The sequence below is a fragment of the Adiantum capillus-veneris genome, chromosome 6 (assembly GCF_014529385.1).
Source record: "Adiantum capillus-veneris isolate H3 chromosome 6, ASM1452938v2, whole genome shotgun sequence".
Classification (NCBI taxonomy): domain Eukaryota; kingdom Viridiplantae; phylum Streptophyta; class Polypodiopsida; order Polypodiales; family Pteridaceae; genus Adiantum; species Adiantum capillus-veneris.
In genome coordinates this window covers 8,296,819-8,368,907 of record NC_140936.1, presented here as the reverse complement: position 1 = coordinate 8,368,907, position 72,089 = coordinate 8,296,819, and the positions used below count along the sequence as shown (strand labels likewise).

Here is a 72,089-nt window from a genome sequence, read left to right as displayed (position 1 = left end):
GTGCCAATGTGAAACTACCAAAATTTGACGACTGGGAATTCTTCGACTCACCATCCGTCAACAGGTACAAGTAACACACAAACCCGTGGTTGAATTCCACTAAGAGACACTTTTTAGAGTGCCTAGGAAATCTTTCTTTGATGAACAGTGCATTGGAGGGACACTTTTCTAGACAGCGATTCAATCTTCTTGGAGCACGCTTATCGGGGTCAAGATCAGTTGGGTGCACAAATTGCATGCCATCAATTGTCAGGGAGCTATCAAAAATGACTGCTTTGTACTATTGCAAATGCGTTTGTAGGTATTCCATTGAGCAATCAACGATCCGTTGGATACAAAACTTTGCATTAAACATTTTTGATAGCTCTGGTGCACGATGATGAGCACAGGTGTTGTATAGCAACGTGTATAATTTTTCTTCGCATATATCCTCCCTACATCGTTCGTCTCTAGTACTATGTTCCGCGTGTCTAAAAGAAACAACAAGACAAAGCTACTATTATATAATGAACGGTATTTGGGGGCAGAACCAAGTGAATATGGAGCCTTGGGATTCCCTAAAGGTCTTTATTTGCTTGGTTCTGACCAACATGATCATCTCGGTACTCTTCATGTTGTACCCATGCCCATTTGGGGTCAGAACCAAGCGAAGAGAGGGCTTGAAGGATTCTTTAGGTTCTTTTTTGCTTGGATCTGACCTAAGAGAATATATCAGTACAATTCACGGTATATCCGCGTCCATTTGGCAAAGAGGGTAAGAACCAAACGAAGGGGGCCCTTGTAAAATTATTAAGGCCCCTATTTGCCTAGTCCTGACCCGTGCATTGAGAGGCCTGGTCAGAACCATGCAAGAGGCTTAGTTATTCATTTAATACTTTGTCTGGGAGTAATTGGCTTCGTTATCAATAACTCATAAGAAGCCTCGTGTGACCATAGCCTATCTAATCCCACTCACTCACGATGCCCAAACAGAGCATTAAATGAGCAACCATAGCATTGCACGGTCAGACAAAGGGTCATTATTCCACTATGCTTTGAACCTCACAACTATGCACGGAGAATCTCAACCCATTGTTTCGATTTGTAACTTCGCAGATTTTGGAGTTGCGTGACCATAAACAAAATTATTGTGCTCCGACCTTAACGACTACTCTCCCCTCATGTCCTAACCCCGTGATGAAGGTGCACACAGACGTGAAACACACAGGTAGAGGAGAGCTAGCCGGGAGAGAGAGAGAGAGAGAGAGAGAGAGAGAGAGAGAGAGAGAGAGAGAGAGAGAGAGAGAGAGAGAGAGAGAGAGAGAGAGAGAGAGAGAGAGAGAGAGAGAGAGAGAGAGAGAGAGAGAGAGAGAGAGAGTCTCTGCAATATCCAATGGCACCAAGGTGGATGGGGATGCGGCAGGTAACAACAGACACAAAGCTTCGGAGGTCGTTGATAGCACGATTGCAAGAGGTGGATGAGAGCAAGATCACAAAATGGCAAAGGCAAGGGTGATGGCAATGCGGAAGTAACAGACTCAAAGCTTTGGAGGTCGTTGAGAGCAAGATCGAGAGAGGTGGGTGAGAGCAAGATCGCAAAAAAGGCAAGACCAATTTGTTTCTCCTATTTGGAGATGGTGATGCCGACCCCGATGGCGACTGTGTCTGATGCAAAATGTTTAACTCCAAAAGAACATGTGGGTTGGTCTCACACAAGGACAACCAGTGTAAACACAATAAACAGACTCAGATTCTTATGTAGTACAATGGACCAAACACCATGAAAATAGAAATGATGCTCATTAAAGAGGCGCATGGTCCAAATTTTAGAGGTAGATAACCCTGCCTTCGAGCTTTAGCCTGCTCCCGACTCGCATTTTAACTCTAACCCCGCCCCATCTGAGCCTTCACACAGTGTACAAATAGTAAAAGGACAAGTACTCCTGCCCACTTTCCGCATCCTCTTTTGCCTCGCTTTATCGACACAAATCTATCTCTACACAGTGCTCAGGTATCCTATCATTCTTTTCTATAGTTAAAACTTGAAAGGTCAGTACCCAAGCGAATAGGGGCGATAGAATTGTGTCTCGGGCTCTGATTCGCTTAGTAATAACCATATTTGTTGCAATTGTGTTTGCCGCTTGGAACCCCTTATGTAAAAGGCACATTCGCTCACATAATGTGGTTGATTTTTCGTTGTGTTGTTTCTAGATCTTTTATTCTTTTTTGGAATTCAAATTTGCAAGGTCAGTATCAAGCGAATAGGGGCGTCATTACTGTATTTGGTGCTCTGGTTTGCTTGATACTAACCATATTATTTGCAGATGTGTTTGATGCATGGATCTTCTTATGTGAAAGTAACATTCACTCACATAATGTGGTTGTTTTTTCGTTATGTTGTTTGTAGAGATGGCTCGGGGCCACACCTAGAAGAGCGACATGTGAGTCCTTGCATACTCAAGTAAGAAGACACCGATGTGAGGCACAAAGATGTGTCCTACAGGAGATGCGTAGGATCAAAAGGCACATGCAACTGGCCATTCCAAGGCTTCCCTTTCAACAAGTGTTGCGAGAGATATGCAAGAATTGGAGAGTGGGCAAGTGAAGAGCCAGCAGTTCTCTTCTCTACCTGCAAGTGATTGCAGAGGATTACCTCATTGATTTCTTTAGTGATGGCTACATCTGAAGGCCCATGTGCATCGTGCCACAATTATGCCTAGGGATTTTGACACCCTCCACAGGCTACGCTTCCGCTATGATGGGCTACTTCAGCCAGTGCCAATCCAGGACAACAAGACAATGAATATTCTTAACATCCCCTCCATCCTCGTGCACAACAGGTAGAGCGTGCAAGGGTTGACAGCAATAGACGCACACGATCATCGGTCAAGAGGGAGGAGCCCATAGAGGTAGAGCTAGAGCCCACCAGGGAGGAGACCCCCGGTTTAGAGCCTAAGCCAACGAGAGAGGAACCCGTAGAGGTAGAGCTAGAGCCCACCAGGGAGGAGCCAATCAGAGAGGATCCCACAAACCTAAAGCAAGAGTCAACCAGGGAGAAGCCCACCAATTTAGACCCTGAGCCAATAAGAGCAGATCCCGATGAGGTAGGGCCAGGTTGTTCTGCTCAAGAAAAGCAAGAGGCAAGTACCTCTTTGCAAGGGCCAGCCAACGTAGAGCAATTACAAGCTAGCAAAGAGCAAGAACGTGTGCAAGAAGACTGGCATATTATAGAGCAGATCAACGAAGAAAACAAACAGGAACTACAAATGCTTGCCTCGATCGACAAGATTTTCTTTGCATGTGCGATTTCTCCAACGCTAACGCAACGGATGCAGTTGTCCGTTTTGTTATGTGGTAAGGATAAGGTTCATTACGTGACATTGTTGGGGTCAGTACTACCGAGTGAATATGGACCCTTGGATATTTACAAGGTTGCTATTCGATCGGTATTGACCTTTGTGTGGGGTCAGTACCAAGCAAATAGAGACACTTGGAAATCTTTAAGGCCACTAATCGCTTGGTATTGACCCGGGTGAGAACGTAGTGATTAGGGACTTATATGACCATTTCAAGATCCGTATTGCTCTGTTCTGACCTATCTCTATATATCTAGTAACCATTCTAAACGCTAGTACTTTTTCATGTCAAGCACGCTATCTTGCTTCTCTTTGTGAATGTGCAGGACAAAATCTATGTAATAGATCCGCTTATATGGCCTATGCCTCAGAACAATGGAATGTCATTTTTGACGTTGTTAGACTGGTTCAGCATAGTAAATTGGGATCTAGCGCGCTTTTCTGGTCACTGCATACAATCAAAGGTGATTTTTGTGTTGGTATACAAAGCTATGTTGGATTTAGGATCTTAATATTTCTCATTGTTGATAGCAAAAAATTCGGGCAAAGCAGGGGATTCCATGGGCGTGTAAATGCGTAAGGCTTATCTTTATGCTTTTGTATGTAGTATTTGTTTCTAATGCCCTACTAAGCAAGTGCTTATGTATGTAGTTCCACAAGAAAATTTGTTTGTTGTGTGGAGCACATTTTATTTGAACATGATCTAGGTGTTGCCATTGAGAATCGACGGGTCAGCGTGTCCACTCAGACTCATGATTTCAGCTGTGGCTAGAGGACATGTATGAATGTTAGCCAAATTCTGGATGTACCAAATGTAAGTACGCTTGTTTTTTTAGTGCTTGTATTGTTGCAATGTCTTTACAAAAAGAAGTTACTTCTTTACTTACTTTCTTATTATCACACATCTATAGGACCTTGAATTACATGACTACAACCCCTATTATGTGCGCAAATTTTTTGTAATGGCCATTTAGTATATTATAATTTCGGCGCATAGTCGATCAAGAGAGGAAAGTGCACGAGCTGAGGAGTTTGAACAAGCCCGCATTGACGAAATCGCGTAGAGGTACCAATAGACTCAAGACGAGGTTCAAAACATGCAAGAAGCAATCAATCAATATTATGCGGACTCCGCAGCAGAAGTAGAGGATCGGGTTACACGACAACAGCAAGAGAGATAACAGAGTGAAGCTTCATAGGTTCAAGATGCGTGGGAAGCCATGGATGAATCCCAAGAATTTGAGCAACGCAAACGGGACCCGAGACCAGCGTCCCTCGAGGGAGAAGGAGTAGCAACCGGGGGAGAAGATAGAGGAGCAGTGGTAGCAACATGGGTAGGGGACAGTTGATGAGCAATGGTAACAGCCGAGGTAGGGGATAGGGGAGCAATGGTAGCAACCGGGGCAGGGGGCAGGGGGTAGGGGAGCAGTGGTAGCAACACGGGCAGGGGACAGTAATCATCGTCCCTTTGTATAAATGTTGAATAAAAAATTACAATGTATAAATCCTTGAGATAATACAAAGTTTGCGATTTTGAGACAATGTTTGAGCGACAAAAAATGTCTTTGCATTAATCATTTTGGGGGGTACATCTTGGATGGCATGGCAGTAAAAATCATTGCCTGCACATGGTTTGTGACCTAGATTCCGGTTGAAGCAATCAAGTGAAGTGCATTTGAGAGGGACTCCTTGCACAATGTTGTTTTCTCCTTGCGTCTTGGAATCTAAGAAAAACAAAGTTTAGTATCTATATCTTTAAGGCATTAAAGACAAGTGAAATTTATCCATTTAGTTAGTACCTTTCTATTGTTGAACTAAATGCATACACTTCTGGCAGCAGTGGCATGTCTTCCAATGTAAGATCTACCCTAAGTTGTGCAAGACTTGTACTTGACATTGTGTCCATCACTGTAAGTAGCTCTCTCAAAAGTAGATCTCCATTGCTAAAGGTTTGTTCTCAAAGTTAGACTCTATATCTTGGTCGAGTGGAATAAGCTACCCACTAAGAAGATGATATCTAAAATAGTAAAATGACTCTATGAAATTTTGAGAGCTTATACCGTACTTGCAAATTATGGACTTCTTTTGCAAAATACAGATTTTGCCCTCCGACTGTTTCCTATCCCAATTATCATCTAAAAAGTCCAAACAGCTCTCAGACTTGCAAATGAACATTGTTGTGGTAGTTCTTATTTTCTCATTGAAGAAGAAATCTACAAACACTTGAACAGGCATAAATAGAGTGAGCCTACCAATCTTTGTAGCAATTGAATTCTTGAGGGACTTTTGTATATCTTGAAGCAACCTATTCCTGAAGCTTTCACTAGTTTGGGACGCTGGAAAAGACCAATCCTTGTTGTTAAATGATGGAAGTGGAAAATGCATCACACGACCCTAGGCATACGATATTTGGGGTTCCAAATATGACATATCATAAAAGAATATTCCATTATCTGCAATCTCTTTGTGCAGTCTTCCTTGATACGTTTGCTCACTAATAAATGCATGGAAAGCATCAAAAATCCCAACTATGCTCTCAACTAGTTGCCAGCCGCCCTGTTCAATGGATAAATATCTGCACCATATCAAACATGATATCATCCATAAGCCTTCGGAAATAAACATGCATTGAATGAGATATATGCTCAAAATACCATATAGTTGGGTCGATGTCGTGGAAAACTAGGAGGAGATGTTTGCAACCTTCATTGTGCATGTTGGAAAGCATGTTGTATAAGAACCTCTTTCACCTGCTTGCTTTATGCAAACACTTTAAACTCTTGAACTTGACCCTTGAAAGCCTCCACAAAATCATTGTGTTGCCTCCTCTTCCTCCTCCTTGTCTGCAATAGTACCCAGCTCCCGATAGTTATTCTAGATGGTATCCACAATTGATCATTTGTAGTATAACTATTAAAAATGGTAACAGAGTTGATTGTAGTGCTAGGCCTTTGAGAGGTAGTCATGGTGTGCACTAGAACAGACATTAGAGTTAACAAAAATATGAAAAAGGGAAGACAGTTTTGAGAGGAAAGTAGAGTTACTCAAAGTAACATTTGGGCGGGAACATAGATACTAGATGGATCCTTCAATGCAAGTTCTGAAATTATTTGGTACAAAGTTATTACGGTTTATGGCATTTACACTTGGAAAGTATGACACTGTATAATTTGAATAACAAGATTTTTTGTTTTCCTTATTTTCTCAACGAGTTTCTCTCTAAAATGCTGATTTTCAACGTAACATTAGCCTCTTTCTCATTGGTCGAGAGGCACTAACTAAAAGGCCAAAAGTGAGTCCAACTTTCTCCTAATGAGGATGGTTATCTTCTCCATGGCAACAGGCTATGTGTTACTCACTCCCTTCGTGAGAAAGTCGTGTATGAATCCCATGCTCCTCCCTTTGCGGGGCATTGAGGGATTCATCCTACTCTTTAAGGAGTAGAAACGTACTTCTATTGGCCTACCATAAAAGTGGACATATAAGAGTATGTATCCAAATGTGTGATATGCCAAAAGAAAAAGGATGATAGAGGGAAACAACCTGGATTACTCCAACCATTGCTAATTGCTAATTCGCCATGGGAGAGTATATCCGTGGATTTTTTCATAAAAACTAATATCTAATTCTCCCAAATGATTTTCTCATGTTAAACTCATCATTTAATATGGGGATGTACTAGGGGAGTAAAAGCTAGAATATTGGTAAGGCTGCCATATTGGTCTCAGTCAGAGATCCAAAGGAGGGAAAATAAGAATCCAAAGGGGGACAGTCTGCAAAAGAGCAATGTGCTTCAATGGGGCTTAAAAGACCGAAGGTTCAGCTCCATTAAGACTTCCATAGGCTAAAATTCCAATGGCCAAAGTAGGGGAAAATTGGATGGTCATGGGAAGACTAAAAAGTTTTTGCACATCCCTAGGAAGGAGGGGGCAAGCCTTAATGGTAGGGGATGAGAGAGAAACACACACACGCACTCCCAAGCTCCCCCCAAAGAGAAGAATGGACACATGGTAGGCTCCTAGGCCAGTTGCCCCCAATTTCCCCTCAAATCCTATTGGATGGCCATAGAGGTGGATCAATGAGAATTAGGCTAGAGTAAAATTAGTCTAATCAATTTAAAAATTCTTGATAAAAGAACCAATAGAAATAAGCTCCCTAGAAGACTATTGGATAATCTACCAAGGGGTCCAATGAGCATCCAGTAGCCCAATGGCTTGCCTGATTCCTATTGGCCAGAAGACAAAAAGGTCCAATGAGAGTTTAAATGAATTATTTAATTACTTAAATCTCTCACAAAAGGGGAAAGGGGGACACATGTCACAAGGCTATCAATTATGCTTCTAATTTGTGGTTGGCTAAGCTTTGCAGGAGCCAATGAGAGGCCAGCATGAGTAATTAGCAAGAGGGGTCGACCAAGAAGAGAGAGATGGCTGCATTTTAGTCTAACACATTGCTACACACACACACACACACACACACACACACACACACACACACACACACACACACACACACACAAATCATGTGTGCAAGAAGAACTCCATCTCCTTCTCCAAGCATTCAGAAGTAGAGGCCTACACCAACAACTCTTGGCTATGGAATGCAAATCCAACCAAGAGCCAAGCTTCAATGGCATGCTCATCTCCTCTACCATGCTAATTACTAAGCTAAGCTATGCTATTAGAGTGATTATGTGAGGAGAATACTTCTTTCTTGTAAGATACATATTCTTCCTCTCAATCTATCCTTATTCCCTGCTAGCTCTCACCATTTTTGAAGGGGTGTGAGGGCTAGGGACTGAGGCTAGGGACACTAGGTGTGTTTTTCAAGCATAATTCGGTGCATGAAGCTTCCATCTTTATTGCACCAAGTAGTTTTGTCAAGGAACACAAAGATTGTATTGTACAAAAGTCTCCTTTGATGGGAGAAGCTATAATACAAAGCCTTTATGGAGGGGGGACCGGCTCCATATAAATTCGTTCCTCAACTGTTGTCAATTGTTCTATTTCTCTCTCTTTTCAAGTATTTTCAATGCCAGTTTAGCTAGGTGTAAATTGCTATGTTGCTTTCTCAAATTAAGTACTCTCTCTATGCTCATTGGGAACTTGTTCTTAATGAAATGCTCACTATGTTATCAATTTCCGCTACACACAAGTTACTAGTGCATTAAATGTTACATTGGTATCATAGCTATTGGTTTCTCTTTTCTTGCTCAAGAAGAGAGGTCCTCAAGCTTGCTACAAATGGTTGGTGTTATTAATTGCAAAAGATTAAGTAGAATAGGGATTTTTCATCCTTGAAGCACACCTGCTTTATGCAGTTAAGGGGGATACCGTTAAGAGCTATGGTCTTAATAATGGAGTCCTACGGGGCTTGCCTATGGCTTAACCATTATTGAGCTATTAGAAGCTTGACAGGAACCGATGTTTTCTTGGCTCTGTTGAACCCTCTCTTCTATTCCTTGCAATTAATAATACTCGAGCCCCGGGTATAGATGCTTGAGTGCTTATCTTTGAAGGTAAAGAGGAGTAGAAACTAGGGCTTGAAGTGCCAAAGTACAAGTAAAAATTTACAAATAAAATTTTCTAGTATGGCTGACAAGAGAAAAGAGATTGAAATGAATGTTGATAGCTTTGATTTTGCTAATGAAGAGCAACTAATGATGCCCCTATGCTTGTAGACTATCTTGTTTCCAGGCTTCAACAAGCCCTGGGCAACCCATCCCTCCAAGGTGAAGTGCTATAGCAATTGTGCACCCATGGTATTCTCCAATGTTGATAGCTTTGATTTTGCTAATGAAAGAGAAACTAATGATGCCTCTATGCTTGTAGACTATCTTGTTTCTAGGCTTCAACAAGCCCTAGGCAACCCAGCCCTCCAAGGTGAAGTGCTACAGCAATTGCACACCCATGGTATTCACCAAACTCCCCACCAAGAAGGGAGAGTACCTAGGAAATCTCCTTGTCGGATTTCCAAAAGAGGACTCTCTCCGATAAGGAGAGAAGAGGAGGACCCGTACGAAGGGCTCCAAAACTTACTACTTGATGAGCATCTCCCTCCCAAAGGAGAACCCAAGTTTCAATGATAGAGCCCCCACTGAAAGAACGAGAAAGAAGAAGTGAGTCTCCTGACACCTCGACGGAGATGGCTCCACGAAGACGATGGAGGTCACCCTCTTCTCTATCTTCTTCATCCTCTTCATCTTCTGAAGAAAGTGATGGTGCAGACAAGGAGGAACAAGGGAAGAAAAAGGCAAGAAAGAGGTCACCCTCTTCTCCATCCTCCTCATACTCTTCCTCGTCTGAAGAAAGTGATGGTACAACTCTCGAACCACCTAAAAGAAGAGGCCATAGGAAATCCTATGCCGCCTAGAAGAGGTCGTCCAAGATCAAAAAGTTCAAAGAGGAAGGAAAGAACATCTCTTTCCTTATCTACGATGGCACTTTCGGTGCTACAGACAAAGTCTTGGCCTTTATCCAACAATTCAATGCGGCGTTTGGAGATGAAGGCTTCACGCAGTCCTCAAAGCTAGTCATATAGCCATGCATTTTCAAAAGTCTGCCAGGCAATGGTGGTATAGCCTACGAGCAAACAGAGAAGCTCCACGAACATGGAAAGCTTTAAGATCTTCCATCATGAAGCAGTTTTTGGCTACTGATGCAAGATAAAGTACTCACCGAATGGTGAAGCTCGAAACTCTCTCCCTATGAATCTATTCACAAATATGTAGACAAGTTTTGGGATTTACACCTCAAAGCCACTGTCTTCAAAAAGATGGATTTTGGAGAGCAAAACCAACAATTTTGTGCGGGTTCAATTGAGGACATAGCGGAGTATGTTAAATCCCAAAGGCCATGCACCATATCTGCAGTCATATAGCATACCATGGTGGCTTCAAGTGTCAACTTCCAACAAGGGGCTAAGAGAAATCTTAAGCCCATGAAAAACAAGGACCGTATGAGCCTAAGGGGAAGGACAACGTCCAAAAGTCTCACAAAGGCAATGCCAACAACAACAAAGTTAAGGAGAAGGGAGTTTATAAAGGCAAAAATAAACCCTCTCCTGAAGAGCTAGAGCGTTATAAAAAAAATAACCATTGTTTCAAGTGCAGGGAGCAAGGGAAAGCCTATCGTGCTTGTCCCCACAAGAATACACGTAATGAGACTCCTAGAGCTACCTTGGTTGAAATTCAAGATGAGGATGCTCATTAGAAATGATCTCCTCTATGCCATGCTTGGGGAAAGGTAAGAGAACATGATGCTTTCATTCTCTTTGACCCTGGTTCTACTCACAATTTCATATCCACAGAGTTGGCAAGCTAGGCATCCAAGCCTATCAGATGGGAGATGTCCTACCTGCCGATGGTGCTTTCAAGGGGCAAGAATCCTCAATCACTCCCTTAATTGGGAAATTGAGGCTCCATGTCCAAATCTATGTGGACAAGGAGTATTTATTCATCTCTCCTCTCAAGCATGAGGATGTAATCCTAGAGGCACCATGGTTTGATTGCATGGCTGCCAATGTTAAATTCCCTGAAAGGCAAATCTACTTTAGGTTCAAGGAAAAGATATGTACATAGATGCTAAGGAGTTGGGTAGTACCATACCCATTGTACATAAGCTAGCTTTCAATAAGTCAATAAAGAGCTCTATTTCCGTGTACATGATTTTTGTTAAAGATTCTCAAAATGAACCTAATGTTTTAGCCAAAGAAGATATAACCAATCAAAAGGAATTAGAGTTATCCAAGTTCCTCAAGGGATTCCAAGATGTTTTTATTGACGACATCCCTTGTGAGCTACCTCCCAAACGAGGGGATGACGACCATGCAGTTGAACTTCTTCCAGGAAGCTCACTGCCTAATAAACCTCCTTATCGAGTTTCCCAAGCTCAACAAGAGTAGATTATGTAGCAAGTGCATGAGTTGGTTGAGAAAGGGATGGTTAGGCCTAGCTCATCTCCATTTTGTTCACCAATGTTATTAGTACAAAAGAAAGATGGCACATATCGTATGTGTGTCGACTATAGACCACTAAATAGGATCACTATCAAGAATAGGTTTCCCGTTCCACGAGTAGAAGGCATATTTGATAAGCTACAACGGTCAACCTACTTCAGTAGGATTGACCTAAAAGTGGCTACCATCAAATAAGGATAGTTGATCAAGACATTGTAAAGACCGCATTTTGCACTACGTTTGGTCTTTACGAGTACATTGTCATGCCTTTTGGCTTGACCAGTGCACCAGCCACATTTAACCGCCTGATGGAGAAGCTATTCAGACCTCACCGAACCTTTACTGGAGTGTTCTTTGATGATATAGTCATCTACTCTAATTCATTAGACGAACACAAGCAACGCCTCCAGGTAATATTTCAAGTTTTACGAGAGAATAAACTTTATATTAATCGAAAGAAAAGTGAATTTTTCTTACAAGAGATTTAAGTATTAAGGTCACATTATCTCTCAAGATGGCATCCAAATGGATCCATCAAAGTTAGAGGTAATAAAAGGATGGCCAGATCCAAGGAATCTGCATGAACTAAGAAGCTTTATAGGTATGTGTGCATACTATAAACGCCTCATAGAAAAGCTCTCACAAATTGCGGGACGATTACATGAACTAACAAAGAAAGCGTTAGGTATATATGGTCCAGCAAGGAGAACAATGCTTTTGAAAAGCTTAAAGAAAAGCTTATCTCTCAACCTGTGCTTACACTACCGGATCTCTCAAAGCCATTTGAGGTCCAATGCAACACTTGTGGTGATTGCCTTGGAGCTGTTTTGCTCCAAGAAGGGCACGCCATAGCCTATGAAAGTCGAAGGCTCGACCCTATTGAGAAAGCTCTAGGCATATATGAGAAGGAACTCTTAGCAGTTCTACATGCTCTAGATTCATGGAAGCACGGAGGACTCCTTTCATTCTGCGAACAGATCACCAAAGCCTTTACTTCATGATGCAGACCAAGATCTTCGACAAACAAATGAGGTGGGCAAATTTCCTTTTGCAATTTTATTTTCATATTACTCACATTGCTGGCAAGCATAATCAAGTGGCCGATGCATTCTCAAGATGATCGAGAGTGAAGGCGGTATCCATAGCAACTCACAATGATCTATCTTCTATGATAGATGAGTACGCTATCGATCCCGATTTTAGAGATGTGATTTCAGCCCTTGCACTAGGGAAGAAGGAAGAACCATTTACCCTACAAGATGGTTGTCTTCTCTATGGAAATAGACTATGCGTTACTAACTCACTACGTGAGAAAGTAATGTATGAATCTCATGCTCCTCCTTACGCGGGGCATAGAGGGATTCAGTCCACCCTAAAAGGGATAGAAACATATTTCTATTGGCCATGAAAGCAAACATACAGGAGTATGTTTCAAAATGTGTGGTATGCCAAAAGACAAAGTTTGATAGAGGGAATCAACCTGGATTGCTTCAACCTTTGCCAATCCCTAATTCACCATGGGAGAGCATATCCATGATTTTATCTTTGGATTCATGGGAATACAAGAATATGGACAATAGTAGACAGGTTTAGCAAACAAGCACATTTCATACCTATCAAAAATACTTTCAAGGCCTATCCAATGGCAACCCTCTTTATATCACAAATCTTCAAATACCATGGCTTGCTAATGTCTATAGTGTCGGATAGAGATCCTAGAATGACCTGTAATTTTTGGAAGGGTCTCTTTGAGAATTTCGGTACAAGGCTAAACTTCTCTTCGGCCTATCATCCCCAAACGGATGGCAAAAGTGAAATAGCTAACATAAAAATTCATGATCTACTAAAAGCTTATGTCACAGAAGTAGATCAAAAGTCCCAATGGAAGAAGTACTACCCTTAGTGGAGTATGCTTACAATAACACTGTACATACTTCCACGGGAAAAGCACCTTCTGAGGTGATAGAGGGAAGATCAAAAAGTCCCCTGCTACTCAAGGTACATGGGAAGATCTTCGCTACATATGAATATAACCGAGACCTGCAAGAATATTTCCAAAAGATTAAGGATGCTATATCCGTCTCTCAGCAAAGGCAAAAGTCTATTGCTGATAAGCACAGAAGAGCCCTAACCTTTAAACAAAATGATTGGGTCCTGCTTAAGTTTCCCAAGGCTCAATTAATGCACACAACGGGCAAGAATCATACAGGACACCAAAAGTACTATGCTAAGTTAGCAAAAAGGTACTATGGTCCCTTTCAGATTCTTAGGCCAATCAATGAGATGACCTATCAACTTAAGTTGCCCAACCATTGGCTCATACACAATGCTTTCCATGTGAGCCTACTAAAGCCTTACAACAAAGAAGAGCCCCCTCAAGAAGCAATCATTGAACACACACCGGAGATCGAGGACCAAGAAGAGGTGTTGCAGCTTGAGTCCATTCTCCGACATGAAGACAAGGTATTACGAGGCGGTAAGACTATCCGACGATATCTTATCAAGTTTAAAAATTATCCTTTTGAAGATGCTAGATGGATGCAAGGCATACAATTAAAGGAGAACCTAAACCTTGTCAATGCTTACAATCATTCCCTAGAGTAAGCAAATGTAAATATGTTTAAATGAACAAAGTTTTTGTCTTATAAGACTCTCTTTTTCTTTTTTGTACACAAATGTTAATAAGTATGCATGCTTAGGATCATGTTTGTGGAGACGACGTGACCCAAACACCAAGTAGAGTTTCTCACTCTACTATGGAAGATTGATACGGACTAATGTGCAGACATGCTTGCGGCAGCCAAGGCTCTCAAGCACCAAATGGACTAGTCATCCATTCTAGAACGGTGTCATAGGGTAAAATAGGGATCCTCTACCCGCTAGCAAACGGACTAATGACTAGGCTTTATCTTCTCTACCTCATAGTCGAGGACGACTATGATTTCAAGAGAGAGTTAATGTCATAAAAACTAATATCTAATTCTCCTAAATGATTTTCTCATGTTAAATTGATCATTTAATATCAGAAAGTACCAGGGGAGTAAAAGCTAGAATATTGGTAAGGCTGCCAGACCGGTCTCTGTTAGGGATCCAAAGGAGGGAAAAAAGGGATCAAAAGGGCCCGACAGTATGCAAAAGAGCAATGTGCTTCAAAAGACCTAAGGTTCAGCTCCATTAAGACTTCCATAGGCTAAAATTCCTAAATTTAATTGTGTTGTCCAATGGCCAAAGTAGGGGAAAATTGGATGGTCATGGGAAGACTAAAAAGTCTTCCCACATCCAAGGAAAGAGGGGGCGAGCCCTAATGGTAAGGGATGAGAGAGAAACACACACACACACACACACACACACACACACACACACACACACACACACACACACACTCCCAAGCTCTCCCCAAAGGGAAGAATGGACACATGGCAGGCTCCTAAGCCAGTTGCCCTCAATTTTCCCTCAAATCCTATTAGATGGCCATAGAGGTGGACCAATGAGAATTAGGCTAGAGTAAAATTAGCCTAATCAATTTAAAAATGCTTGATAAAAGAAGCAATAGAAATTAAGCTCCCTAGAAGACTATTGGACAGTCTACCAAGGGGTCCAATGAGCATCCAACAACCCAATGGCTTGCCTGATTCCTATTGGCCAAAAGACAAAAAGGTCCAATGAGAGTTTAAATGAATTATTTAATATCAATTATGCTTCTAATTTGTGATTGACTAAGCTTTGCAGGAGGCAATGAGAGGCCAGCATGAGTAATTAGCAAGAGGGGTCGACCAAGAAGAGAGAGAAGGTTGCATTTTAGTCTAACACATTGCTCCACACACACACACACACACAACTCATGTGTGCAAGAAGAACTCCATCTCCTTTTCCAAGCATTGAGAAGTAGAGGCCTACACCAACAACTCTTGGTTATGGAATGCAAATCCAACCAAGAGCCAACCTTCAATGGCATGCTCATCTCCTCTACCATGCTAATTACTAAGCTAAGCTACGCTATTAGAGTGATTATGTGAGGAGAATACTTCTTTCTCGTAAGTTACATCTTCCTCGTCTCAATCTATCCTCATTCCTTGCTAGCTCTCACCATTTTTGAAGGTGTGTGAGGTCTTGGGATTGAGGCTAGGGACACTAGATGTGTTTTTCAACCATAATGTGGTGCATGAAGCTTCCATCTTCATTGCACCAACTAGTTTTGTCAAGGAACATAAATATTGTATTGTACAAAGTCTCCTTTGATAGGAGAAGGTATAATACAAAGCCTTTATGGAGGGGAGACCAGCTCCATGTAAATCTGGTCCTCAACTGTTGTCAATTGTTCTATTTCTCTCTCTTTCAAGTATTTTCAATGCCAAATTAGCTAGGTGTAAATTGTTATGTTGCTTTCTCAAATTAAGTACTCTCTCTATGCTCATTAGGAACTTGTTCTTAATGAAATGCTCACTATGTTATCAATTTTTGCTACAAATAAGTTACTAGTGCATTAAATGTTACAGATTTTATTTTTGGATTACCCAAGTCTATCCAGGGGAATACGGGAATATGGACAATAGGTGACAGGTTTAGCAAGCAAGCACACTTTATTCCTGTCAAAAAGACTATCAAAGCACACCAAATGGCAACCCTCTTCATATCTCAGATTTTCAAACACCATGGATTGCCAACATCCATCATGTCAAATAGAGATCCTAGAATGACCAATAATTTTTGGAAAGGTCTCTTTGAAAATCTAGGTACAAGATTGAATTTCTCTTTGGCCTATCACCCACAAATGGATGGCCAAAGTGAGATAGTCAATCTTACGATTCTCGATCTACTAAAGACTTATGTTACAGAAGTAGATCAACGCTCAGATGGCAGAAGTACTTACTCCTTGTAAAGTATGCGTACAATAATATTGTCCATACTACTACAGGAAATGCACCTTTTGAGATCATAGAGGGAAGACCTAAAAGTCCCTTTCTACTTAAAGTACATGGGAAGATCTTCACTGCCGATGAGTATAGCGTGACCTACAGGAATCTTTCCAAAAGATTAAGGAGGCTATATCCATCTCTTAACAAAGGCAAAAGACTGATGCTGATAAGCGTAGAAGGGCCTTAACGCTCAAGGAAAATGAGGGTCTTACTCAAGTTTCCCAAGGCTCGATTGAGGCAAACAATAGGCAAAAATCCTAAGGGCCATCAAAAGTATTATGCGAAACCAGCAAAAAGATACTATGGTCCTTTTCAAATCTTGAATCCAATCAATGACATGGCTTATCAACTCAAGTTTCCCAAACATTGGCTCATACACAACGCTTTTCATGTCAACCTACTCAAACCTTACAAATGAGAGCCACCAACAAACCCAATTATTGAAGACCCCCCAGAAATCTAAGACCAAGAAGAGGTGCAACAACCCGAAGCTATCATTTGGCATGAGGACAAGGTGCTACAACATGGTAATATTATCAAATAATATCTTATTAAATTCAAAAATTATCCTTTTGAAGATGCTAGATGGATGCAAGGAATACAACTTAAGGATAGTATGAACCTTGTCAATGCTTACAATGCTACATTAGAGTAAGTAAATGCAAATCTTTCTTTTAATTGATCAATTTTTTTGTCTTATAAGACTAATTCTCTTTTTATTGTGCATAAATTTAAGTAGTATGCATGCTTAGAATCATGTTTGTGATGACAACATCTCTCAAACACCAAGTAATTTGTCACTCTACTTTGGGAGGATGAAATGGACTCAAGAGCAGACATGCTTGCGGTAGCTAAGCCTCCCAAGCCCCAAATAGATTAGTCATCCATCTTGGAATGATGTTGTAGGGTAAAAAGGGATCCTCTACCCGCTAAGAAACATCGACTAATGACTAAGGCTTTAACTCTTCTACCTCATAGTCGAGCATGACTACGATTTCAAGAGAGATGTAATGTCATAAAATCTAATATCTAACTAATCCAAATGATTGTATCATATTAAATTGATCACTTAATGTGGGATAATAACCGGGAACAAGAGTTAGAATATAGACATGTGCTTATGGATCTATCTCAACACGGGGCCAAAGTCTATGGGTCCAAATGAGAGATGGTCTGTCAAAGAGCAATGCAAAAGTCCTTAGACCTAGGATCTTAGGCAAGCTAGGGTTTTACTTGAGGTGGGAACCCATACCAAGCTTTAGGTGCTTGTCATGCTCGCAGAGGTGCTTGTCGTGCTTGCTGACTAAGGTGCTTGAGGTGCTTGTCGTGCTTGATGACTAAGGTGCTTGAGGTGCTCCATGACTAAGGTGCTTAAGGTGCTTGTTGACTAAGGTGCTTGAGGGGCTTAAGGTGTTCCAAAAGTCAACAAGGATCCCTACATATGAGGGGGGCGAGCCCTACTTGTGGGAGCATGAGAGAGAACACACACACCCTCACTCAAGGCAAGCCTAGTCCAAAGAGGCCAACAAGGACACATGTCAAGCTCCTCTCCATGTTGCCCTCATAAGGTTCCTAAAGCCTATTAATAGGCCTCTAAAGGGGTCCAATAAGCTTTTAGCTAATTAAATTAATTGTTTAAGCATTTATCAAGTCCTCTCTCTCAAAGGAGAAAGGAGGACACTTGTCCAAAGGCTACCTCTATTGCTAGTTGTGACCAAGGCTTGTGATTGGCTAGGCTTGAGAGAGCCAATGAGCCACAAGCATGAGCTAGACGAGGGGGTCAACCATGCAAGTAGAGGGCTTGCTTGAGGGGTATACTCTCTCTCTCTCTCTCTCTCTCTCTCTCTTCTCTCTCTCTCACACACACACACATACACACTCTCTCCCTCTCTCTCTCTCTCTCTCTCTCTCTCTCTCTCATTTTGTGAAGTTCCAAGTGCAAGATCTTCATCTCCTTCTTCAAGCTTGTTGAGAAGTTGAGAGATTGCCATCTTCTCTATCTTCATTACTATGCTATTATGCTATGCTAAGCAAGAAGAGTGATGATAAGTGAGAAACTATTTCTTTCTCATAAGAATGTTTCTTCTTCCTCTTCCCTACCCTCATTCCCTGCTAGCTCTTTCCACCCTCTAAGGTGTTTGAGGTCTTGGGACTGAGGCCGGGGACAAGTTAAGGATTTCATTTAGCTAAGTTACGAATATATTTGTGGTGCATGAATCTCTCTATCTTCATTGCACCATCAAGGTCTCAAGGAACACAAAGCTTGTATTGTATCGAGTCTCTCTTTATGGGAGAAATTATAATACAAAAGACTTTTGGAGGGGAGACCGACTCCACATAAATCCGGTCCTCAACTATTCAAGTTCTCTAATTCTCTCTCTTACAAAGTATTGTTCATGCAAAGTTAATTAAGTATAATGGTTATGTTGCTACCGCTAATTAAGTTCACCCTCTATTTTCTCAAAGTAATCTCATAAAATGATCACTACAGTTCTCTTAATTCCGCTATTCCCAATTTTCATAGGCCATTTCCATTACAGTGCAGTGACAAAGATCACCAACATGAAGAAAACGACATCAACCAAGTGTATAGGGCGTATGCACAGAAACTTGTCAATAAAGTAATCAATTCTAAACCAGTGTAAGAGTTTAGACACTTGTTACGAGACTGGGCACCATCCTGTTGTAGTGGTTAGCTACAATTGGGATAGCTGGGCGTAAGGGTTAATTATGTGTTGTCTATTTATTTTACTAATTGAGTTGATGATGATTTTGTAGAGTGGAATGCGGGGAGTTGATGAAGAGGCGACGTCAACTACTCTTGGCCACTTTATATTTGCACAGTATCTTAGAACATCATTTCAATAAGCCACTATGGCTCTGTAAATAGTTGTAGTGGGAACTCCCCTTATGGGTCATGCAAGAACTAATGAGCTTCACTCATTTGCAAAAGTAAAGCTTCACCCTTAAACTCAAAATAATATATTAAATACCAACTCCACAAGAGAGGTGCCGTGGAGTTTGGGGCTAGATTTAGGCCTTTCTCTTGCAGATTCTCTTCTCTACTCTCTTAAGCTATGGTTATTTTGCTGTGTACTCTCTAATGTAGTATCCATCTCTTACACCTCTCTTACATTCTCGTACAAATTGTCTATGTCAATTCTATGTTTACTCTGTGTGTGTGTGTGTGTGTGTGTGTGTGTGTGTGTGTCATAGTCTAGGTGAGTGTGTGTGCTTGGAAATTGGAAGAAGAGGTGGACAGTTTGATGGTGATGGCTTGAAAGCTTGTGTTGAATATTATAAGCGGTTGATCCCCCCCTCTTCTCCCAACAGTGGTATCAGAGCCAAGGTTCCGTTCAATTGGAGTAATTATGCGAACAAGAAGACTCCAATTCGTCAATTAAGAAGCTATGGTTGCAAAAGTAGAGGTACATCTTAGAAATTTGGGTGAAAATTTTCATTAAGGAATTGTAGATTTCGATCAAGAATCAAGGAAAACCTATATCGACACACTTCAAAACCGGCGGAGCTTTGAAATCGGCAAAGCTTTGAAGTCTTGCTGCAAAGACTTGAAGATTGAAGGAAAGCAAGAAGCGGCGAAGAAGAGAAGAGAAAATTTTGCAGCTATTCGAGAGGATTCCAAGAGCTTATTATCTAGGCAAATTCTGACCTCAACTAGCATCTCCAAGAGGCTTGGGCTTCTCCAATCTAGGTGGGAGCAGGCCCTTAGTCGCAACTACTTAGCCTTGTCGACCTCTGCCAAATCGCTCTACGACTGCATAAAGCTGGTCGCTTGGGCCTCGGGGTTGTTTTCCTGTGCATGCACGTCGGCAGCAGGAGATTCTGCGGGTCGCCCTCGGCCTTGTCTTCATCGCGCTGCCTACTGAAACCTGCACGCCCGTCACCACCATGCAAGGCTTTATATAAAGCCTTTACACACTATAAAAACAAAGTGAGGCTTAATGTATTGGCTAGGCACTCTTTGGCCGGCCGCCCACTGCAATTCCCAAATTTTTTTACCAAAAAGGGCTTTCACGTGTTACTTCGGCCGCCCTTGCTTAGCTCCCATTCACCCCTACTGCCTATGGTGCTCTCCACTTGATGGCTTCCCAAATCGATCGACTCCCCCTCATTCGGTCACAAAGGGCTACTGTTTTCAAAGAGGTATCGAACTCGTGCCACCAAGAAGTGGAAGGACAACCACCGAGTTTCTAAATATTTTGCAACAAAAATTATCGGCTCTTCCAACTACTTCCTCCTTGACACCGACTATCTCAATGGAGCTGCAAATTTATTCCCCAAGAATCCGAACATCGTCAAATTAATCAAAAAACTTATCATCAATTGAATAAACTGCGGACTCCTCTTCTACAATTGACATTTTTGGCTTCTTTCGGGAGGATAATCGAGACCGGACGCTACAAATTCAACTAGCTCGGTGACGCACCGTCGGACTGTCTCTTCTCTGGCAATTTCCTAGCGCATCGCCATTTTGGACTGGACGCCACCGCTCTTTTTCAGCTAAGTACATTACATTTCTGTTATTTATTTTATTTTATTCCTCACATTGCATCTGTAAATATCACCAAATAGCCTTTTTAAGCATTATCACTTAATTATTTATTAAAAAAGAAAAAAAAAGCACGCCATCATGGCACATCTTCCTCATGCACCCACGATTGCAGAGCAGCTTCAAAATTTGCAGCAGTTACTCACATATGAATGCATGCGAAGGCAAGAACTTGAAGATAAATTATTGTATTCTGCACGCACCGAATCTGCACCGGCACCCAAGAAAAACAAAATTAGCAGAAAGGCCTTCACTTTTAAAGATTTTGATGGCACTAAAGATGCTAGCACGGTTCTAGCATAGTTTAGTCAACTAGATGATTATTTTCATGATGAAGACTTCCCCGAGCATGAAATGGTAAAGTGTGCATCCAATCATCTCACTAGCAGTGTTGCATTGTGGTGGAATGCCACCAAACAACATGGAAGAAGACCACGCACCTGGCATGCATTTAAAAAAGTCTTTTTACCCCAATTTTTGCCCACACAGTACAAAGCTAAAGCACGACGTCAATGGGATTTAATACGACATGGTAGAAATGAAGATGTACAGGGTTACACTGACCGTTTTTGGAATTGTCTAATTCAATTGCAAGCTATTGAACATGTTAGTCGCAGGAAATTGAAGCGAAAGTACATATCAGGCTTGGCACTACAAATTAGTGCTGAGGTAGATATGTTCGAACCAGATTCTCTGTCAAAGGCCATTAACTTGGCTCTCAACGCAGAAAAGAAGAAAGGTGGACATTCCTCTCACACTGATCAACCTGCTAACACTAACCGCAACAAGAGACCTCCTTTTTCTCCTAACTTTGACAGAAGTAAACACCAAAGCCGTACTTTCTTCAAAAGACGAAGATTTGACAATCCTCCTACCACTGCTCAACCTCATACGAGCAACAACACCAACAACCCCCAGCAGCGAGGCAATCAAAATTCTTTCAACCAGCGTTCTCCTCCAAATTCTAATGGTAACAAAAAGGTGGTGTTTTAAATGCTTTCAGTATGGTCACTATGCAGATAAGTGCCCAAATGGTCATGCTAAGGGCAATGGTCAATCCAATGGCCATTAAAATGGAATCAACAGGAATTCAAATCAGAAACCCTTCAACAACAACCGCCCCAACGGAGCTACTCTTAACCTCATCGAAGATGCTACACCCGACGACAATGAAGTGGAAGTTAACTACGGTGAGGGATATGATCCTGATTATGATAACGATGACAATCCATCCTCAGGTACTCCTATATATCCTCACACTTTGTTTAAAGTGCAAGGCACTGTTAAGGGCGAAAATATAACCATTCTGCTAGATGATGGTAGTAGCCATGATTTCATTTCCACACGATTGGCACAACAACTATCACTCTCTGAAATTTCATCACCTCACAAGGTCAAAACTGTTTTTAATAATCAACGTTTTAATTGTAAAACTGAAGTCACTGTTGAAGTTTGCATTGGTGAATTCACACAAGCACGTACATTTTTGGTAGCACCATTGCATGGACTCGATATGATTTTGGGAATGCCATTTCGTCACGAATTTGACCCGTTGATTAATTATAAAACACATACAATGTCTCTCACTCATAATAATAAAACTTTCTCCATCCAAGCAACACTGGCACAACAAAAATTTCCACTCCTCTCTCACACTCAAGCCAAACGAGCAACTCGAAAACATATCTAGTATTGGTAAATCAAATTTCTGTTGAAATGGAAACTTCACGTAATTCCACACACGATGAATTTCTCTCACAATTTAAAGATTGTTTCATGCATGATCTGCCACCTGGAATTCCACCATCACGCCGCGAAGACCACAAAATTGACATCATACCGGGTAGTGAACCTCCCTGTAGAGCACCTTATCGTGTAAATCCTACCGCACACAGGGAAATACAAACTCAAATCACTGATTTACTTGACCGAGGCCTAATCCGACCTAATAGTTCACCATACGGAGCTCCAACACTTCTTGTCAAGAAGAAAAATGGAACCTTTCGTATGTGTATCGACTACAGGGCTTTAAACAAGATCACCATTAAGAATAGGTTTCCTATTCCTAGAGTGGATGATCTACTAGACAAACTGAAAGGGGCAAACATCTTTAGCAAAATTGACCTTAAATCAGGGTATCACCAAGTCAAAATGTTTAAACATGATGTCTACAAAACTGCTTTCAGAACACAAACTGGACACTATGAATTTCTTGTCATGCCATTTGGTTTGACAAATGCACCAGCTACATTCACACGCATGATGAATCGCATTTTCATTGACCATCAAGATTTTGTGATTGTACTTTTTGATGACATTTTGGTATTCAATAAATCTGAAGAAGAGCATAAGCAACATTTAACACGTGTATTTGATCTGCTTGCACAAAATCACTTGTATTTGAATCTTGAAAAGAGTTTATTTTTCCAATCTGAAATTGAATATTTGGGACATATTTTATCGGGTAAGGGAATACATGTCGATCCAAAGAAAATTGAAGCCATTCAATCCTGGCCTAGACCCAAAAACTTGCACGAGTTACGATCTTTTATTGGTCTTTGTAGCTATTACAGAAAATTTGTTCGTAATTTTGCTTACAAAGCACATTATTTGACTTTCTTATTGAAGAAAAACACGCCTTATGAATGGACTAATTTGCAAGAAAGCTCATTTAATGCACTAAAAAATGCTTTGACTAATGCACTTGTATTGCCATTGCCTGATTTTGAAAGACCATTCTTTGTGGTAGTCACTGATGCTAGTGGGAAAGGTATCGGTGCAGTCCTTATGCAAGATAACCATCCAATTGCTTTCGAAAGTCGTAAATTCAAACCGTCTGAAACAAAGTTCAGTACTTATGATAAAGAGTTGACTGCTGTGGTACATGCATTGAAAATTTGGAAACACTATGTAATGGGTACTGACTTGATCATTAAAACTGATCAACAAAGTATCAAATATTTACTTTCTCAGCCCTTAATAGATGATAGACATATTAAGTGGGCCGCTTTTATTCAAAGTTTCCAGCCCAACATTCAATACCAACCTGGTAAAGAAAATGTTGTAGCTGATGCTTTGAGTAGAAGACCCTCACTTAATCATCTATCAACCATTACGGGAACTTTCTTTGACACTATGCCTGACACTTATGCACATGATGATGACTTCAAAATGACATGGTTGCACATGCTTGATAATTCTATACACACATTTCTCGAATACACTATTCAAGAAAACTTTCTTTATTTCAAACAAAAATTGTGTGTGACTAAACCTTTTCGTACATTAATTATTGAAGAATTGCACAAATCACCTTATGTTGGACATAGCGGATTTGCTGCCACTTTTCAAAATTTATGTCGTGATTTCTATTGGCCTAATATGAGAATGGATGTTAAACAGTATGTGTCAACTTGTTTGATTTGTCAAAAAATCAAAGCAGATAATAGGTAAGAAATTGGGACTTTTACACCCTCTTCCCATTCCTGAAAGACCTTGGCAACATATTTCCATGGATTTTGTTACTGGTTTCCCACTCACAACACACAAACATGACATGATATGGACTATTATTGATCGCTTCTCTAAACAAGCGTACTTTGTTCCATGTAAGAAAACACTCACAACACATCAAGCTACACTTTTGTTTCTGAAGACTGTTTTTCCACATCATGGTTTGCCTAAAGTGATTATTTCCGATCGAGACTCAAAATTTTGTAGTGCTTTTTGGACTACTGTATTTGAAAATCTTGGCACTACATTTGACTTCACTTCTGCATTTCATCCTGAATCTAATGGTCAAACCGAAGTCACCAATCGCACTATTATTGACTTGTTAAAAGCTTATGTTTCTTCTCAACCTAAGAAATGGGATGACTACCTACATATTTTGCAATTTGCATACAACAACACCACTCACACTGCCACGGGTAAATCTCCCTTTGAAATTGTATATGGTCACTCACTTCTTTCTCCTGCTTCACGTCTTTCTAATATTGTGCCTGCCGCTAATGATTTCACTACTGACTTTCATGATATTTATGCAAGTGTGCATTCTGCCATTAAACACTCACAAGAACTTTACACCAAGCATGCTAACAAGCACCGCAAGGCACACCAATTCAAAGAAGGTGATCATGTTTTACTTCGCATTGAAAAACGATGGATCAAAAGTGTTGATACTAATGTCTTTGTTAAGCTTGCTCCTCGTTTTTATGGACCTTTCAAAATTTCAACTGTCATTAACGACGTTTCTTTTCGTTTAGACCTACCTGCACATTGGCACATTCACAATGCCTTTCACATTAGTCTTTTACGCCCATTCCGAGGACCCCTACCAACACACCACATTTATGAAGACCCACCTTCACTTGTAGACCAAGAAGAGAAACTCATCCCTGACAAAATAGTTGACCATGAGACCACCACTACACGCACTGGAATGGTTTATAACCGTTACCTTTTGACTTTCAAGGGCCACCCTAGAGAGGATGCCAAATGGATGCCTGAAATTTTTTTTCGCAACTTTCCTGACCTTCTCCACACTTTCCATCACTCATGGTCCATTTGATTTCTCTATTGAGCAACTAAGGACAGTTGCTATCCCTGGTGGGAGGGATATTACGAGACTGGGCACCTTCCTGTTGTAGTGGTTAGCTGCAATTGGGATAGCTGGGCGTAACGGTTAATTATGTGCTGTCTATTTATTTTACTAATTGAGTTGATGATGATTTTGTAGAGTGGAATGCGGGGAGTTGATGAAGAGGCGACGTCAACTACTCTTGGCCACTTTATAATTGCACAGTATCTTAGAACATCATTTCAATAAGCCACTATGTCTCTGTAAATAGTTGTAGTGGGAACTCCCCTTATGGGTCATGCAAGAACTAATGAGCTTCACTCATTTGCAAAAGTAAAGTGGTTGTAAAAGAGGGGCCTCAATTTTTGGCACCTTAAACTCAAAATAATATATTAAATACCAACTCCACAAGAGAGGTTCTGTGGAGTTTGGGGCTAGATTTAGGCCTTTCTCTTGCATATTCTCTTCTCTACTCTCTTAAGCTATGGTTATTTTTCTGTGTACTCTCTAATCTAGTCTCCATCTCTTACACCTCTCTTACATTCTCTTACAAATTGTCTATGTCAATTCTATGTTTACTGTGTGTGTGTGTGTGTGTGTGTGTGTGTGTGATAGTTTAGGTGAGTGTGTGTGCTTGGAAATTGGAAGAAGAGGTGGACAGTTTGATGGTGATGGCTTGAAAGCTTGTGTTGAATATTATAAGTGGTCGATCTCCCCCTCTTCTTCCAACAACACTGGTTCATATGGACTAAGACCTACCCTAAAAACTTTATTTTATGAATGTATCCAAGTGTGAACCAATCATGATGCATCTATGTAGAACCATGTATTGATGCATCCAAATGTGATCTCATGTGTCCTAAGGATGTTCTTCTGAACCATGAGCTAATGTGTCCTTTTTTGAGAACTAGCCATGATTTATCTGAACATACTTAGGATGAATCTAGGTTTAGGGGGACGATTGTAAGGTAAACCCCATCTTCATCCACTCATGTGTGCAAGCCCTCTTACACTTTGATAGCCATGTGTGACAAAGACACAAACTCTATGCATGTAATGATACCTAGAAGCCCATGTGTTAACCTGTGTGTTAAGAAGCTATACCCTCCATGCCTATATATGAGGCTATTTGTATATGATTTTCATTCAAGTAATTCAAGCATCATTTTCATTATGAACGCATCACTTGAGTTCCCACCCTAGCCCACAACATCCAGGGCCACAATCCCCCAGATAGGTATATACATGATAGACCGCAATAGCCGCTTTAGCATATATCACAATGTGTACATGATTGCTTTATTTTCATGCATCAAAAGGTGTCAAAAGTGAGGTGAATGTTTTTATTTCACATTATGCATGTGACACAACACGACAATGTGAGTTCACTCAGAGGCGTTTTTTTAAATTTCAAATTGTTAAAGAATTACAGGCACAAGTGGAGTTAAAAAATGGTAATTTGAAAAAAAGTTATTGGTTTATGAAGAAGAAGGGCTCATTTTAATCATCATGAAGTGTGTGTGTGTGTGTGTGTGTAGAGGGACTTTATAAATACCTCTCAGACGTACATGTTATAGGATTTTTGGAAGGCAAACCCCTTGGGCTTATAGATATTGTGAAGCTCTTTTGTGACATAGAAGTTGCCAGTATCAAGCACAATACTACATTGGAAAACTCACAAGTAAAATTTTGATAGAGTTTCAATAATAATTGGTCAATATGTCAATCAAAACACTACAAAAGAAAACTCATCAACCAATGTCAAAAGTATGACAAGAAAGACTGACAAAAAATCGCCAGAGTTTCAGCATGAAATAAACAATATGTCAGCCAAAAAGACTATGAAAACAGGATGCATAAATTGAATCAAAACCATGGCATATGATATCATCAAATTGAACAAGATGCATAAAATGAATCAAAACTATGAAAAATGATATCACCAAATTTTGGTTGAGTTTTGACAATCTAAGAAAATTTTGAGTCATGATCCTAGTGAAAATTGGCTTGAGTTTAGTCTATACGAAGAGAAAAATCTCAACCCAATATAGTCAAATGAACAACACAAAAAAAACACGATCACAATCGATATCAAAATGAATAAAATCAATGAATCTCTGATTGCATAATACGTATGTACTTTAATGCATTAGTGTCAAAAGCCAACTAAGTTGTATGAACACCTAGAACCACTATCATACATAGCCGATGACTATGTCACATATAATGGGGATCTCTGTCAATCTATGTCACCGAAAGGCTCTCATACATCCGATAAACCTTGAGCTCAAATAAAATCTTACACTCGACCTTTCAAAGGTGAAGTGGATTCAAGACTCAAAAGATTGTCATAATTGCCAAAATCGGCACCTCATGAGCGTACTAGGTAGTATCCCCAAACTTCATATAGAAAGCATGAGCAATAGACAAAAATCTATGAAAAGTAGCAGACATGTGTGAAAAAAAGCTCCAAATCAACAAGCAACTCGAAAGCTATCAATCTCCCACCACAATTGAAGTTGCCTCAATCACACATGAGAGGTGTCTAGAACTCTAGTGCATGAAATTTGTTGTATGAGGACATCACAAACCCATAAACTAGCTCAAAGCACCATAGACTATCACAAAGCATCCTATACAAGAGACATCATCAAAAGCCTATACAAGAGACATCGCCGTTATCTACACAGTCAAACCTCTTGATACCAATTGTTATCTACTCATTGTCCAACGTGTTGTGGGAGGATAAAAAAACAAGCATTGCCTTGGTTGTAATGTTACCCACAACTACCTTTTTATTCAAGCTTGGGATAGTTTTTAATATTGCCCTTCTGCTTCTTTTGCTGCTGCTTTTTAATTAAAGCCAACGTATTTTAGACAGTGGTCATTGCGTTCTTTCGTTACACCAAGAAACTCCACACAATCGTCTTGTTGCTTGTGTTTTAACACACGCGTGCACGTGCGTGCGCACACACATGTTGATGATCTTTTGAGTTCTAGAGTCCTATCAATTCCATAGAGGCATACGTTTAAAGTCTCTCTGAGTGAGCTAGATAGCTCTCAATTCCCACTCGCAGCTGTCGTCTCCACCTCAATCCAAGTGCAACTACCTAAGCACTCCCGTTAATTTGTGCTCTTGGAGATTGATAAGGCTTCCCTTGTCTCCATTCTCCATGGGTAGTAAGGCGTGCCATTTGGCAATGTATGATAAATATGAGACAACAACACATGCAATGGCAGTAAATAGGAAGTGGAAGGGGGTGTTGAGCAATGGCAACGGCGGCAGGAGCGTGCTCGCTGCGTCATCCAGTCGCCCCTCTCTTCGCAAGGAGGGAATCCTCATTTTATTATCGTCATCAGCATAAAAGCAGGGGCTTGCCTACCTTGAAAAGGCGCATCAGAGCTAGTGCAAGTGATGAAGCAGAAGATGGGGATTTGCAGGCAAAGGTTCAGCAAGCAGATTGGAGAGCCTTTCGAGCCCGCCTTCTTCAAAAGACGGCTTCCTTAGATGCTGCTGCTGCTGCCGTCTCTGCAGAATCTGGGACCCCTGAACTCTGGGCCCACTCCATCACCCAGCCGGAACCTGGTTGCTTGCTCATCGCCAACCCCACTGCTTTCCTCTCTAGGCAGCAATATTTCCATCAAGCAGTCATCTTTCTCTTTGCTCACAGGTATGTACAGTCCTTAGCCCTTATCCTCACAATGCATGTTCTCTTTCAGTGTGTCTATATCTTGTGATACTGTAGTTTTGAGTCCGATTAAGGTTTGAGTCCGATGAAGGTTTTAGAAGGTCTTCAATGTGCCTCATAAGCTTGTCTCCTTACAATATACAGGTATGCTTTTAGGTACCTAATTACTTTTTTATACACGAGGACATTGAGGTATTGACATGTACAGCTGTACTTATAAGAGCTGTGCAATGTCTAGCTCAATCATATCTTGCACCATAAATATTGTGAACTTGGTGCACCTATAAGAACAAATGACACAGCCACAGTCTCTTCATGACATCAAAAGCTGTCAATTCTGGTGCATGTGGATGTCTTGTCTGCCCCATCTTTGCAGGGACACTCGGTGTAGATTCAGTTGGAGGCCACTTGGCATGAAATTGATGAGCCACTTGAGAAGGTAGTAAGACATTGCAACAATACTGGACTTGGACGGAAAACAGTAAACTTGAACTTGAAAATGCACTGTAGACAAGAGACATAGTGTGGTGGAGTTCCATTCTTAGAAGCATTGACCCCTCAACAAGGCGTCCTTGGTGGTATTTCTTTATTTAGATGAGCTGTCCATGGTAAAACTGTTCGAGTGCACACACACTCTATGGTACAAACACAGAGTCCCAATTTTAGTGCTAGTGGTACATTGGCATCTCTTTACTTTTAGAACCACGGACCCCTCAATGAGCTGCCCCTGGCGGTATTTCTTTATCTTGATGAGCAGATGAGGTTACAATTGTTCAGAGTGCACACACACTCTCTAACACAAAACTAGTTGCCTTGATTGCTTCACTATGCAGATGGTAAGAAAAAAAAAAGTGATAGTGGTGTGGATTTTACCTCATGGCATCTGCATCTCGTGAAAACAGTCCAGAGCTTCCTTGGCATGCCCATGTTGGACATATATTGCAATGAAGGCACTCTAGGAGACCACATTTCAAGCAAGAAGCTAATCCAGACTTTTCAAGAGCACCTCATGTTTCTCCAATAGCCCTTGACTAGCAACCTCATTGTGAATACTATCGCCCATGGCAATGTCTTGCACAATTACATGCCTTCAAGGTGCATAATAGGTGATTGCATCTCGAGAGTCTCTTTTCGCTTTGAAAACAGTTTAAATTTTCCTTGCCATGCTGATGTTTGGCAGGATACACTCAAGTCAGCGCATGGTTTAGACATTGATGGGTTGTATGGAGTCCACAGACCAATGTCAGTTTGGGTGCTTCTTGCTCTAAATACACACAAGGCATTCATGGAGCCTACAAGAATAGTTTGAGGATTGAGAGTCTCGAGACTACGCTGTAGACAATTCTTGTACTACAAGGGCTCTTAGGAGAGAGACGCCTAGATGATCGATAGAGGACACACACCCGACACACGTGATCACATTCATCTCTCAGGTGAACTCGTTTTCTTTACAGGTCATCTACAAGGGCCATGTTGACCCTCCTCATCCAAAGATCTTTTCATCAGTAGACGGTCTTGCCTTGTTGTTTCGTCCACATCCCTGATGGAAAGGGTAATTTTATTCCTTGGTGCATACTGGCCACCTATTGTCCTGCTGAGTACCAAAAGAAATGAAAGTTAGGCTAAGAATCTCATCATGAATATTAGCGTCTTGCATTATGCCACATGCTTCAAGATGTAAGCATTACCTTCAAGACGAAAGAAAATGTGGATGAATTTGGAGAGATACACTCGTTGAAAAAAGCCTAGAGCTTTGATTGATTCACTCTAGAAATGGTGTGAATTAAAGAAGAGTAGTTTTGTACCTTTCACCTTATATCATCTCTTATTGTGGAGGCTTTGTAGCGTCTCTCCTCAAAGCTTTCACCAAAAGCTCCACGATCTCGCATGTCACATGCACATCTAACCCTATGTGTACGTGGACAAGCTACTTCATGACATGGGTTCAGTTCAATTAGCTTAGGAAGTGTTCTGGCACTTTTGTGAGTGTTCGCAGACCGCGCATGTCCAGACACTTAGATGCATATCCTCCGGTTGCACACAGCATGACCATCAGATTTCAGTCAGAACCCATCAGGAGCATTTTTGCAGTGCATAGACGTATTTTCCCTATTTTAGCCTTTTTTCACTTATTATTATTAAGTGACTTTTGTTGGGAAACTGGGTAGGGCAATTTGACAAGCAGATATATAAGAAACCCTAGCGCTAGCGCTTTTTGGCAGAAGAGGCAGCAAGGATCTGTGTCCAACAGTGCACCTTCTCAGCAAGACCCCCCCCGGGGCAGGAGACATAACGCTTTCAGCCAAGACAAAGCCCATTGTTTTCAGCATTGCAAATCAGCCAGCGTTTTGCATTTGCAGATCCTTTGGCGGCAGCAGACACAGCAGATCACTAGCGTTTTTTGCAGTAGACCCTAGATCAGCCCTAGCGTTTTTGGATCAGCAGGACAGCCTAGCGTTTTGCAGATTCGCCGCGACGGAACAACTAGAAGCACGAGCGTTTTCAGTTTTCAGCAATCAGACTCTGCAGCAGAACCCCCAAACCTCGTAGATCTCACCTTTCCGCAGCAGATCCTCGCCGCACGGTCAGATCCACCGAAGTTTGCAGATTCAGCCCCGAAAACGCAGATTTCAGCATCTGCGTTTTCAGTGCGTAATCGTCGCATCGGCGTCACCGACACAGAGTCAAAATTCAGCAGATAAAGATTTGCAGATTTCAGCCATTAGCGTTTTCAGATTTCTCATCGTCATCGTCCTCATTGTCGGCAAGTCCATAGCATTGTAGAGATTGGTGCAATCAATAGTAGACCGCTCTCGCCATAGAGAGTGGGGCCTTCAGAGGAGGGTTTGACAACATTCAGGTGTCGTATTCTTCTCTCTCTATCTAGTCTCAACACCTTCATTCACAGTGTTTATCCACTTTGTTTGTGACCACTTACACTCTCTCACAAAAGGAACGGAAGGCTCCCCCTTCCGTAAGTAAAAGGAACCTTGAGCACAATTCGGAGCACTCATCTTGAGCAAAGTTCAATATACACTTCCGCTGCACCTTACATTGGTATTCGAGCTTTGGCAGTGTTCTGCATCACTCAAGGAAAGAATCGAAGAATTTCTTTTGCTTGTTGCGGTTGCACGTAACCCAAGTCCTCTTGGGCGTGTCGATTCCTAATCGTGTTTTGAAGAGTGACAGGAAACCCAAGAAAGAAGGGCTTGTCCAGCCTCCCCTTGTTTCTCTTTTCACTCATTGAGAGCGGACCGTGCACTTAGCGGCCGGCCAATCGATGTGAGGTGGGAAAAAGCAACCTTGGTGTGAGTGCAAGGCCGCCAATGTAAGGTGCAGCGGAAGTGAATGCTGAACTTTGCTCAAGATGAGTGCTCCGAAGTGTGCTCAAGGTTCCTTTTACTTACGGAAGGGAGAGCCTTCCGTTCCTTTAGTGAGAGAGTGCAATGGACACAAACAAAGTGGTGAACACTGTGAATGAAGGTGCATGAGACTGAGAGATAGAGAGAGAAGAATATGACACTAGAATGTTGTCAAACCCTCCTCGGAAGGCCCCACTCTCTATGGCGAGAGCGGTCTACTATTGATTGCACAAATCTCTACAATGCTTTGGACTTGCCGACGATGAGGACGACGATGAGACGGGCTGAAATCTGAAAACGCTAATGGCCGACTCTATGTGGATGACGACGATGCAATGACGGCACGCTGAAAAACGCAGATGCTGAAATCTGTCTTTTCCGGGCCGAAATTGCAAACTTCGATGGATCTGACCGTGCAGCGAGGATCTGCTGCGGGAAGGTGAGATCTGCGAGGTTCGGAACTTATTCTGCAGAAATTGACTGCTGAAAACTTAAAAGCCTGGTGCTTCTTGGGGTTCCGTCGCGGTGAATCTGCAAAACGCTAGGGTTGTTGCCTGTGCCAAAACGTTAGGGTTGAATTTGTCTTTAGTTGCAAAAACGCTAGGGTTCCTGTTGTCTTGTTGTCGCCAGGTTGTCCTGCCAATGCAAAACGCTAGGCTAATGCTGTGGATGAAAACGCTAGGCCTTCAGATGCAAAAACGCTAGACCGGCTGACGTGGAGGGAGTCTTGCTGAGAAGGTGCCTGTTGAACCTTGGTTCCTGCTGCCTCGTCTGCCAGAAAGTGCTAGCGCTAGTTTGCTTATGTACTTGCTTAGTGAATTTGCCCTACCCAATTCCCAACAAAAGTCACTTAAAAATAATAAGTGAAAATTGTCAAAAATAGGGAAAATAGGTCTATGCATTGTATAAATGCTCCTGATGGGTTCTGATGGAAATTTGATGATCATGCTGGGTGCAACCAGAGGATATGCATCTAAGTGTTTGGACATGCACGATCTGTGAACAGACTCACAAAAGTGCCAGATCACTTCTTAAGCTAGGCTATCTGAACCCCTATCATGAAGTAGCTTGTCCACGTACACATAGGGTTAGACGTGCACGTGACATCCCCTCCTTTTCAAAGTGAGGTACTGGTACCGAATTGTATGGCGTCGAGGGAGATCGCCAACAACGTTCGGAATCCTGGGACTCTTCGCCGGCCCACTCTGATGCGTGGGTCATGCGATACTTGAACTTCATAAAGGTCTGTAACGCTTGCTTCTTTGGGCCGCGTCGAAAGCGACACAAAGTCTTATGTGGCTCCTTCGATGCTTCAACTTTGTCTACAGTCATGCGTCTACCTTCTTCAAGAATCTCCGAGGCTGAAAATTCCTGAAATCACTTCCAACACAAAATTATGAACATACCCATTCCATGTAAAGTTACTGGAAAAATACTATTCCTTCGAAAAAACTATGCATGCAATGGAGATGAACATACAAACGGAGTGTCAAACGGTTCATCAAACACACCATAGTTTTTTCATGCAGCAACCATGTGTCTCACTCGAGCGGGTATGGAAGCCCGATATAAGCCTGATTCAGACCCCCCGAAGATTCCATACGTGGAATACCATACGGCACTAAAAAATTAGTGTGTGTGTGTGTGTGTGTGTGTATATATATATATATATATATATATATATCATAACAAATAGCAATTAAATTTAAAACACTAGACTCTAGAGAGCAGCCCAAAGCCACATAATGCATTAAAACATCATAGAAAATGTAGAATCTAGCTAAATCAAGGAGTCGGGAGCCGAGAAACAGATCAAGATCTCTGATCAATAGATACATCAATGAATCATGATCATACTAGAGGCTACAGCAAAGCAGGAGATGGCAAAATATGGAGCCTCCAAAACCAACAAGACTGTATACTGAGTACTCCAAAATTCAAATGACAAAACATAAATAGAGCCTAGAGGGTGGAGTCTAGTTGCTCGATGCTAAATAGTAAATCCAAAACATAAGTAGAGCTAAGAGGAGTCAGGACCGAGGCTAGAGAAAAATGCAATGAGCTCTAACTCTCATCAAAGGCCACCTCCTCATCCTCATCCTCATCCTCATCCCAAGCCTCATCCTTAGCAACGGAGCATGAAGTCCCAATATCACTGGGCATGTTAATCGGAAGAGACTCCATAACATCATCAGTGCTCTGTGCAATAGCCTCCTGAATCTCCTGCAACTCAAGCAAGCGCTCCTCATCCTTCTCTTTGTTAAGCATCTCCAATGTCACCTCCATTCTCTCATAGCCGTGCTCTTTGATCTTGCATAAGAGCCTCAAGTTGGTGTGTATGTAGACAAGCTTCTCGGTATGAGCAGGAAGTAGCCTATTTCTTCTCATGGTGTGAATGAGAGAGAAGATGCTCCAATTTCTCTCACATGGAGAGGCACGTGTCCCTTGAGAAAGCACCTTAAGTGCAAGAGTCTGCAATGTGGGCGTGCAAGCCCCAAAAGTCTCCCACCATTTTACACCCTCTTGCATTCTCTTTGGATCCTTTGCAATAGGATGAGCAAATGACTTTCTTTCAATGAGGAAAGTGTCCAACTCATCAATGAGGGTACCCTGCATGGTCAAATCACCCTTGGTATACCTGTCCAAAAATGTCATCCACCCGTCATGAACCTCACTATCATTGAATTGCCCTCTTCCTCGCCATATAGGATGCAACAAGTATCCCACAGCATGCAATGGTGTGTGCATCATATTCCATCTATCAACGCATAGGTCCTTGATCTCTTGCATCCTTGCCGCATCAATACCTTGCATGTTTTGAATTTGCTCAACCATGCGATCCGTAAGCTCATACACAAGCCCCATGGTGGCTCCTTCCCTATCAGCCAAACGAAGTATCTTCAAGATGGGAGCACAAATCTTCAAAATCAACTTGGCCTCTTGCCAAAAGGATGCATTAAACACAATGTCCGAGACCACTATGGCCTTTGCAGTCCTGGATGCCTTCATTTTCACAAATTTTGCATCGATCATAAGCCTACGCACACCTTGCATACATCTCTCATCCACAAGACTAGCCAATATGATGAAGTAGTAGGCAAATCGAGTGGCTGATGGATTCAACAATTCCTTCTTGCTAAGCATTCAAAACAATGCCAAGACAGTGGACTTCCTTGTGACAAATGTGACAACCTTTGTTGCATCTTCAAGAATTTTTGCAATCCAAGGGAGCTTCCCAATATCCTCAAACAAGAGGTCCAAGCAATGGCATGCACATCTCGTGAAAAAAATGTGTTTCCATTTCTCTTCCACCATTTGCCCGGCCTCAACACAATTAGTTGCGTTGTCCATGCATACCTGCACAACATTGGAGGGTCCTACCCCAATAATCACATCCTTAAGCTGCTTGAAAGTAAATTCTGATGTCTTTGTCTCCCCAGATGTGTCCACAGATTTCAAAAACACAGAACCATGTATAGAGCATGCAAGAAAGTTAATGATAGACCTGCGTCTAGTGTCAGACCATCCATCACATACAATTGTGCATCCATGTTTTTTCCATTTCTCGCGCACACCATGATCTCATGACCAATGCATTTGACCTCATCATTTAACTCTTTGGTGCGCAAAGCATTGTATGTGGGAGGCACATAAGATGGACCAACTTGTCCAATTGCCTTGACCATTTCCAAAAAGAAAGGACTCCGCACTTTCCATTTAGGAATGTCCTCTGCATTAAAAAACTTGCATAAGGCTTGATCTGTTTGCTTGCGTGCTTGCAAGCTAAATGCACTTGCGAAAGGCCCTTGTGCAACCTTCCTCTTCTTGCTCGAGGACCCCACATTTGATTTGGAAGCCAAAGTCCCAGTGGCACTTACATGAGCACTCCCTGATGCATGTGTACTCATTGAGCCTAAGGCACCTCCTTGAGATGGAGAGGCATTACCTCCCAAATCATCCACCAAGGCATCTACAAATGCATTTGGGTCCTTCCCATCATTCTGGACATCTACATGCAATCTTGTGACCACCTCTTTGACGTCCTTTGGCACACTGTCACATGGGCCTACACCATAGCCAGAGAGGAACATAAATGTGCACGAAGGGACCGCCGTCCCAAGTATGCCCACAATACTTGCATTTAGATGTAAATTTCCCTTTCTTTTGAGGCTTCAATTGTTCTACATACTGCCATTCGAACGCTTCACTCGGCCCATATGGATTCTGCAAACTTGCAAGGTGCACACTGCAAACCTTGACAAAGTGGAGGCCTCACAAGTCAAGACTCAAGAGCAGCCCACGGGCCATGGGTAACGGAGGGCGTAGGTGAAGAATCAGCCGCGCGCGGGAGAGTGTGTGGGTAGGGCTCCCGGCTCGCGGTCTCGAGTCCTCTCGACTCTCAAGCTTCAATTGAGTCTCCGTGTGCAGAAACGGCAGCGCTGCAGTTTTTAATAAACTCGCGCAAAGGCGTTTTGGGGCACATTCGACAATTTGGGGGAAATTTTGCCAGCTCGTCAAAATCACCTTGCTATCCTGCTCACGTCCGGAAACGGCAATCATGTGGCAATCATACGCGGATGCCCGATTGCCCAATCGAACGCGTATGAAAAAAATTATGAAACACACGCAAACAATGGAATCGAAACTTGTCTTTTTGATCTAAATCTATCAACTGTGGCAAAACACAATGGAAATGCCGATGCTTGATGCTCAATTCTTCTTGTGCTCTTCCTGATACTGTGTCATGCCAAGGAAGAGACATAGAATGTGAATTCCTTGGGTGCAAACATTTCATCTTTTCATGAATCATCCGCATACATCCGTGCTCATTCATGAGTGAATCGTGCTCAGCGTACAAGGATCACATAAGGACGGTGATTAAAATACAGGAAAGCATCACGAATGAAACACTCGAACAATGTGTGTTGACTAATCATTTGTACACATAATACTTCTTGTGGGAGTTCCTTAGACCGAGGCTCGAGAGCCAAGATCGGTTCTTCGTGATTGATCGAATCTTCCTGTGGGGGTTCTGTGGACCTCGACTCAAGAGCCAAGATCGGTTCTTCGTGACTGATTGAATCTGCAATGAGGCTAGCTTCACTAGAACAAGTATCAGCTAAACCATCATCCTTGTGAACAATCACAGTTTCTTCTTGCAAATCATCATGCTTGTGAGAAATCACATCTTGATCATGCAAATCATCATGCTTGTGAATAATCACATCTTGATCATGCAATCATCATGCTTATCATTATCTTCGAAATTATCATGCAAATCATGTGTGTCATGCTTTGGAGAAGAAAAGACTGTCAGAGTCTCCTTCTCCTGTTCCTTTTCAAACTATGCCTGCAATTGCCCTTGGGGAATAAAAGTTTTGTCCAAAAGTTTGTTCAGTGCTATAGAAGTAAGTATGTCTTGTTAGTTGTTAAGAGTACAATAATTGCTTCTAATGAATACATGTTGATGCATTTTTAAACTGCTGGTCTATTATGCTTGAAAGGATTCGAAGTGTACTAAAAGTTATGGACTCTATTAAAGCCAGTGGCACAGTGTGAAAGCACTCCACAATGTCAATGGAACAGTCTCACAGGTAGACCATACATGAGTTAACAAGTGTTGAATACACGAGTGTTAACTATGAGCATGTATGTCTGGTACCATGTTGACCAAGTGTACACACGAATGGATTGATATTCATGTAAACGAGGACGTTCGCGATTTCAAGAGGGAGGTATGTCATGAGTCTGTGGCAACTAACTTTACTTGTTGATTTCTTTTTGGGGGAATTTTATTTGACTTGTTTTAAAGCACCCCTCTGGAAATGCCAATGCCCAAGTTGCATGGTGTGAGGCGGACAGTGAGAGTCTCGGCCGGACGGAGAGTGAGCACTAAAGTTGGACAAATGGATTAAGGTTAGCCACGGTGGGGCTACGAGTGTAAATCACCTGATAGTTGGCCGACATTGCATTTTTCGATATGGTTCCAGTGGTGATTGATGGTTAGACGACCCGTGTGAGTGCCATGGAAGCATCTCCTAAAATTTAGGGAACTGCTATTTTATAATTTTGGACTTGAAAATGTGTTTGCGTCATTAGCTCTGGAATGACAAGGGGAACATTTTATTGCTCTGTAGCCAAGTCAACTGACGCACCAGTTGAGATATTTTTAGTTGAGATATTTTTAGCCAAGTTGGCCAAAGTTGGAAATTGGGCGAGGTGTCACTCTGTGAGCAATTCTGCCACTCTGGGAGAGATGGGGCGAGCCTACAAGAGAAAGGGGGCGCAATTTTCAACAGCTAAGTGGATTGTCACAGGTTAAGAGCTATGGAGTGCTTTCTTTCCCTCTTATGTACAGTGTGGTGCCAGAAGTGATGCCCTGCACGCTACGCACTGCTCTCTCTCCCCCTACGAGCAGTTATGTTATGCCCCTCAAGTGGGCTTCTCATTTGACCAATGTATAGTGGGGATTTATGCTTCTGTGCCGAGGCAAGAGCCTCTTTGAACAAGAACGGGTGTAGCTAACTGCTACACCAAAGCAGGCACCGGTGAGGGTGATAACCTCACCACACAGGTGCGTTTTCAGCTCTGCATACTCGCTGAATTTGGACTGTTTTGCAGCCGTCATGATGCCGGGAGCATTGGGAACAGTGTCCCACGGGTGTAGCTAACTGCTACACCAAAGTAGGCATCGGTGAGGGTGATAACCTCACCACACAGGTGTGTTTTCAGCGCTGCGTACTCGCTGAATTTGGACTGTTTTGCAGCCGTCATGATGCCGGGAGAGCATTGGGAACAGTGTCCCACTGTTAGACGACAGCTCGGGGACTGTTTAGGGCTGAAAACAGAGGAAAAACCAGTAATTACAGCGTGCTTTAATTACTGTTTTTGTGCAGGAAATAGGGGGTCTATGCTATTGGAAACGAGTCGGAGCTTTGTCCAAGGGCAAGTTTTGGGGTTGTTATGCTGTTGAAATTTTGTGTCACGTGACACATCCCAACCCTATGTGTCCGTGGACAAGCTACACCACAGTAGGGTTCAGTCAGTTCAGTCAAGTCTAGCTTAGCAATGATCTGGCACTTTTGTGAGTCTATTTGTAGACCGTGCATGCCCAGTCACTTAGCATAGATGCATATCCTCCGGTTGCACACAACATGATCATCGGAATTCCCATCAGAATCCATTAGCATCAGTTAGGGGAATTTTCCAGTGCATTTAGCCTATTTCCCTATTTTTGGTTATTTTCACTTATTATTTTGAAGTGACTTTCCAACAAAAGTAGGTAGGGCAATTTTGCTAAGTTAATATATAAGCAAACCCAAGTTAGCACTTTCTGGCAGAAGAGGCAGCAGGAGCTTCCCGCTCAATAGGCAACTTCTCAGCAGTACCCCCCCTCAGCAGTAGACCCTCGCTATCCACTCCTTCCCTTTGGCGTTTCCTCCTAGCAAGCCATCGCCTACAAGTCCTCTTGCCTGGCGTTTTCCAACCTCAGCAAATACATCCCAGCCAGCGTTTTTTCAGCCTTGACAAAAACGCCAACATCACTTGCAGATTCAGCGTTTTTTCAGCCTTGTCAAAAACGCCAGCTCAGCAGTAGCAAAAACGCAGAATTCAGCAGTTGGATTCTCGCAGTTTTCAGCCTATGACACCGCAATAGATCACCCCCAAGTTGGTTGCAGATGTTCCCCCATTTTCAGCCATAAAAACGCAGCCAAAACAATCATTTTCAGCCACCGAAACAGTCCCGAAATTCAGCGATTAGAAGATCTCATATTTTAGCCATCAAGTCGTCGTCGTCATCGGCATAGTCCTGTTGCTTCAGTCCAGTGCATACGCATTGTACACCTTTGTGCAATCAAGTAGACCACTCTCGCCGACGAGAGTGGGGACTTCGGAGGAGGGTTTTACAACCTATCGGGTGTCGTATCTTTTCTCTCTCCTTCTCTCAGTCTCATTCACTTGCACGCACAATATCCACTCACTTTGTTCGTGATCATAGCACTCTCCATAAGTCGGAAAGCTCTCTCGAACTAAAAGGAACCTTGAGCAATAAAGATCACTAATCTTGAGAAAATACAACATTCATTCCGCACGTAACCCAAGTCCTCTTGGGCGTGTCGATTCCTAATTGTGTTTTTGAAGAGTGACAGGAAACCCAAGAAAGAAGGGCTTGTCCAGCCTTCCCTTGTTTCTCTTTTCACTCATTGAGAGTGGACCGTGCACTTAGCGGCCAACCACTCGATGTGAGAGCAACCTTCCTATGAGCGCAAGGCCGCCAAGGGGTGCACCCGCGGGAAAGAGAAGAGCTCGGGTAAGAGAAGATCCTTCTCTAACACAGATTGCAAGCTAAAGAAGAACCCAAGAACCTCAAGAACTCAAGGACTCAAGAACCAAGAACCCAAGAATCTCAAGTCCCCAAGTTCCTCGTGAACTTACGAACCCAAGACTTCAGTGTATGGTCATCACCCAAAGCGGAATGGATACTTTGCATGAAGGTGATGAGCATGAGGGTGGTGAAGAAGAATTTTCCCCACCAGGAGGTTTTTCCGACCCTCCCCCTTCTCCATCTACGCCAAGGATTGCACCAACTCCTATGGAGGCTTTCGACAAGATGATGATGGACAAGAAGTTAGAACGCGAAGAAAGAAGAGTAGAAAGAAAGGCCGAATTGGATCGTGACCACAAAGAAAGAATGGCAGCCTTAGAGTGTGAGCGTGAGCAAGCGCGTATGGCGGAAGCGCAGAGAGCCCAACACAAGCAAGAGTTGTTTCGACTCTTTTTTAGTGTGCAGGCACAGATTGACAAGAATCAGGAGAAGGAGACTCTTTCAGTCTTGTCTTTTCCAAAGCATGACACACATTATTTGCATGCTAATGATAAGCATGATGATTTGCATGATCAAGATGTGATTATTCACGAGCATGATGATTTGCAGGATAAAGATGTGATTGTTCACAAGGATGATGGTTTAGTTGATACTTTGTCTACTGAAGCTAACCTCATTGCAGATTTGATCAAACACGAAGAACCGATCTTGGCTCTCGAGTCGAGGTCCAAAGAACCCCCACAAGAAGTATTATGTGTGAGAATGATTAGTCAACACGCATTGTTCGACTGTTTCATTCGTGATGCTTCCCTGTATTTTAGTCACCGTCCTTATGTGACCCCTTTTCGTAGGCATGCCATATTGCACGATGAACACGATTCACTCATGAATGAGCACGGATGTATGTGGATTACTCATGAAACGATTAAATGTTTGCATTCAAGGAATTTCACATTCCATGTCTCTTCCTTGGCATGACACAGTCTCAGAAAGAGCACAAGAAGGATTTGAGCATCAAGCATCGGCATTTCCATTGTGATTTGCCACAGTTGATTGATTTTGATCAGAAAGATAAGTTTCGATTCCATTGTTTGCGTGTGTTTGATGAACGGTTTGGCACTCCGTCTATTTGTTTATCTACATTGCATGCACAGTCTTTAAAGAAGACTAGAATTTTTCAGTCACTTTACTCAAATCAAGCACGTCTTTTGTTGCTGCTTTTGCAATTCTCTCCTCTCTTTGGGTAAAGCTGCAAAGAATCCTAGACCATAGTTCCTAAGCGAGATGTTCCTCTCTTGTTTCTTGCATGGGATCTTCCCGAGGAACATTTAGATCCTTTAGGATGGAGTCAACATATCCTTTGCTACTGCTTTTGCAATTCTTTCCTCTCTTGGGTAAAGTTGATTGTGTCATTGCAGCTCTCGAAAGTGAACCATCTGGATTTCTTACGATTTTCACTAGTGACATATCAATCAAATACCTTGTTTGCCCTCTTAAGAAGGGTTTCATCCTGATTGAACTCAATTTGAAGCTCCTCTTTAGCACCTTAGTCTTGAAACTCGAGTTGATATCTGTCGGCATCATAATTGGGGTAATCTCTCATATTCAAGACCCCTAGCGCTATTAGCTATTTAGCTTCCCATCTCTCAGGTGAACTCGTTCTCTTTAGTTGTCACCTAAGAGGCCAATGTTCATCCTCTTGCTCAAATTATTCCCTTGGTGAGTGCTCTCCACCTATTGTGTCCTGCTTAGGACCAAAAGAAAGGAAAATTAGGTTAAGAATCTCATCACATGAACGTCAGCGTCTTGGGTAATTCCATATTCCTTCAAGATGTAAGCATAGCCTTTAAGACGGAATGTAGGTGATTAAATTTGGAGAAATACACTTGCTTTGCATCCGCTGAAAACAGCCTACAGCTTTTTGGCCCTGCTCCTGTTGCGCGTGTGGGGGAGCAGGAGAAAGAGCCCACTTGCTACTCTATGCAATGAGAGTGAAGGAGAAGAGGAGAGTGGCGCAGAAGAAGCTCACGCAGAGAGAAAACGTGAGAGAGAGAGAGCTCGTAGAATTTTTTTTGGGAAAAGTCACGATAGTCCCTTTTGGGCTTGACCTTTGAGTATATGAGTAAGTGACTAGGGGGCCATTCACACTTGGGCCCCCTCACTTATAAGTCTTTTAACTTATAAGTTAATTAGTACAAGGCACTTAGGCCTTTATTCCCTAACAACCTCCCACCTAAAGGCAATGTACCTTGGGAGATCAAAGAATCAACTAACTATGATACATCAGCTGATCATGCACTTACTCATCCAACACCCATCATCTGACGACAATATGCAAACCGCTCTGCTGGAAGACTCTTGGTCAAAAGATCTGCAGGATTGTCATCTGTGTGCACCTTGACAAGTGTAATGCTCTTGTCATCAAGCACACTTCTGATAAAATGATACTTCACCTCTATGTGCTTTGTCTTGGCATGAAAAACGGGATTCCTTGCAAGCATAATAGCACTCTGACTATCACAGTGTAGCACAGGAACCGGTGACTTAATGCCAAGCTCTTCTACCAAACGCATGAGCCACAAAGCTTCTTTGCATGCCTCAGTGGCAGCCACATACTCAGCCTCAGTGGTAGACAAAGCAACACATTTTTGCAGTCTAGAAATCTAAGAAACTGCACCTCCTGTGAATGTAAACACATATCCAGAGGTAGACTTCCTGCAATCTGGATGTCCAGCAAAATCTGCATCTGTAAAGCCATGCACAGATGTCTCACTCTTCCCAAAACAAATGCACAAGTCTTTAGTGCCTTTCAAGTATCTCAAGATACACTTCACTGTTTCCCAATGCTTTTTGCCAGGATTGCTCATGTACCTGCTTACCACTCCCACCGCAAATGCAATGTCCGGACGTGTAGCAACCATAGCATACATCAAACTGCCAACGGCTGATGCATAAGGAATCTTGGCCATTTCAGCCCGCATATCATCTGTGTTTGGGCAGTCATGTGCAGTCAGTTTTACATATGGAGGCATCGGAGTACCAAGTGCCTTTCCCCCATCCATATGAAAACGATGTAGCACCTTATTAACATAATCTCGTTGAGATAGATACAGACGCCTGTTAGGTCTATCTCGAGAGATACGCATGCCCAAAATATGATTAGCATCACCAAGATCCTTCATGTCAAAGCGATTCTTTAAGCTTTGCTGTAATGCATCCAACTCCGTGACATTTTTACCCGCAATAAGCATGTCATCAACGTACAAAATCAGCAATAGAAGGGATTCATCACTTGCCGTTTTGATATACAAACAGTGATCAGAATTACTTCTTTTGTATCCTTGAGACCTCATGAATGTATCAAACTTGTGATACGGTATACCATGCACGGGGAGACTGTTTCAAACCATACAAGCTCTTCAAGAGTCTACATACTTTCTTCTCTTGCCCCTTTGACACAAAACCTTCTGGCTGCATCATATAGATCATCTCAAGCAAATCACCATGCAAAAACGCTGTTTTGACATCCATTTGCTTTAACTCCATATCTTCAGAAGCAACCAGGCCTAAAACAAGACGTAATGTGGCAAGCTTTACAACAGGAGAAAAAATCTCATCAAAATCCACACCATGCTTTTGCTTGTACCCTTTAGCAACCAAACGTGCCTTGTACTTAGAAGAAGCATCAGATGTGACCTTGGTCTTGTAAACCCATTTACATGGCAGAGCCTTATGCCCTTTAGGCAAATCAACCAAGTCCCATGTATGGTTTTTCTCTAAAGACTGCATTTCCGAAACCATTGCTTTGAACCATTTCTTACTGTCTTCCCGTTGCATAGCCTCTTTATAGCAAGACGGCTCACCACAATCAGTAAGCATGACATAGTCCAAAGACGGTTCATATCTATCGGGGGGCCTTGTCACCCGAGTAGACCTACGCACCCAATGATCCATAACAGGTGGATTTTCAGCCTGTAAACCATCAAAAACAGCAGGCTGTTCAGCCGGTTGCATCGCAACAACGGGCGGTCTAGGAGCATCAACCTGTTCCCCTACCTGTGGTGCATCAATGGCAACTTGTTGGGGCTGATTTTCAGCACCATTTTCAGCATGTAAAGGCTGCTGAACATTGGGCCTTCTTGGCTGTCCATATGTAACATCTTCACGAAAAACAACCCGGCGCACTTCCTCGACCTTTGTGGGCTGTTTGTGCATGCAATTCTCATTGAAGATGACATCATTGCTGCGTATGATTTTCCGTAATGCGGGATCCCATAATCTATACCCCATTTCACCATCCTCACCATATCCTAGGAAAATGCATTTATGAGACTTTGGTTCTAGTTTGGTGCGCAGTTCACTCCGGATGTGAACATAGGCCTCACAACCAAACACTCTTAAATGTGCATATGAGGGTGGCTTGCCAGACCACACCTCCTCAGGCACCTTTCCACCCAAAGTCTTGCTAGGTGAGCGATTAATCAAGTGAATAGCTGTTTGCACAGCTTCTGCCCAAAAACCATGAGGTAATGCAGCATGTGACAGCATACTCCGAACTTTCTCTTGGATAGTCCGGTTCAACCTCTCTGCAACTCCATTCTGAGAGGGATTAAAAGGAGCCGTGAGCTCTCTTTTAATACCTTTAGTAGCACAAAAGTCAATAAATGCTTTTGATACATACTCCCCTCCATTGTCTGAGCGCAAAGACCTAAGCTTCTTGTCAGTTTGATTCTCAACAAACGCAAGAAACTTCTTGAAAGTATCCAAAACATCGCTTTTAGCACGTATTGGATACACCCACACCTTACGTGTAGCATCATCGATAAACGAGACAAAATATTTCTTTCCCCCTAAGGACAACTGTGGCATTTCACATACATCGGAATGCACTAAGTCTAACCTGTCAGACTTCAAAGAAAGAGACCTTTTGTGCGGTGTTTGACTGTGCTTACCATAAATACAGTGCTCACAATGAGAAAAATCAGCATACCTCAAACACGGCAAATAACCACAACGAGACAGAGTTTCCATTCCTCTTTTACTCATGTGTCCCAACCGGCCATGCCACAAAGAAACACTTGGCTGCTCGGTTACGGCGACAACATGGTCACACACACTAGATACATGCAAAGGATACAAAGTGTCCGATTTACAACCCTTGGCTACAATCCGGGCCCCTTTACAAATTTTCCACTTGCTATCACCAAAAGTGGTGTGATAGCCTGCATCATCTAGCTGCCCTGTACTAATCAAACTCTTCTTGAGTTGTGGCACATGGCGCACTTTGTGCAAAACAAAAGTCATACCATCAGCAAAGGAAAACTGGACACTGCCAATACCTGCAATGTCACATGCATAGTTATCTCCCAAATAAACAGTGCCTTGCACCTCACCTGAGTACTGTGTAAACCAATCCCTATGAGGTGTTACATGAAAGGAGGCACCTGAATCAAGAATCCAAGTATGCATGTCCACATCAGAACCCATAGCAAGGGTATGTGCATCCACAGAAGAGGCATTGACTACATCAGTGTTGCTGTCACTGTCACAACTACTAGCAACATTGATTTCCTCAATCAACACAGTGCTCTTCTTGGCATTTCCCTTGTCCTTTGCATCAGTTTCAGCACCCTTGTTCTTCTCTTTCTTCCACTCATAGCATTCCCGTTTATAATGCCCTTTCTTTCCACAATGATGACACACAACATCTTTCCTACGAGATTTGCTGCGTGCCCTGTCCTTACTGTCAGATTTCTCCCTCTGTTGAGACCTGCCTCTCAAGTGCAATGCATTAGAAGACCCACCTGTGGTGTTCTTCCTGTTCATCTCTTCCATCAAGAGAGAACTCTCTACATCTGCATACTTAAGTGACGCACTTGAGTTACTAAGAGCTGTCCGGAATACATCCCAACTCTCGGGCAATGTGCATAGCAGAAAAGTAGCTTTGAACTCCTCATCAATCGTGAATTTCAGCTCTGTCAGTTGGCTGAAAATAGAATTGAATTCATTGAGGTGCACTGACATGTGCGTGCCCTCCTTCATGCGGAGATCCATAAGCTTCTTAAGCCAATACACTTTACTGGTAGCACTCTGCTGTGCATACAACTCGTCTAAACGCTTCCACATGCCCCATGCTGTCTGCTCATTCTCTACATTGAAGAGTAAATTGTCAGACACCGAAAGCATGATCGTGGAGCGAGCCAACTCGTCCACTTCTTCCCATTCTTCAACCTCCATATCATCCGGTTTCACACCCTGTAACTTAATAGGTTTCGCCTGTTTCTTCTGCAACATCACATTATAACATTGCTTCTTCCCTATAGCAAAGTTATGGGCATCTTCAAGCTTGCGAATGTGCAACAAATTGCCACTTTCACTGCTAGAAGCCATTCTGAGTGATTGCAAACACTGAAACCCTGTTTTGCCGACCTAAACACGCCCAAATGTGCGCAATCGGGCAAAAAACAGCTTGCTGCTACAGAAAAACAGCGAGCAAATTTCACGCGAAATCACCCCAAAACGGCGTACATTCACTGCCAAACCCTTACCAAAGGTTTCCACAAGGTGTATACATCATTTGCTTGCTGAAATTCCCTGTTTTGGGGCAAAAATCAGACCTGTAAACACCTGTTTTGCTGAATTTTCAGAACCTCGTTGGTGGAAACACCTGTAAGATTGACTTGTGAGACTTGCCCTAATGAAATTGCATCAAATTGACCCCGAAATTGGTCAATTTCAGCAGAAATATGCTGCTGTTCGCCAGTTTTTGAAACCCTAATTTTGGGGAAACTGTCACCGGAGGTCGATTCTACACGGTGAGAGGATCCCTTCGCGACAGAGTTGATCGAAAACGGTTGAATATCCTTCCCGCAGCGAGCAAGAACAGAATTCTGATCTGTGTTGCGAAAATGGCTCTCTTGGAAACCCTAAAGCTCTCTGATACCATGTGTGGGGGAGCAGGAGAGAGAGCCCACTTGCTACTCTATGCAATGAGAGTGAAGGAGAAGAGGAGAGTGGCGCAGAAGAAGCTCACGCAGAGAGAAAACGTGAGAGAGAGAGAGCTCGTAGAATTTTTTTTGGGAAAAGTCACGATAGTCCCTTTTGGGCTTGACCTTTGAGTATATGAGTAAGTGACTAGGGGGCCATTCACACTTGGGCCCCCTCACTTATAAGTCTTTTAACTTATAAGTTAATTAGTACAAGGCACTTAGGCCTTTATTCCCTAACAGCACGTATCCCGCAATCAGTGCATTCTATAAGTGACGACGTTCGGGACAGGAAGCTCTTTAATTCTTTTTGTGCTTTTTGAGGCGCACCACGTTTGGCATACATATCGGCCAAGGCAATGGCAAGCACGACATTTTTTTCGATAGCCTCTGACTAGCAATTGAATTTTTGTGCACAAGATGCTGCCCATAGCAGCATCTTGTGTAGAGCCACATGCCTTCAAGATTCATGCATAGGTGATTGCATCTGGAGTGAGCCCTCGCTTCGCATCTGCTGAAAACTTTCTCGCCCTGTCCTTGTGGGACAAATCTTGCAATCATTGCACAGTGCATACGGAGAGTCCACACTTTGAACTGGAAGCTCCTCAAAACACTTTTTGTGCTCTTTGAATTGCACCACATTTAGCAAACATGTCAACCAAGGCATTGATTTTTAAGCTGAGCCACATGCCTCCAAGATGCACGCATAGGTGATTGCATCTAGACAGAGACCCTCACTTTGCATCCGCTGAAAATAGCCCAGAGCTTTTTGTCCCTGCTCCTGTTGTGCATATCCCGCAATGTGTTCACACCGTTCCGAATAGTTAGCTCCTCAAGCACTTTTTGTGCTTTCTGGTGTGCACTACATTTGGCATACATATCGACCAAGTCAGTGTCAAGCACGACCTCTCTTTTCTAGAGCATCTTGCGTAGAGCCACATGCGTTCAAGATGCACGCGTAGGTGCTAGCGTCTGGAGAAAGGCCCTCGGTTTGCACCTGCTGAAAACAGCCCGGAGCGTCCTAGCCCTGCTCTTGTTGTGCGTCAGTGCATTCCAAGAGACGAGATTCCGGACAAGAAGCTCCTCAAGCACTTTTTGTGCTTTTTGAAGCACACCACGTTTGGTATATATATCGACCAAGGTAGTGCCAAGCACGATATCAGCCTCTGACTAGAGCCGCATGCCTTCAAGATGCATGCTTGCATCTAGAGAGAGGCCCTTACTTCGCATCTATTGAAAACAGACTAGAGCTTTTTGGCCCCGCCCCTGTGGGACAAATCTTGCAATCAGTGCATTCCAAGAGTCCACACAGCCGACAGGAAGCTCCTCAAGCATTTTTTGTGCTCTCTGAAGTGCACCATGTCAACCAAGGCATTGTCAAGCACGACATCGTTTTTCAACAGCCCTTGACTAAAGCCACATGCCTTCAAAATGCACGTGATTACGTTTGGAGAGAGGTCCTCGCTTCGCATCTGCTGAAAACAGCCCAAGAGTTTCCTGGCCCTCCCCTATTGGGCATATCTTGTCACAAACTGATGACGTGGTAGTACTACCCGGACACACAGTTGATGACGTGGCAGAAATTGTACGGATAGGCAGCCCGGATTTCACGCTAACAGATGCCACGTGGCAGCAGTACGGATTTCCTGGATTTGCACTGACAGGTATTGACGTGGCAGCCTGTATGGATTTTCGGAAATTGAGCTGAGTACTTTTCTTGGCAGATTTTGGACCAAATGTTTTTGGGACTTTTTGCTTTTAAGTTTGGAAGCTTTTGGGCATCCCTTGTAAGAATAAATAAGCCCATGGGACCTCACTCTTCAGAGCATCTGGACGCAGAGTCTGAGAGCAGAGGACCCCTTTGGGTGTTGTACTTTGCTCAAGCATTATATAATTAAAAAATACAGAAAGGGACGCCAAGTTTTGGGGCCAATACCTCTGGGCACGGAACTACGTCAGGTCGTGTCGACTCAAGTTTTAAAGTTGTGAAGTATTTTAAGTGATCTTCTCGTGCCCAAGCTTGTGACAGTGGTATTAGAGCATCAAGCGTGTGCTTTTCTCAAAGCATACCGGTCCTATCAAAGAGTAGACAGGGCACTTGGGCACTTTGGAAATTGTTACTAAAGAATCTTCGTGTCCGGACCTTGGACTTATTAGCCACTCCCACTCTTACTTCATCGCGCATCAGGCGCGCTCTCGTCTTCATCGCTCTGTCTTATAGGGCATAAGCCATAAAGAATCCCAGATTACACATGGGTTCTTCTAGAGAATTTGACAGAGATATCACCCTTCAGCGGGAAGGCAAAGAAAAGTTGAAATCTGGTGCGGGAAATGAAGAACAGAATGAAGAATAGAACCTTTAGAAATCTCTTCAACGGTTGAGAATTTGGATATGCGACCAAAGGTAAAGTTGATCCTCTCAACAGGCTCTACGCATTGACACGAAGAGATCTTATATCCAACAACTTAGGAAAATTAGGGTTCTTGCAGAAAATTTCAGTATGTGTGGAATTAATGTTTTTGAAAGCTCTTGTTATCTGTGTGCAAATAACTACTAGGAGCTATGAACATGGAAATGAAAGCATTTGGAAGCATGGAGCCGGACATCAACTCCTTTGCAACGAGGTGAACCATTTGCCGGAAATTTTACCTATTTTGCAGGTGAAATCGAGGATGACATGGCAAGGAATTTACATTTGAAAGCAATCGAGAGCAAGAGCAGCTCAAGAATGAATCCGTCGGTTCAAGATAAGAATCATGAATTTTGTTTTAAAATTTTGGGGAAGCACTTGCTGCTGTGGATTCCAGAAAGAAGTCCAAGAACCGTTGTTACAATTGTGGGAAGCGTGGTCATTTGTCTAAAGATTGCAGATCCAAAGGCAAAGACAAAGGACAAAGGTAACAACAAGCATCATGAGGAAAACAATGATAGTGACTCGGGGAAGGATAGCAAAGAGGCTACTGGGGTAGTGGAGTCTACATTGGCATAGACTCTCGCACATGGAGACAAGTGCCGTCACCAGCTTCAGCCAGAGATAGGCTTGGGAGTGGCAGAGAGGGGAAAAAAGTGCTCCCTATAATTAATTTGGACCCTTGTGTTGGAGCTCAAAGTTCTCGTTGTTTAAACTTGTGGGTCGGAGTTCAAGGCACATGCATCTGGCAGGGAATCAATCAGACATATCTAAAACACTATGGATGAGTGCACCAATCTATTGCGGTTGGTAGGATTATGGAGAGGATGTGTTCCGTAGTTCATTATCTTGGAGTACACGAATGGGGATTCTTGGGCGTAGTGTGGTCTGCAATTCAAATTTTCTAAAAGGCAACCGATGCTCTAGATGGCATTCTTCTAAGGTAGAAAGTTGAGGGTAGTCAATCCGAGGTGTATCCAACAAGGAGCTGTTGCTGGGGTATCCATGGTAGCTTCTTCATCGACTTGGTCTCACTATTTATGTCCACTATGAGCTGCAAAGAGGGTGTTAAGAGTTTTGGCATCTCAAGTGAACTGCCCAATGTGACCCCATTATTTATTTTGGCTTTTAGGTATTTATTTTACTTATTTGTCAAAGTCTGGGTTGGGCAATTTACTGAGGTTGGTATATATGCAACCCCTTGCCCCCAGTGCATAGTTGACACGTACGGTCACGTACGACGGGTACACGTACGAAGACGTGCGGTACTAATCGAACTAAAAAAAATTAGACGTACGGTGACGTAACGTACAATGCAAAAAAAAATCATGCGTCTTACACATGATAGATCATATGAGTCATGACATCGACCTTAGTACTTAGTACCAGGGCTAGAAACAAACATTTTTCCTAACCGATCAAAATAAGGGAAAACTTGAGTTTTCAGGTCAAAATTTGAAGCTTTTGCCGGTAATTACACTAAAACTTGTGTAAATTTGCCGGTTTTCTTAGAGGCAAGCTCAAAATCTAACCGGGATTTTATAATTTCAACCGGTTAAAATACACTAGACCCCGGCTTTTTTCTAACACTGCTTAGTACTAAATACTTGTAACTTAAGTCTTACAAGTTAGAACATGAAAGATCTGTCCATGGACATCGGAAACGGTAATGTCCGAAGAAAGAAGAATCATGATCTCCAAAGTGGTGGCGGCCATAGTAGATCCGCTACCCAAGCCTCGTCGCACATAGGTCATGGTGGTTTGAGCCAATGCAGCCATTGGGCTCTTGTTCAAATGCAGTCGAGATGCAAAACATTCCCACACCAAAAATCGCCCCGCAAAAAAATAAAAAATAAAATAAAAAAACGGATGACTCATGTACGGAACGTACTAGTCATACGGTACGCTACGGAACGTACGGAACGTCCCGTACGTCGAACGTGGACAACCCTGCCCCAGTGTATTATACATTCAGTTATTCATTGCCAATTTGATTGGTTCAGGAGACTCTCTCTCTCTCTCTCTCTCTCTCTCTCTCTCTCTCTCTCTCTCTCGGGTACTCACTCTCCTTTGTCTCTACGCTTCCCCGTCATCGACTTTTGACACCTAGGGCATCAAGAGGTCTATCTTGATGAGATGATTGACTCTAATCTTAGTGCATCAAAAGTTTTGAAAGGATGAGATGGATTGTAACAGGAGGGCAGCACGTGTCTATGGGAAAGAACAGACTGAATAGACTTTAGACGCTTCAAAACAACTGGACTAAAAGAGATACACAACACAAGAGACGGAGGTTGGCGGAGTTCTGTCCCAAGAGAGCACTGGCCCCAAATTGTGGTGCCCATTCCGGTATTTTTTTTATATTGCTTGAACTCAGTACAACGCTGATACCCGATCCTCTGTACCTTCACGCAAAAGCATACTAGAGAATGAGCCCTAGACACATATTTAAAGGCCCCTTGGCCATGAAAAGCTTCGAGTTCTAAAAGCACCTAGTCCCTAAAGCTGACGCCCAAAGTTGCCAGCTCGTTTTACGGAAATCCGTACAAGTGCCACGTCATTAGTAATTTACGCAAGAATCGTGTGTGTGCGTGTGTGTGTGTGAGATCCTACTTTTATTTATGGTCTTTAGGTTCCCTGGACCCCATTGACGGGGTCCCATAAGTTGGTGGGAACTTCCTTAAGAATTGCCCCACTCAGCGAGGTTTTGTAAGTTGGTAAAAACTTCTTATGAGGCTTCTTCTTAGGGTTTAGGCCTCTCGGCCGGGATTTGCAAGTTGGCTAAGGTCTTCAGTGATGTGACACGTTAGTAGTTTGTGACGTGGATAGTGATCTATGTGCATTAATAGTTTTGGATTTGATTAAATGGCTAATTTCATTGTTTGCACCTGAGTGCTTAGTGTGAACTATGTGAATGTAGATCCGAAATCCACTGTGGATTAGGATTTGTGTGGATGCATGCTTTGTGAATGTACTCTCTTGTAAGAATGGTCATGGGCATTTTTGCATGAAATGTGAACTGATGTGAAGCTGGACTCATGAAATTCAGTGCATCAAGACATCCATGAAAGACGAGTGCAGTCTGGATGTGATGGCTAAGTAAGTCATAATGATCACGGTTCATGTCTAAGATCTCAACAGGGATAGTGATGTGAATGTGTATGATTGTTTAGTGACTTGCTCCTTTGTGCTAGTGCATGATTTGAAGTGGTCAAATGCATGTAAGCATAGAGTTAGTGTCTACTGAGCTATTTTTAGTCCATCGTCTGTTTTGTAGGTAATCGAGGGTGATTACTCTTCTCTTAAGGGAAGGGAAAAAAAAGGGGGGGGGGGGGGGAAGATAATGTCACAAAAGTGATGACGTAGCACTAGAACCAGCCGGCCAGTAGAAGAGAGAGGTGATGATGTGGCAAATCCAGTAAATTGCGGCGGGTTTTCTGTTTCTGGACTTTTGTTATCAAATTTGATTGCCTATCTTTTTGCCAGTGTGAACTCATCAGTGGGCACTCTATGAAACAAGTAGAAAGAGATTTCTATAATTTGAGGGACAGCACGATGGAGTTGCTTTTCAAAGCGCTAGCTTTTTGTATCAGTTGCTTTTGGGCAAGGGGCCTTTAAATATGAGCCTTGGTGTTTGGCAGATCAGTGCATGGTTGCACATATGCAGAGAGAGTCGAGACTCCCTGGCAGTTCTACTTTGTGGATTCACTTAATATAAAAAGTACTGAAAGGGGTGCCAGACTTCGGGGCCAATTCATGTGGAAGTGGATGTTCTCTTTTTCAAGTTTAATTGTTTTCTGGTTTGCTTCAGTTTGGTGATTGTTGGAGTGATTTACAGCCTTGTTAGTGCCAAGCCGGTAACAGAAGTGAATGCCAGGGTTGGCTTCGTCCAGAGGAGCCCAAACTTGATTTTGTGGACTGCAGCTAAAGAGTGCCTATGTGAATATTGTTGTTCCATTCCTCTGCAAGTGGGAGTGGTCCCCTAGTGATTTCCCGACATCACTGCTGGATAGTGTGAGTAACAAGGGGAGATAAATGACATGGCATAAAAGACTTTTTACTTCCCCGAGGCGGAAACAAACTTCTTGCCCCCACCGGCTTCCTGGCAGCTGGAGTATAGAGGCTCTGTTCCCCTTGTCCTCTTGCCAACCCTAGCCCGAGAAAGTAAAATGTAAAAACTAAACATCGGTTGAGTCCCTCTCTGCAGGCCTGGAGCTCTCTAGTGTACTCTGTTCACGAAGTCGCCTGTAGAGCTCTCTGCACTCATCATCATACCATCTGTTTTGGTGCAGTATCTCCGCTCTGTGTGCGAGAGAGATTGTTGGCTTAGGTTTTAATTTTGTAGCTAGATCCATTTGAAGTATGATAACTACTACATGCCTAGATAAACAGCATACAGCTAACTTCTACTGAGTTTTACAAATGTCACGATTCTGTCTTCCTGATATCTTCTGTGCATTGGTCGGACTGTTATTGATGTTTATTATCTATGATGCAGCAACGAAGGGAGTGCTGGGCTTATACTGAACAGGTGAGATAATTTTTAGATAAGTCCTTTGATACGTACAGAGTCTTAAAGAGCGGATTCTAAAACTTTAATCATGAATTTTCTGGTAGAATGCAGACCTACGGAATATAACCTAGGTCAGCTTGCAGGCTTTGAGGAGCTGTTGCCAGATTTTGCAAGTTGTCCGTTGTACATGGGTGGTGATGTTGGCGCAAATGCACTACATGTTGTACATGGTGTTCATGGCTTGGAAGATTCCATGCAAGTCATACCTGGCGTATATATGGGTGGGATCAAGTCCATGAAGGCAAGTGTTCAGAGAGGAGAAAGTAAACCTGATGACTATCGTTGGTTTGTTCGCTATGCAGGTCAGGATATGTTTCCCATAAACAGCGCTCTTGTTTCGTTTTAAATAAATACCGAGACAGTCATATGTACTTGCAGGATGGGGACCTGGTCAACTTGAACGCGAAATTGCCATGGGTGTATGGTATGTTGCCTCTTCGTCTAAACAGACTATATTAAAGCCCTGTATCAAATTGCCCAAACCTCTGTGGAGAGAGATCTTGGAGTATATGGGTGATCCATATGTTGACATATCGAGACGTGCTTATGGGGAAATCTAAATTGTGGCTTTTTCCCATATATTACAGGAGCTTTTGCTTGTTCATTTCAAAGCTATGGTGCTAGCTGCAAGCAAGGGCTATAGTGTATAGATACATATACAAGCAGCTGCTATTCTGTTGGAATTGGGAGTAGTAGGCAAATGTATAATATGTTGTAGGATGACAGATTATTTATCGTAAATTGAAATTCATGGCGATGATGTAACTCAAGAATGTATTAGTTTTGCCAGGCTTGCTGCTCTATTGAACAAACAACTTTGATAATGGGATGCTGTTTGTTTCAGCCCTTGATTGGGAAACTATTGTGTGCATGGACATCTAGATAGAGTGGCGCGATTGGATGGATGTAACATGATTGGAAGTTAATACAATAATAAGCTCCTCAATGAGTTCAAAAGAAATCTTCCAACAATCAATGGCGGGTGTCTGATGCATCTTCTCTTTATGTATGACAGAAAAGGGAATGATTGTTTAGTTCTTGGTGGGCATGTAAGCATTTAAGAGTCATGCAAACCTTGCACTTTTCTGCTCAATAATTTGGGTTTTGGGTGTTAAGATTAAGTAGCTCCGAATGGGTGAATATGTATGCCTCTGCTAATGGTCAACCACGACCATGGAAATTGATGGGTGTATTAACGCGTTCTAGCTTCAAAATAATTGTGATCACACCTGGTATTGCGTACATCTGCTGGTGAAGATATCTATGACGAGGTTTAGGAGTGTATTCTTGTCTTCACATTATTATGATATTAAGAGTTTTTTCTCAATTACAACAATTTAAAAGATACTTCTTGGCACATTGGGAGGGTGGTTCAAGCACACAAATCCTTGGCTGTGCAAGCAGCCTTAACTGCAACCAGTTACTTTCGTTGTTGCTCTGCCTGCCTCTGTTGCCTGTGTCCAACCCCAAGCTCTAACCTCTGCTTTGAACCCCAAGCTCCCTTAGCAACAAATGTTGTAGTGCAGTGCTATTCCAACCATTCCCTAAATGCTATTGGAGGTGTTTAATCTATAGCACCTAATATAAATGTAGCAAAACAATTATTTTGATGAGGTTCATCACCGATCAAATGAAGTAGGGAGTTGAAAAGAAACTAAACTTGATTGTGTTCCTTCAATTAAAATTGCTCGAAGAATAAGGAGAGGAACTAAGGGCAATTGATCCACTTAATCACCATATCTAGTAATATGTGCAACTATCTGCTTGTATCAAATCAACTATATCTAACCTACCTTCAAGAGCTCTTGAACCTTGCATGCCTAATAGGTTTTGCCTATGGCTGTGCCCCCTTGGTCCTGCCCTTGTCTTGACACAAATTTTGGTTAACATGTATGCCAAATGTCCTTGTAAAGGAACAAAAAGTTCATGTTTGAGAGTTGTATGATATCACCATTTATCCAACACAGATGCACAAGGAAATTGTAGCCTAATCTCAGCAGTTGCAAAGAGGGTTTTTTTTCATGTGTAGTCTCTTAGAGGCCCTCAAGGCTACCATCGAAGGTTTGGGTGCATCATTGGGTTGTTTTTATTCCATGCAAATTGAGGACTATCCATGTGGCATCCAACATGACAACTTGAGCGTTTGTTACTCTTTATTTTAGCCTAAATGCCTTGCCCGCCCCTTTGTTGGCACCTAGTTTACGTCGTTTGCCCTTCTATAGGAAAGGAAAATAAAATAGGGTACTTGTGAATGGAAGGGGAGTACACGAAGATGCCCATCTTATTTAACAGACATGGACATGCTAATGCATTGAAAACTGGACATTATTCTAGTGATAATGTATTTCCAAAATGCTAAGGGAGAGTGTTTTGACGTGCATTAAGGCTTGTAAATAGAAAGTCTATTTATATTGTTTGCCAAACACACTACCTTCTTATATTCTCCACCAAACATATCGCTAATTTACAAAATTGGATTTCTAATTTTTGTGTTATTTCATTATTAGAAGAGAAAAATGAAGATATCGGGGAAGGTATCTTGTGAAAGAATAGGAAGCCCTTCAAATCCTAATGCTGGCAAGAGGCACACTTCAAGGATCAAAGTTGTCTTCTACCAAAACCTTCTCGCCAATTCGCTCTATAATGACATCTAAAAAATAAATTAATAAAAAAACACTCTATAGCTCTCTTTACAAGGGCATGTAGGTAAGCATTCCATTCAAAGTCGCAAGGCTTACTCTAATTGCATCTCACATCTAAACGGCAATAGAAATAACTAGGCAAACATGTCTCAAAAAAGGGTGGAGCCTTGAAGTTCCTCCCAGAGCCTAACAATCACTAATAAACTTAAGATACTCCATTTTTTCACATTGGAAATTTGCAAGCAAAATATTACAAATCTCAATCAGGTTCTCAACATCATCAATGTGCTTGCTACCAATGATAATGGAGCAAAGAACCAAAAAAGAAACTTTTGATATTAATTTGTCAAAGAAGAACAAATTATAACATCAGAGACTTGCAAACACATAGCCCAAGGCCAAAGAGAAGAAAGGAACCATTGATGTTAATTTGTTAAAGAAGAAGAAAGGACAACATTAGAGACTTGCCAACACACAAACTTAGGCCCTTTTCCTATCCAATCTATACATATATATATATATATATATTAGTGTGTGTTTTTGAAGTTCCTTAAATGATACCCTTCTATAAATAAAAATGTGACAATGTTTGAAACTAAAATTTGAACCCACGTGACAGGCACACGCATTTTAGCTAACCTCCCAGAGTTTAGAATCTCGATGATGATGATGATGGATATAAGTATCCCCCTAGAAAAGCTTACAAAGTCTATGGAGTGTGTGCTCTTGAGCTCCCTCTAACGTTTTTCGTAAGAAGAATTATGTAAGGCGCTTGACTCCACTTTTGCAAGCAATACTAGCATGATTGGACAATTGAGGGAGCTTTGTGTCTAAAATGCCATCCCTTGGAACACACTTATTGCAAAAGATGGCCGAGGGTTAGAAAGCTATGGTTTTTTTAAGGAGATGCAAAGCATCTACGTCAAGTTAGAACTAAGATTGGCAAGCTAAACGGAGAGAGGCAAGAGAAGAAACAACGCCACTCCATACTTCATGTACACATTTGAATTGCAACAGAAAAGCAGAATGATAGTGCACAGTAACAAAACAAAGTATGCATAAATGAATCAACTAGAATTCTCGTTTGTTACTCTAATTATTGTTTGCATGCCTATGTAGAAGGACTTGGACTATGGGACATGGCACGACTTCTGATTCTTATAAATTGTGGAGACACCATTCAAACTCTCCAACATACTCATATGGCACTCATTTGAGTTTGTGCATTATGCACTTTTTCTATAATTTTGCAAAATTTTCATAGTATGAATTGGTTTTGTTCATTGTTCCTCAAGGGCAACATTTTGGGTTGCCAAATTGTTCAATGAACACAATACACATAAGGTAAGCGCACAAATGTCTTTCATAAAATCTTTTATGTTCCATCTTGAGATATCTTTTGTTCAATTTGCATACAGTATCCTATCATGTATATTAAACATAAATTGTTATAACAAGGGCAACCAAGGGTGGCTAGTTCTTGCAACATGTGTAATATTTATCCAGAAAGAGGGTGAAGTGAGAGAGGGATTAAAGGTAGAGAAAGTGATTCTATCCTCAAGGATTTTTTTGGTCTCACTTTTGGAAAGCATTGTGGGCTCCATGCCTCTAGTCCAATTTTGAATTCTTGTGTTCTCAATGCATTCCATTGGTAGATTATTGCAAGTCTAAAAGCACAAGGTAGATTATTGCACTCTTGTAACACTTTCTAGAAAAAGCGGGAAGGACTCATCACACGAATACTTCCTCCCTCTCCTCATCTCTCTCTCTCTCTCTCTCTCTCTCTCTCTCTCTCTCTGTCTCTGTCTCTCTCTCTCTCTCTCTCCCTCCTCCTTGCCCTCAAGAGTAAGCCAAAAAGCTCTGGGTTGTTTTCATCGAATGAAAAGCGAGGGCTTTTCTGTATGCTTGCAAATGATTGTAGGATAATATGAATTTTGACATGGGCAAAGAAACTCAAGATGAGATGGTCAATCAATAGTTGTGCTTTGTATTGCTTTGGTCGACATGTGTGACATTCTTCTCAAAGCCGAGGTTGATAGTTAGAGGTCATTGAGGTAGTCTTTCCCACCTTTCATGATTCAAGTAGTCTTTCAGGTCTAGTGGATGAGAGCCAACTATATCTCCATAACCACAATAAAAGATGGATCATTTCAAAGAATGCAATATTTGCACGGCTGATCTTTTTGAACATAATACAAAATGTTGATGCGGGTAAAATGAAAATTCAAGCTGAGATTGTTAGTTGGGGGCTCTTAAAATATCATTTGTGGCAATGTGTCGGTTGACAAGTACGTCATATGCGGTGTACTTTTGGAAGCATGAGGCATTTGGCGTGCTTCTTGTCTTGGATGAATTATCTTAAACTACATTCATTGCAAGATATACCCAAAAAGGGCATGCTAGGAAGCTTTGATTATATGCAAAGCAAAGGCTTCTCTCCACATGTGCATCATTAGTCAAGAACTCTTTCAAAAAGGCATCATGGCTGACAATGTTCTAGTTAACACGTATGTAAGAGGTAATTTCAGGCAACTTGGCAAGTTGTGGTCGACACAAAGCTTTGGATTTTTTTTTTTGGTGAATCTGGAGCGAGGGCTTCATTTGGACTCAAATTTTCACCTTGTAAGAAATGCCAAGTCATCAACATATTAGAAAATTGATGGCTACACCTAATGCTAGTCAAAACTATATCATCTAGCATATCATTAGAAAGATCTCAATGAGAGGATTCAAACAACCAAACTCTAACAAATTTGATGTTCATATGCAAAAGTTATGGGTTTCCTACTACATTAAAAGTTGTGTAGTTATTGTTATTATTAGTCCACATGGACCTTATCACCATTAGTCCTTAGAGGCTATGCAATATCACATGATTATTTTCAATGGGCCAATTGAAATTTGAAAGGAAAATTTGTTTCTACTCTTAAAATAGAAATTTGAAAGTTGACTTTATGCTTTGATTAAAAGAGAAATCACCTTTTTTCTTAATTCTCTCTCTCTCTCTCTCTCTCTCTCTCTCTCTCTACTTCTTGCACCTCAGCTCTGTGCGTAGTGGAAAGGTTAGAATCGTGCAGGCCAACAAAGGTGTTGTAGGTAGTTTGCGCTGCTATTATGCACCTCTCTCTCTCTCTCTCATGGGTGAGAGAACCTCCCTCATGAGAGAGAGAGAGAGAGAGAGAGAGAGAGAGAGAGAGAGAGAGAGAGAGAGAGGAAATTGCAATTGTTTTTCTATCACCCAAGTGTGGTAGACAAATTATCTTGGGTCTTGAGTTCTAGGCTCGTTGGATAGATCTTTGAGGTCTCTAGGGTTTGTTTCTACAAAGTTAAATTCTCTCTTCTTCTACTTGTTGTTTGTGTATGTGTGTGTGTGTGTGTGTGTGTTTTTAAAGCCAGGGATAAGGGGGCGAATCTACCTAAAGCTGGATTGGGGTGGCAAGTACTTTCCCTTGTCAATTAAAGTAAGAATTCCCTACTTACTAATTATACATACTGGCACACTTGAAAAGAAATCACATTTCTAACTGAGATACTCCCCAATATCCTGTCGTCTTCCATGTCAACACTCTATGTTAGAGAGAGAGAGAGAGAGAGAGAGAGAGAGAGAGAGAGAGAGAGAGGCTCTCTGCTTGTTAAGGCCTAAAACGGCCGCTGTCTCTGCCCACCACCTTCGAAAGAGGCTTCTAGAGAGAGAAAGAAAAGATTTTCGAGTGAGAAGAGGCTTCTAGAGAGAGCAAGAGTGAGGTCGGTGCCTCCTTCCATAGAGAGCCTTTCTTTGATACCATTTTCACTCCAAGAGAGGATTTGCTTTGATTCCTTGCTTTCCACCTTTTTTTTTTTTTGGGAAAATTACGTACAACTTACACACACACCCAACCCCAGTAGGTGGACGCAACCCGACTCTTAAGGTGAGTCCACACACCGTCTTCTTTATTAGGAAATTTTTGAATAGGAGACACAAAGCGGCGCATTGAACCCAACCTTGGACATCACGTTAGGAATCGTTTTAAAGCAGCAAGCAGTAGCATCAGCTAGGTGCATGGAGAGCTCCATGGATCCTTCCGACGAGAATACTGCCTCCTTGGCAAACATGGCTTCTCTCACAATCGCAGCAAACCTCAGATCAGCTCCTGCTTTCAAGAAGGATCTCCAAGAAGAAGCATTCGAAGAGTCTGTGGAGCACGAAGACGAAGAAGACTCTGCAGACGCTCCTTCCCTGCGTCGGGTGCTGGCCAAGGTGATTCGACTCGAGCATGTCTCTAAACACCCTTCTGCAGAGCACCTGAATGTCGCACAGATTGGTGGGTGGAAGGTAGTTGTGGCTCCGGAGGAGGTCGCTGGAACCCTTGGGGTCTTCTTTGAGATTGACAGCGTCCTCCCCGCCGATGAGGAGTGGGTGAAAGCCATCCGCATGCCCTCCAAAAGCATGTTTCAGGTCCGATCGGTGAAGATCCGAGGGTGCCTATCCCAGGGCCTCTTTGTTGGCATGCACAAATTGCCCCTCCTATGCTCTGGTCCTGTCGATGAGGAGAAGTGGCTACAGCAAGAAGATGTAACTGCCATTCTTGGCATCATGAAGCGACCCGAGCATGTGGTCAGATTGAATTTTAAGTCCTACAAGCATGCACAAAATGTTGTCAGAATTCCCTTCTCTCAGGTATTCCCTGATGGCCCCTGCAAAACTGAGGAGTTTCGGGTTCAGAGCTTCATGCATTTACTGGATGCAATGATGGGAAAGCCCTATTACATTACAGTGAAGGTTGATGGCATGTCAGCAACTTATGGCTATGATGAAGGTCGTGGGGGCCTAGTTGCATGCTCAAGAAATTACATGGTGGAACTTGAGGAAACCCTCATAGGGGAGTTGTGTAAGACGTATGGTTTAGCAGAAAAGCTCAAGGAGCATCCGAACTTGGTAATTCAGGGAGAAGCCTATGGGCCGCCTGTGAACAAGAATCTACTACAGGCTCGTGAAGTGAAGTTGGCGGTGTTTAATGTCTATGACAAGGTGAGGAGGCGAAGGCTTCCATATGTGGAGATGGTGGCAACATGCGAAATGCTCAAGCTGCCCATGGTGCCGCTCGAAGAAGTGGGCGACAATTTTCAATATACCTTTGATGAGCTTCTTCAAAAGGCGAAAGGTTTTTATCGAGGTACTAAGAATCACAGAGAAGGGCTCGTAGCAAGGTGCCAAGAACAGTATGATGGAAAGGGGTATCTCTCCTTCAAGGTTATTAACAATGATTATCTGTTGAAACATGGTCATTAAACCATTTTTGTTGTCATCATCATCATCATCTGTGGGCGCATGAAAAACTTACATCCTCCATCAAATCAGCGGCCTCATTGCAGCTGAAGGGTAAAATTTCCTCTGTTTTATCAGACGACTTTGTTGTCCCAGGTCTGTAAAGAGGACACATTCCAGACCATTCACAAAAAATTTTGTTAGGAAGATTATTTAGTGAACCCGGCGGCCTAAATAATCCGTTTGTCAAGTGAGCATCTGATATACAGTGTGTAAATAATAGGAGCTAGATTTTAATTCTAATACATTGCCCATTCCATCTGACACGTTAACAACAGTGTGCCATTTTCTGATGGTAAACAACATTGCAAAATTGTCTTGTATTCAAAAAGAGTGTATGACAGTTTTGTTGCTGCTAGGTGATCTTTTTTGTGTGATTATTTGAATTCTATTGCTAGAGGCAACAATTCTTTCAATTGTTGCTTTAAATTTGCTGAGATCTTTAGCTAAAGCTGGAGTATTTCATTCAAACAAGATTTGTTCCTTCAGATGCAAAAGAAAAAGAGCTTTGACCACACATTTCTACATGCTTGAGAAAAGTTTCTATACATGAAAGTTTCTCTTTTGACGATGTGTTGTATGTATTTTCACATTCTAAGGATTGCCTTTTTTGCCTCTTTACCAATTTGTTTCCTTTCAGTATCCGTTGTGGTTTTTGGACTCTTGACAGCAATTATGGACTGTTGGATATAGCTTTTTGATAGTGATGACAGACAAAGTTTTTTGTCTTGTTTCTTTGAAGACACGCATTACGTGAGCAATGTATGTATTTTGACTATGTAAAGGGGCTAATGTTAGATTCCTATTTTTATAAAGAGGGGAAATGAGTAGTGGGTCACACACACACTCTTTCTCGTCCTCTTATGTTAGTCATTGAGGAATCCCAAAATTGAGCAAACGTAACCAAGCAAACTGTAAAATGAGCAAAACCCATAATTTTTCTGACATGAGGGTCATCTCGCATTCCTAGAGCTTTTGTCAATTGGAAACACATCCATCGTTTAGTTTTTAGCCAAACAAAGTATAAGCTTGATTGCTTTCTTAAATGACAGGAGTGAATAGTAGAGCTTCTTTGCAAATACATTTTATGTATGTTGATAGGAACAATGGAGAGAGAGAGAGAGAAGTTAGTAGTTTCCTCTAGTCAAAAGCTACAAACATAGTAATTTTTGGAGGTGCCAACCACAAAATGTTCTCTAAGGAGAAAAAAACTACCTTATGTGAAGAATATTCTACTTGAAAGTCGATGCCCATGATTACAAACCACAAGAGAAATTTCTCCCTCAAATGCAAACCTTTTAAGGTTCGACCATCAACTCCATTGTCGTTACAACAACGAAGTGCATCAACATTATGAGCCTTGAATCAACTTGTGAGGATGCCAGGTAGTTGCAAATTATTAGTGAAGGTGTTTACAAAGCATTTATGCAAAGTGACATGTTTAAAATCCTCATAGGTGTATCTAGGAAATTATGGCGTTGGCACCGAGCATGTCACTCGCTTGTTTCCATTGTCTTAACACATAGTTTATTGCACACAACAATGATCTCTCACACAAACTATGTAGTCACACAACAATGATATCTCACACAAACTATGTAGTGATGGTTCTACCCTAGTCCATCTTGCTTCAAAATTCATGTGTTAACTTTGATCTCCATTTCACAATTTTGTTGTCTCTAGACTTGTGGTAGAGGCCACTTGGGATACTTTGGAAAATCATAAAATCTCCATGGACTTTAGATGTGTACATCGTGCAAAACAAAGCCTCTAGCTTGCAATAGATTTACCTCAGTGTTACAGACTTGTGCCCTCTACCAGCACCCAAACATATGAAGCAAGACTTGTGCCCTCTACCATGCTATGAACCTTCTAAGTGGGCATGATATTTGAGTTGCACATTCAAAGAAACCCTTCCACAAAGTTTGGTACTATCTTGGTAGCTAAAGAGAAAAATATTTCCTTTTTTTTGAATGTTTAATAAATAAATTGATAAACTAAAGAGTGCACAATCTCATCTAAGTTGGTAAGGGCTATCACGTAGTTAAGTATACAAAATAGGGACAAAATGTAACAAGCATATGAATACAATCATAAGCTCAAGTAAGGTCGTAGAAAGTGGAGTATAGTTTTGTGATATTATATATTTCTATTAAAATTCTAGAATTGACTTTTAATCTAAAAGGATTTTAGCTTGTCAAAGTTCAAGAGAATTCACGGTGAAAGAGAAATGTTTTTTCAACTACAAACCAATATCATGGAGATCTGAACATTGTTAAAGAAAGGCCATTTTATGGCTTTAAGAGACATTTGCAACAAAGAGAAATTTAGTACTAAATTCTTCCAGGAAAATATGCTTAATTACATGAATTTTGAGTTGAGAATAGATAGTTAGATTATATTGTCAAGGGTTGAAGGTGCCATTCCATGGCCATCATTGAAAGCTAATTTTCCAAGTCACACAAAAAGTTTTCCTAAATTCTCTCAAAGGTCAAATTCTTTTGAGTAGTCTTAAAATTCTTCGGGTAGACTCCAGTGTATGTAATTTTGATAGATTTTCAAATTCTTAATGTGAATGCCTTTAAGATCTACAAAACATAGTCATCATGGATCTTAGACACTTGGCTCTAGCCATCCACATTGGCATGGATGGCTTGGAACACATTTAGAGGGGTGACAAGTAATGATTATCCCATAAATTATTGTTATATTAAGTGACTGTTGATTGAAGGGAACATGAACACATCCCGAGCTATCCACATTGTTGTGGGCTATTGATTTGAATCATTGGTCATTGTGTGCTATACTTTATGCATCAAAATGGGCACAAATACCTATCAAAGACATGTGTCCCTAGCCATCCACGTCGGTGTGGATGGCTAGAGGGAGCTGCTTTCAATAATCAAAAACTTGCCTCTAGCCATCCACGGCGGCACGGACAACTGCAATAAGGTGCATTCAAATAATCAAACACTTGCCTCTAGCTATCCATGTCAGTGTGGATGGTTAGAGAAAGGTGCATTTTTAATAATCAAAGACTTGCCTCTAGCCATCCACAGTGGAGTGGATGGCTAGAGAAAGGCGCTTTCACATAATCAAACACCTCCCTCTAACAATCAATGTCAACCAACGTGGAGGGAAAGGGGGAGTTGCTTTCAATAATCAAAGACTTGTCTCTTTTCAATAATCAAAGATTTTTCTTTAACCATCCATGCCAGCATGGATGGCTAGAGGAACGTGCTTTCATATGATCAAACACATGTCTCTAGCCATCCACATGGGCATGTATGGCTAGAGGAACGTGCTTTCATATGATCAAACACATGTCTCTATCCATCCACACGGACATGGATGGCTAGCGGAAAAATTCTTGTAGATACTTGAGGTCTAATATAGGTTGTGCCCATCCATCGAGAGAGACTATAGTATCTATTTGAGATCTAATTACGTTGCACTCATTTGAGATTATAGCAGCTATTTGAGATCTAATTAGGTTGCACTCATTCAACGCATTGAGAGGCTGCAACATCTTCAATGCAATAGCCCTTCAAAGACACTACAATAGCTTCAAGTTGGCATTCACCAAGGGGGGGTACTGGTTGGAGCGCAATAGGGTGTCGTCGTGAAATTTGTGATGACAAAAGCTTGTGAAGATTGATGGTTAGAAGTTGAATGCGAAAGGTGTCAAGGGAATCTCTCGGCTGTTATGGGCGTGCCAAGGCATGGATTAAGAGGCTCTAGGAGCATTGAACAATTACAAGCATGGGATCTGAGAAGTATGCATGGGCAGCCCTTGTTCACTAGCTCGACTATTTGTGGGGCATTCAAAAATATGGCACTGATGCCATCATGTGAGAGAGTGGTCTATGACATATGAGTTTCCACCTAAATATCCCTTTATAGCCTTGCTATAAATGGATATGACATATAAGTTTCCACCTAACATATCCCTTTATAGCCTTGCTAGAAGGCCCCCTTCTCGATATTATAGGCTCTTTGCCCAAGATCCTTTTTGCCACACTACTCCCCCCTCGAAGGAGAGTTTTTGTCCTCGAAAACAAAAGGAAAAAAACGTTTTTGAATCACACAAATGTTCTCCCAAAGTGGGAACCTCCTTAGATCTATCCTTCCACTTGCACAACACTTCAACCACTAACCTTAGTTGTTGGTTTCTTTCCCTTGATTTCTATTTGATTTTTGGGACCCTCTTGTTGAAGTCACAAATGGCCGAACATTGTGTGGCCATTGTGAAACGGCCGATGGCTAAGAGTTTCAGCTACAACAATCGGGAAGGGTAGGTTGCCACGAGATGATCGGGCCAGTCGACACTAGAATCCGAGCAGTAAAAGGGTGTCTAGGCTCAATTCAAATTTATTTAGGCCCCTCACTACACTTTATAAGTCGGTGGGTACTAGGAATTAACTCAAAAGAGGCAAACTAGACACATGGTGGCTTCAGGTGCACTTGCCAGGCTCATCCCAAGAGGGGGAGCCCAATTTGAGAAGGGAGGCTAATTTTCCTTCATGGTGAGCCTACAGTGTGTGTGTGTGAGTAGCGGGTGCAGGTGATCACAACTTTAATGGAAAGCTTGCCTTCTCCCTTGTCTCATGTAGCGCGACAACTTTTTTTTGCCATCTCTCTCTCCCCTTTGCACATATGGTAATGCCCCACTAGTAGGGCTTCTCAATTGACCATGTGCAGTTCTAGGGTTTTTATGCGCATTTGCCAAGGCAAGAGCCTTCTATACAGGAACTGGATTAGCTAATTGCTACTCCCTCACAGGGACGCACAATTTGATTGTGAAGGATTGCAAAATCAGAGAGTTTTCAAGCGTGAAAACTTGTCCGATTCAAAGGGGAACTGTCCCATTGCGTGCAGGAGCACCTGAGACACGTGCAGACGCGATCGCTCCGCCTCCAAAACAGAAAATTACAGCCTACTGTGTTTTTCTGTAGGTTTAGGGTTTCGCTTCTAAACTGCAGGACATCGCAAGGGGAGCCTGGGGAAAGCCTCGGGATGCTTAAACATGGCGTTGGGCACCTGACAGTGACAAAACAAGAAATTACAACATACTGAAATTAAACTGCAGCTCATTAGAAAGCTTCCAAATTGCAAGGGAAAGTATCCTTGACGTGTACTTTTTACCTACAAGATTTTTTGGGCCATTATGCTAGCTTAAATAGGGCTTTGGGCACCTGGCAGTGAGAAAACACGAAATTTGAGCATGTTGAAATTGACCTCAGCTCAATGGAAAGCTTCCAAATTGCAAGGGAAAGTGTCCTAGACGTGTGCTTTTGACCTACATGGTTTTTTGTGCCGTTATGCTTGCAAAATTGGGTGAAGAACATACAATTACAGCCATGGACAGGTTTGGAAGCTTTTGGTGAGACTTAGGTCAAAGCGCTTAGACTGTTTATTTGCAATAAGAATAAAGAAATACCAAAAGGGGCGTCAATCTTTGGGACATACAAGGTGTCACTCTCTGCTTGGAAGCACTCTAGCTGCCAAGCTGTGTGTTTGTTTGAAGTGTTAAATTCCAATCACAGGTTCGTTCGTGAAGCTTCTGTTTGTCGTAAAGTTCAAGTAAAGATTCAAGTGAAAGCTAAAGTCTACCGCCCTATGGGCTGGTTTCATGGTGGTGCCTTGCACATAATATATGAGAATCCTATATACATTCTGGTTCATCATGTAAACTTGGTGTTTGATAAAATCAACAAAAACATCTGGTTTCAAAATAGTACGGGCCGTGCCTAGCTGTTCTTCAATGAATAACATAAAACACTATAAAAAACTTGAAGAGGAAGGTAAATTGGATACACACTTGATGAGAATGGTAAATTCAACTTATAGGAAACTTCACCACACGTTTTATGTCTTGAAGAGACCACATTAACGAGGACATAACTTTGGAATAGGACTAGCCTTGAGACTTTCAAAATGTTCCAGTACATGTAGAAAAACTTGATTACCTTCTGTAAAAGTAACCAACCTTCATTTTTCATTAGCATACTTGTTTAACATTAAAACAAATAGCACGTAACATGCATGTGATCATGTAAGAATTCCTTGACCGTTGGAACTTTTCATCATAAAAAATTGGTGAACTTGGTTGAAAAATGTACATTTATATGAATGGATTGAATCCTATTGATGCCAAAATTGACAATGCAAAAGCGTCCAAGTTAAGGAGAGAATGCACGAGATGTTAAGTATGGAGCCTGATTCACCCCTTGTTATTTTTAGTTTAAAAAATGCACATTTGTAAGGACCCCATTATGAGAACAAGCCATCGTGAATGAGAAAAATCACTCGCCGAAAAACCAAAAATTCACGCTCATCATTGAAATATTTTTTTTTGTTAAAATATTATGGTTGGATGAAAGTCGAAAAATGATAAGAAAATGTTCGATTGATTGACCGGTTGCCGATAGTCAAGGGCTAGTGGACGATGGTTAGAAGTCTTTGGCCGGTGGTCGAATTCCATGGCCGATAGTAGAGATTTTAGGTGGGCTTGGCTACGGCTACACATGGGCGCATTGACAAATTTCAGACGGACTTGTCTACCTAAGGACGGCCACACATGGACGCACGAGAGAGTTCAAGATGAACTTGTCTACACAAGGGCAGCTACACACACAGGTGTCTCTCATGAGAGAGGGTTGCCCTTTTGGCCTATAAAAGGATGCCTCTTCTACACACAAAACCGATTGTGGTGGTGCATTGTGAAGGTGTGTGAGTTGGTGAAGTGTGAAGTGGTGGTGAGAGGGAAGCAAGGTAGGAGTTCCATAAAGGGTTGCTAATCCCTTTTGGAGAGAGAGAGAGAGAGAGAGAGGAGAGAGAGAGAGAGAGAGAGAGAGAGAGAGAGACTTCTGAACCAACAAACTTGGGCAATGTATTGATAGTTGATTTACAATAAGGGTAGTAGGTTGCATATATAGTCACCTCTAGGCAAATTGCCCAACCCAAGATTTGATAGATAAATAAAATATATACCTATAGCAAAAATAAATATTGGGATCACATTGGGCTATTCACTTAAGATTCTACAAACTTTAACACCCTCTCTACAGTTCATAGTGAAAAATAAGTAAAATAAATACCTAAAGAAAACATAAATATTGGGATCACATTGGGCTATTCATTTGAGATGCTACAAACTTTAATGCCCTCTTTGTAGCTCATAGTGACAAATAAGTAAAATAAATACCTGAAGCAAAAATAAATATTGGGATCACATTGGGCTACTCACTTGAGATGCTGCAAACTTTAACACCCTCTCTATAGCTCATAGTGGAAATAAATATTAAGACCAAGTCAATGAAGAAGCTACCATGGATAACTCAACAATAGCTGTCCTGCTAGACAAAACTTTGGATTTGCTAGTATCAACGTGTCATCAGATACTAATGCCATCTTGAGCACCGGTTTCCTTTTAGAAGTTGAATTGTAGACCACACTATATCCAAGAATCCCCAATTTGTGGACTAGGAACACATCACGTCCAAAAACTCCTAGATAATTAACTTTGAAGCACATCCTGTCCATAATATGGCCGCCAATGAATTGGTGCACTCATCCATAGTGTTTTAGATACTTTTGATTGGTTCCTTGCCAAATGCATGTGCCTTGAACTCCAACCCATGGGTTTAAACACTGATGACTTGAACTCCAACATATGGGTCCAAATCATTTGCAGGAAGCACTATTTGCCCCTCTTTGCCACTCATAAGCCTCTCCCTGGCTGAAGCACTTCACCTGACTAGAAATCTGGCATCATGGCCACTGTGGTCGCCACACCACATGTGCCATGCCAATGTCCTTTGTCAAATTATTTATCATTGTTATCTCTCTCCAACTTGCCTTTGCCTTTGTCCTCTTGTGAGTTCATCCTTTTGCCTTTGGCTTTCCATTCTCGAGCCAAACAAAGCATCTTCTCACATTTATAACAATGGCTCTCGGACCTCGTGGGTACTTAGGCAACTAACTCAGCACTAGTACTACCATCCTTGTCAAACTTTCCTTTACCTCTATCCTCTAGCAAACTCATGCATTTTCTTTTGGCTTCACAATCTCAAGACAAACAAATTGACGGCTTTGTTGATAAATTTGCCTCATGCATAGGCCGCTAATTGGGTACTGGTCGATCGACTTTCCATAGATGATAGTTGGTGTTGGTCATGGTTCTTGCTGGTGCTCAAGCAAGGTAGGGGGGGGAGGGAGTTCGACATACAAGATGTGGAAATAAATAGTTGATTCCTAGTGTGTCTCTTTCAGCCTCATCTTCCTCTAGCACTTTCTTTTGTGTCTCTTACTCTCTTTTAGCATTCTCTGCTCTTTGCATATATCCTTCCCACTCTCTTTCAAGAGCGTCGTGCTCTCTCATCATATTCTCTTTTCTTTTTCCGAGCATGTTGTTCTCTTCCACCACAGAGAGAGATCGTTAAGTGATTTGATCTAAAATTGGTGTGAAACTCTAACATATTCTTCATTGACTTGACATGTGCAATGCTTATGAAGATATGTAAAACATTGTTGGCCTGCCTTGAATGTTTGCGCCATCCAAATCAAGGGACTCAACATTACTATCAAAACAGGCGACACCATCACCAAAATAACCTATGATCTGTCAAAGCAGCCATCCTTGGAGGAGCTACACCTATTTTATCAAAGAGTAATGTTCTTGCCAAGCTACCACATGTAGACGTTCGAGGAAGCCTTCTACACAGGCTTCTTTACATACGACAACAAAATCTTTGGCCCTATAATCACAATGGGAAATATCAAATATGAGTCCTATCTAAATTTGTTAAAGCCACTAGGTTTTCATTGACAAAAACGACAAAAGACTGCTACAACCTCAGTAGACAAGAGCCAGAAGCATGACAAAGACAAGGCCTTGACACATGGAAAGGTCATGTCAAGGACGACATGGACGCAGAGGGGGGGAGTGTTGACAACTGAATATGAGAAAGCTACACCATGTTTTGTATTATTTAATTAGACGGACTCAGTTGTAATTATTTTTTGGGACTGAATCGAGTTTCTAGATGTAACTTATTAAATATGTGGATCCGCGGAACCCATGGTAGAAAGTAGGAGGTAATTTTGATGAGCTAGTACCTCTAATGCTGAGGTATATAAGCCAATTTTTGTAACCCTAAGAACAACTTTTAAATTAATCATTTTTTGAGCTCAATTAAGCTCGCAAGGGAGCCAGTGAAAAGCTTAATGGCGCCCGTAAGGGTTGTCACCATATAAGTTCCACTTTTTCTCTCTCCTTCCTTGGGTGGTGGAAGCTTAGGGTAATTTAGCCAATTGGGATGTTTCTCCAACAATTTGGAGTAATCTATCTAGGTTCTAACTTTGGGCAGATGGCAGAAGGAGACATCATCCCTTATTGATTTTGGCGCCTCATACAGACATACAAGGTATGTTGGAT

At 42.0% G+C, this 72,089-nt stretch overlaps 2 protein-coding genes across 3 annotated transcripts; both read left to right on the top strand.

The window, feature by feature from the left end:
* The first annotated feature begins 28,553 nt into the window (after positions 1–28,553).
* LOC147455108 (uncharacterized) lies at positions 28,554–55,562 on the top strand. 2 transcript variants are annotated; one of them, XM_086513950.1, is made up of 5 exons: positions 28,554–29,027; positions 54,629–54,661; positions 54,755–55,005; positions 55,082–55,127; positions 55,291–55,562. In XM_086513950.1, exons 1-5 carry the CDS (start codon positions 28,627–28,629, stop codon positions 55,325–55,327), a joined length of 768 nt encoding a protein of 255 aa, XP_086370076.1. In that variant the 5' UTR covers positions 28,554–28,626; the 3' UTR covers positions 55,328–55,562. The 2 variants fall into 2 exon arrangements, with proteins under 2 accessions (XP_086370076.1, XP_086370074.1); XM_086513948.1 differs by having other exon boundaries at positions 28,563–29,027; positions 55,082–55,562.
* A 5,745-nt stretch (positions 55,563–61,307) lies between these two features.
* Positions 61,308–62,912, top strand: LOC147455107 (uncharacterized). The gene has a single exon (XM_086515204.1). It carries the CDS (start codon positions 61,385–61,387, stop codon positions 62,612–62,614), a length of 1,230 nt encoding a protein of 409 aa, XP_086371330.1. The 5' UTR covers positions 61,308–61,384; the 3' UTR covers positions 62,615–62,912.
* Positions 62,913–72,089: the final 9,177 nt, after the last annotated feature.

What these genes read in the sequence shown, in the direction of transcription:
- LOC147455108 (XM_086513948.1), top strand. Translation starts at nt 28,627, where the DNA reads ATGGCAACGGCGGCAGGAGCGTGCTCGCTGCGTCATCCAGTCGCCCCT. An exon ending in GCTGGGCTTATACTGAACAG is followed by an intron (nt 54,662 to 54,754) that starts GTGAGATAATTT and finishes GGTAGAATGCAG; the next exon opens with ACCTACGGAATATAACCTAG. An exon ending in TTGGTTTGTTCGCTATGCAG is followed by an intron (nt 55,006 to 55,081) that starts GTCAGGATATGT and finishes ATGTACTTGCAG; the next exon opens with GATGGGGACCTGGTCAACTT.
- LOC147455107 (XM_086515204.1), top strand. Translation starts at nt 61,385, where the DNA reads ATGGAGAGCTCCATGGATCCTTCCGACGAGAATACTGCCTCCTTGGCA.